The sequence below is a fragment of the Engystomops pustulosus genome, chromosome 7, assembly GCF_040894005.1.
Source record: "Engystomops pustulosus chromosome 7, aEngPut4.maternal, whole genome shotgun sequence".
NCBI classification, from domain to species: domain Eukaryota; kingdom Metazoa; phylum Chordata; class Amphibia; order Anura; family Leptodactylidae; genus Engystomops; species Engystomops pustulosus.
In genome coordinates this window covers 181,317,247-181,389,335 of record NC_092417.1, presented here as the reverse complement: position 1 = coordinate 181,389,335, position 72,089 = coordinate 181,317,247, and the positions used below count along the sequence as shown (strand labels likewise).

General features: G+C 44.5%; 1 long non-coding RNA gene across 1 annotated transcript; it reads right to left on the bottom strand.

The window, feature by feature from the left end:
• Positions 1-20,108: 20,108 nt before the first annotated feature.
• On the bottom strand, positions 20,109-53,567 carry LOC140071411 (uncharacterized). The gene is made up of 3 exons (XR_011849127.1): positions 53,489-53,567; positions 23,371-23,592; positions 20,109-20,442 (listed from the first exon to the last, which is right to left on the bottom strand). It is a non-coding gene; the product is annotated as an uncharacterized lncRNA (long non-coding RNA).
• Positions 53,568-72,089: the final 18,522 nt, after the last annotated feature.

The following is a 72,089-nucleotide window of genomic DNA, read 5'->3' as shown; positions in this document are numbered from 1 at the left end:
CTACAATCGCTCTGCGCTGCTGGTAAACTCTGGATTAATTGTTGGTTAATGTTGAATTCCACCTCGTGGGCATGTCGCACAACAGTCGGTGAGCTTGCAGTTGGAGGCGGCGCTGCGCTGCCCTTAGAGTGGCAGCATCTGTGCTGGACTTCCTGAAATGCGCACAGATGCGGCGCACCTTCGTGAGCAAATCAGACAGATTGAGGTATGTCTTGAGGAACCGCTGAACTATGAGATTTAACACATGGTCCAGGCATGGCAAATGTGTCAGTCTGCCGAGTTGCAGAGCCGCCACCAGGTTACGGCCGTTGTCACACACAACCATGCCTGGCTTCAGGTTCAGCAGTGCCAGCCACAGATCAGTCTGCGCCGTGATGCCCTGTAATAGCTCTTGGGCGGTGTGCCTTTTATCGCCTAGGCTCAGCAGTTTGAGCACCGCCTGCTGTCGCTTAGCGATGGCACTGCTGCTGTGCCTAGAGCTACCGACTGATGGCGCCATGCCCACGGATTGTAATTCGGAGGAGGTGAAGGAGGGGTGGGAGGAGGAGGAGGCATAGTAGACCTTTGAGACCTGGACCAAGGTAGGCCCCGCAATCCTCGGCGTCGGCAGTATATGAGCAGCGCCAGGGTCAGACTCGGTCCCAGCCTCCACCAAGTTAACCCAATGTGCCGTCAGCGACATATAGTGGCCCTGCCCGGCAGCACTCGTCCACGTGTCCGTGGTCAGGTGGACCTTGTCAGAAACGGCGTTGGTCAGGGCACGGATGATGTTCTCTGACACGTGCTTGTGCAGGGCTGGGACGGCACATCGGGAAAAGTAGTGGCGGCTGGGGACTAAATACCGAGGGGCGCCCGCCGCCATGAGGTTGCGAAAGGCCTCGGTCTCTACTAGCCTATAGGGCAGCATCTCCAGGCTAAGCAATCTGGAGATGTGGACATTGAGGGCTTGGGCGTGTGGGTGGTTTGCACTATACTTCCTTTTGCGCTCCAGCGTCTGGGGTATGGAGAGCTGAACGCTGGTGGATGCTGTGGAGGATCGTGGAGGCGAAGATGGGTTTTTGGGCTTGGTGCCACTGAGTGGGGTGTTTAGCATTCATATGCCTGCGCATACTGGTGGTAGTAAAGCTAGTAGTGGTGGAACCCCTGCTGATCCTGGTTTGGCACAGGTTGCACACCACAATCCGTCGGTCATCCGGTGTTTCTTTAAAGAACCTCCAGACTTCTGAAAATCTAGCCCTCGCCACGGGAGCTTGACTACGGGAAACATTTGGCGCTGATGCACCAGCTCTGGCCCTGCCTCTCCGTCTGGCCCCACCACTGCCTCTTCCAACCTGTTCTGCTATAGGACTTGCCTCCGTCTCAGAAGCACTGTGTTCACCCGGCCTATCAACCCAGCTTGGGTCTGTCACCTCATCATCCTCCGATCTCTCAATCTGCTCCCCCCTCGGACTTCCTGCCCTGACAACAACTTCACCACTGTCTGACAACCATGTCTCCTCATCGTCCGACACCTCTTTACACACTTCTTTCACTACGTCAATAGTGTCATCATCACCCACAAACTGCGACCGGTGGAAAACCTGGGCATCGGAAAATAGCTCAGCAGCAACCGGACAAGTGGTTTGTGACTGTGGGAAGGGTCCAGAAAACAGTTCCTCAGAGTATGCAGGTTCAAATGCCAAATTTTGCTGGGAGGGGGCAGACTGGGGGGAAGGAGGCTGAGGTGGAGGAGCTGGAGGAGTGCTGATTTCGGTGACATTGGTGGACTGCGTGGAAGACTTACTGGTGGACAAATGGCTTGAAGCATTGTCCGCAATCCACGACATCACCTCTTCGCACTGTTCTGGCCTCAACAGTGCTCTACCCCGAGTCCCAGTAACTTGAGACATGATGAACCTAGGGAGTGTAGCTCTGCGGCGTTCCCCTGCTCCCTCATTAGCAGGTGGTGTCTCACCCCGCCCAGGACCACGGCCTCTGACCCCTGCAGTAGTTGGACGCCCACGTCCACGCCCTCGTCCTCTACCCCTAGCCCTCGGGTTAAACATTTTCCAAATTAAAGTGTAAACTTTACTTTTTTTTTTTTTTTTTTAAACAAAACTATGCTATCCTATTGCTATGGCTAGCTTCTAACCTACACTGACAGCACACAACTGGATTTTGTGCTGTGCCTGATGACTTTGAGTTATAAAAAGAAATAAACGTAAAAAAAAATAAATCAGCAGACTCTGCCTAATTCAAATCAAACCCCTAATAAATTGTCCCACTTCGGTGTTTGAGGTGGATATGTGTGTCACTAAGAGCTAAACACAACGGTCACAAGTCTCCCTGCAAATTACTCACAATATGGTACTAGCTGCACTACTAATGGCAGCAAGCCCAGCCACAAGCAAACCAAAAAAAAAGGAAAATATAACGCTATTGTAGGCCTAATTAAGCCATTGGGGTTCTCCTATGGCTATTTTCTAGCCCACACTGAAAGCACAATGCTTTGCAAGATGACTTTGAGTTATAAAAATAAATAAACGTAAAAAAAAATAAATCAGCAGACTCTGCCTAATTCAAATCAAACCCCTAATAAATTGTCCCACTTCGGTGTTTGAGGTGGATATGTGTGTCACTAAGAGCTAAACACAACGGTCACAAGTCTCCCTGCAAATTACTCACAATATGGTACTAGCTGCACTACTAATGGCAGCAAGCCCAGCCACAAGCAAACCAAAAAAAAAGGAAAATATAACGCTATTGTAGGCCTAATTAAGCCATTGGGGTTCTCCTATGGCTATTTTCTAGCCCACACTGAAAGCACAATGCTTTGCAAGATGACTTTGAGTTATAAAAATAAATAAACGTAAAAAAAAATAAATCAGCAGACTCTGCCTAATTCAAATCAAACCCCTAATAAATTGTCCCACTTCGGTGTTTGAGGTGGATATGTGTGTCACTAAGAGCTAGACACAACGGTCGCAAGTCTCCCTGCAAATTACTCACAATATGGTACTAGCTGCACTACTAATAGCATCAAGCCCAGCCACAAGCAAACCAAAAAAAAGGAAAATAAAACGTTATTGTAGCCCTAACAAGGGCTGTTGGGTTCTTGTAGAATCACTCCTGCCTAACAGTAAGCTAATAGAACACCCTAACGCTTTCCCTGACCAACAGCAGCTCTCTCCCTAGCGGCATCCAGACACAGAATGATCCGAGCAGCGCGGGCAGGGGCTAGTCTATTCCAGGGTCTCCTGATCAGGCCAGCCAACCACTGCTATCGACGTGTAAGGGTACCACGTCATGCTGGGTGGAGTGCAGAGTCTCCTGGATTGTGATTGGCTCTGTTTCTGGCCGCCAAAAATCAAAACGGCGGGAGATGCCATTTTCTCGAGCTGGTGAATTACTCGTCCGAGCAACGAGCAGTTTCGAGTACGCTAATGCTCGAACGAGCATCAAGCTCGGACGAGTATGTTCGCTCATCTCTAATTACTAAACATACAAGAGCCAGGACTGATATTTGGTGGATGCGTGGAGAGAGGCAGAGGCAGAGGCTCCCCATCAGATGGCAAGAAAATTGTAGTTTGGCTCATTTTCTTATTTCCTTCAGTCTATTTCCAGCCTAAGATTTTTAAAGATGAGAGAAAATGTCCTGAAAGTTATGTATCGTTATTAATTGGGTCCTGAAGGATCGTCTAAGGTGACGTTAGGGTAAAAGGGCCCGTTATCCAGCATGTGACTGGATTATTCATATCAATTATAATAAAAATTGGTTTGTTAATTATAGCAGAGATGTGATTAGGGGTAATAACAGATTTTTCTGATTGCATCATAGAACTAAATAACCATAAACATTTTATTAAACTCCTTAAGGACGCAGCCATTTTGTAGCTTAAGGCTCAGCCCATTTTTCGTATTCTGACCTGCGTTGCTTTATGTGGTTATTACTTTTGAACACTGTTTTGAATACTTATCAAAGCGATTACGAGATTGTTTTTCGTCACAGCAGGAAGGGGTTAATGTCTCATATTTTTTGTTGTTGTGTATTACTTTTCCCAGTAACATCTCCTGATGGCAGCATCACCAAAATCTTGGAAAGATTCACCTCCCTCACTGAGAACTCAGGTAAGTGCAGCTCTAATATCTAGTCCATGAATCCCTCTGGCAATGGAGGTGGTCGTGTTGATGATTGTGTTGTATTCTGTATGAGATAATCTATTCAGTACCTAATGGCAGTTCTATTACTAAGATTATTTGTCAAGAAGTAAAGAAGAAGATGTATGCAACAACTTAAAGAGGCCCCGTCACCCGACATAATCTCTCTAGCAGCACTTACTAAAGTAAGTAGCTCCCTAACCCTACCCCAGTAATAGCAGTGTTATGTCGCTGACTTTATCAGAAGATACCGAGAAGCTAGCAAACACTGCTCTACATATCCCTCCGAGGAGGCGCTGACTGCAGAATGGAGTCTGGCGGTCACCACCAGCCTATGGTATGGGAGGGGCTGAGGAAAAGGGAATGCCTCGGACCGCCCCCTCACGAATACGCCGGACCGCTGCAAGCGACATAACATTACTGGGGTAGAGCCAGGAAGCTGTTTCCTTTAGTAAGTGCTGCTAGTAGTCACTAAGTTTGTGCGACCGATATCCGGCATGTGTCGCTTCCCCGCTCAGGTCCCCGGAGTTCACCTTCTTCTTCCTGGTGCATGTAAGTGCATTGTCTTGCGACACAATTTTAAAGTTAAATCCTGCACTCTGTGCGAATCCATCAGATCGTCTGACACCCAACTCCCCCCCCCCCCCCGAATCCTGTCGCAAGAAAGATTGCGCGGTTGCGGCAAAATCTGATCGCGTGCGACACAATCCCCTTCTAAATACCTGTCCCAGTGTTACATTCCCCCAAAACGTCGGAATATCCGAGGAAAGTGCAGCCGTAGGAACCCTTAGTAAATAAACCCCATTGTATACTCAGGTGGCATGATGGAAATCCCGATAAGACGCTCTCTCTCTTTATGTACAAGAATAAAGACGAGATTTCTCCTATAACTGTAAATATTCAGTCCTTTATTGATAAAGAATATTATCCTAACAAATATACACAGAACTTCTACAATTTCAATATAATTCCACATCTACATGATTGCATCAAGGATAAAAACTAACAACGTGATTAATTCTTTATTAGAGGTTTATTCAACGTTCATTGTGGTCAATCATCAGAACTATAATTCTTACATCCGGATAAACATAACATCAGTGAATGTGATTCCATTATGGGCAGAGAATGGCTGTAATCCTATATAACTGATGTAGGACTGTACATGTATAAGGGAGCAGAGTGTAAATATTACAGCCTGGTTCTATTATTATAAAACTATCACTATATAGATGCCTTATTTTTGGGTACAGTTTGGTTGCACTATTCGTTTTAGCAGTTGACATAGATGTAATGTAATTATAGATACAGAATAGTAACACTAACTATATATAACAGTATGATAATTATCACAAAATGATAAAAATAGCAATAATATTATTAGTATAAGTATATAAATGTTACAATGTTATTTTTATTTCTCTCAGATTCTACCTGTTACTGTTTGGCTTCGGGGAACTCCTTTTCATTACTATTTTATCATTTCACTGCTTTCAATAGTTTTATTAATTTTAACAAACTAGAGCATGAAATCCAGTGCACTTAGTAAGTACAAGAAATTGAACAGCTGGTCACATACATCTTACATCACAAAGTTACATATCCGTTGTTACATGTTCTCATATAATAACTATATATATATATACCAGGTATCTTTAAGAGTTGCTCGTCCATTCAAAATTATATATTCAAATGAATAATCGGAAATAAATAATAATTAGAACAAAAAGAAACAAGAAACTCTTGCAGGGGGTTATTCTTAGAGTAAATTCTTACTGACCAAAGTGGGGGGGGGGGGGATCTACTTATTGTATTATAAATCAGCCGCCCATGTGGAAGACATCCAGGGCTGCCATATTTAAAGGAATTGTGGGATCACAGGAAACCATAAGCCAATGCCGCTTTGTATGAGTATATCTGATTAATTTCGGTTATGACATCTTCTAGTGTAGGAATAGAAGAAGATTTCCATCTCCTTTAGGGTTTGCAGAAAGTCTGCATTGAAATAATTCACTTAATAATTAAAATACTCTGTGCCAAAACGGAGACATATGAGAACATGACCATAAAATATGATACACGGTTCCTCTAGCTCCACAGCCCCTACAGCAAAGGTGGGAGGTACCAGGATACATGTCGGGGGTACAATACCAATTAAGGTATACAGGCAGTAACAAAGCATTTTTGACTGGGGTTACAATTATAAAAGTATACAGTTTCAACTTACATACAAACTCAACTTAAGAACAAACCTACAGAACCTATCTTGTACGTAACCCGGGGGCTGTCTGTAGTTTTCATGGCCGCTTCAACCTGTGAACAACTTTTCAAAGATTTATGAATTTAACGAAAAAGCTTTGATCCATTCTTGTTGGGAGATAACAATGTCTAGGGGTTTTTCCCAACTTTTAAGGGGATATGATTTTGAAAAAGTAAAATTATTAGTGATGGCGGAAAAGAGCAATAGAAGCGTCTAGGGACAGCATCTTTTTAGCCAGCCAAGCATTGACGAGTAATGAAGGATAAATGTGAGTAATAAGATAGAAAGATCTTTCCAATCGAGACTCTCTAAGTTATTATTCTCGTCTATCGCATTCAAGGTTTTCCAACATATAATAATTGCTCTGACAGTTGTAGAGATTCGCGGTGTGATACAGATTTGTCCTATTTTCGCCAAAATTAATTGACGAATATTTATTATATACAAATATGCAAATATTATACGTGCCATCTGTCTTGTTTGTTATCCGCTGCTGCCCATCATGTAGAGCTTGGCTCCAGCATCAGAGGCTGGATGTATGTACTACAAGGTGCGATTTTGCTTTAGCAACAAAATAGTCAATAAAGTCTTAACCTGGTTATCTATAGAAAAAACATTTTCTGCCATGTTTTGGCTGCCTAAGGCCCTGTTCACATGGCTGCAATGGGGCCATGATTTTGACACAAAATTTATGCGCAAATCCTGACCTCCATAGAGGACTATGACACCCAGTCACACCACGTCCTTTACTTTGCCCAAATTGTGACACGGCCACTTGTTTTTTTTATAGGAAGGGGTGAGTATACGATGATGTGCATGCGTTCCAATTCTGACACTTCCTAACTGGTTTTCTCACACCTATTTTATGTACATTACAAAACTGAGCCATGACCTGGGCTTTGAGCTCTGGATCACATGGTCTTCCTATCCCATGGGCCGACGCCTTGTTACATCTTGTGACTATGACCTGGATTGAAGCATCTGTAAAACCCCAAATGATTTTGAGTTGATGCGCCATTCAAGATCACTGGAATTTCAACCTTTCTGGGTCCTATGAATGGTTTCAGTTCTCTAACAATCAGTAGAAAACCTATAAACATCAGGACTGCGTGATGTATAATATGATGCTGCATTTTTTCCTTTGTAAAACTCAGTTTAAGAAAGATAAACCACCTGGATCAAGGATTATAAACCAGGCACACTTACATGGAGGGGGGGGGGTTCGAATTAACATCCCAGAGCATATCGAGCTAATTTGCATAATGTTTTAAGCCTTTATTTTGTAAGATTATAATAAACAAAAAGCAGATCCTAACAGAGGATTTGGAATCAGGAATTCTCTCTTGTCCACATGTTTGCATAATATCTGCACTTAGGGTAGGTGGGGCAATTAGGTAGGGACAGCTGGGAAGGGGCTTAGTCTTAGGACTCTTTGTCCTTGTCTGTCCTTCCAGTCCTTGTAAGTCTTTCCCTTATAGCAGAATAACACCCCCAATAATCATCAGAATTATTTACAGTTTAAAACTAATGATACGATGGCACAGCAGAGACAGCAATGTAATGGTTACAAATAACTATTGATTATTCACAACACAGAAGATGAGGAATCTAGAATCTCCAAATACTACACATTTCTATTGGAAATTATTTTATATTATTATTCAATATATTATTTTTATTTAATTCTTAAATTATTTTATAACTAGAAACCAGATCTGCAAAAGCGAGATAGATAAATAGGAGGATAGATGAGAGGTAGAAGAAATACAGATAGATAGATTTAGAGAGTAGATTACATTATTTCATAAAACTGTATGCGGTATGCCATCATTTATATTTTAATCAAATATATGCTATTGCTAATTTATTAAAAGGTTTTCTAAGTTTCCAAAGTATTAACCATAAATACCATAGTTGCTTTTGGGGGGGCTGAAATTTGGCTTTATTTCCCTATATTGAGTGAAGGTCATCCCTATAGACGCGGCTCAGTTGTACTTTTCATATACGGGTTGTCAATGGTCACTTCTAGGACACACGGCTGACGGCTTCTGGCTCCATGTGCTTTGTTATACAGTATAGGACTAAAAGGAGTCAGACCGCAAACCGTGATGGCCGCTTGAGACCTCTGCTCCTCACAACAACTGATCCTTAATGCCTGCTAGTGCCGAAAGAGAGATCGGATCATGGTGAAATACGGGGGTAATGGACCCAGTCAAAAACAGGCACCATCAGCAGCAACTAAAAACCAAACAAACCGCATGGAACTTGGGTAGCTGTCATCAAGAACACACCTTTTAATTTGCTGGTGGAGATGTGACACCCCCTTGGACAATTCCTCTTTCTCAAAGGTTGAGTGGGCAGTCAGACGCTTTCCATAGCCAATCTATATGCCCTATCACAAAACAGACCCAATGGCTTGTTGAGGCTCTAGACAGATTTGATCTTTTCAGGGAAGGACTCTGTGTGGTTGGTGGAGATCTGAATGTAAGCATAAATCCTCTCATTGACACAACAGGGACACACCACATAGGTCACAAGAGGCTAAAAACTTTGAAGGAGGAGGCCGTGGCCTAGCGGCGCATGGAGCTAGACGCGTGAGCGAGTAGCTCCGAGGCCCAGTCGCTATTACAGCGGCACAAAGATATTTCCCCCATCGGATCCTGCCTTACCGTGCAGAGTAAGGAGAAGAGAATGTCCCCAGCTTCGCGGGCAACAAAAAATGGGCTAAAAAGAGCCCAATGAAGCTCTTCTCCTTCAAGCAGCATATTGAAAGGCTCTAACACAAAGGGGAAAATAAGGTGGGAACAGGATCAAGAGGTGGCATTATCATTTATATCACAAGATAACTCCCAAACCTGAGTGTGTACATTACTAACTAAAAATGGTATTTAATATATTATCAATAAATGTTAAAGGTCTCAATTCACCTTTTAAAAGATCTTTCATTTGGAAAGAAACAAAAATCCATAAAGCTGACATTCTCTGTCTCACTTATAAGAAACTGACTTGGTCAGATTAAAGAACAAAGACTTCCCACACATTTTTGTAGCTCCAGCACCTAACAAAAATGGGGGCGTGGCCTTTGACATTTGGAACTCTCTCTCATTCACATTAAATAGTTCCAAAATTTATAGTGAAGGAAGATACATAGTATTAGATTGCACAATAAATAACATAGCATATTCATTAACAACAATCTATGCTCCCATCAAAAAACAAAAGAAATTTATAGAAAATGTTTTAGCAAAAATACAAAATAACAATCAGAACTCTACTATAATAGTCAGGGACTTTAATTCTACAATTTGTCCCATAGCAGACTCAACCTCACATAGAATTAATCCTAACTCTTCCAGATTTATTACATAAATATCAACTATACGATATTTGGAGAGCTCAACATCCTCTAGATAAGGTTTTCGCCTTTTATTCTCATCTACATAAAATATACTCGAGGATTGATTTTTTTTCCTACAGATAAATATCTACTACATAGAGTTCTCAACTCTAACATTATATACAATAACCTGCTCAGATCACGCCCCGATCTCAATAAAAATGAACAAACAATACAGCACCTCACCCAACGCTCTTTGGAGACTAAATAACTACTTATTACAAAATAAAAAATACACAGAGCAAACAATTTCGTACATTAAACAATTTCGTACATTAAAGAATTTTCTGATCGGAACAACAACCAAGCTATCTCACAGAGCGAGTTGTGGTGCGCTTACAAAAATTCAGAGAAGAGGTCATTATTAGAGATGAGCGAGCACTAAAATGCTCGGGTGCTCGTTATTCGAGACGAACTTTTCCAGATGCTCGAGTGCTCGTCTCGAATAACGAGCCCCATTGAAGTCAATGGGAGACTCGAGCATTTTTCAAAGGGACCATGGTTCGGGAATAAAATGTGTTATTTAATTGAAAAAGAATGTCTTCTGATAAGTTATCAGATGTATGCAAACATCTGCAATCTATTCTTCACTGTTCCGCGCGTATATTATCTCCCGACAAGTTATCAGATGTGAAGAACAGTGAAGAATAGAATAAAAACATTGAACACAGGATCATTTAAGTGAAAAACACAGTGAAGAATAGATTACAGATGTTCGGCACATCTGCTTACTTGTCGGGAGATACGCTGTCCCGGGATCCGCTCCTCTTCTTCCACTGAAGTCTCCCCGATGTCTCCCTGCTGCCCGATGTCTCCCTGGTGCCCGATGTCTGCCTGCTGCCCGATGTCTCCCTGGTGCCCGATGTCTCCCTGCTGCGCGCGATGTCTCCCTGCTGCGCGCGATGTCTCCCTGCTGCGCCCAATGTCTCCCTGCTGCGCCCGATGTGTCTCTGCTGCGCCCGATGTGTCTCTGCTGCGCCCGATGTGTCTCTGCTGCGCCAGATGTCTCCCTGCTGTGCGATGTCTCCCTGCTGCCGTTCCGCGCGTATCTTCCGACAAGTAAGCAGATGTGCCGAACATCTGTAATCTATTCTTCACTGTGTTCTTCACTTAAATGATCCTGTGTTCACTGTGTTCACTGTTTTTATTCTATTCTTCATTGTTCTTCACTGTGTTTGTTTAATTAAATGCTCGATCTCGAGCAGGGGAAATACTCGTCCGAGCAACGAGCCGTTTCGAGTACCTTAATACTCGAACGAGCATCAAGCTTGGACGAGTATACTCGCTCATCTCTAGTCATTATATGAGCGTAGACAAAATAACCTTCTGCCAAGAAAAGGGTTAAAAATATATCAAAACTCCCAAATCAATTGCATACTATTAACACATTCAAGCACGAATTAGCAATCCAAAGAGTAAAAATGAATCATTATTGGCAAAACAACTAAAGTCACAAATACAAAAAAACAAAAATTCCATGTATCATATCCGCGAACAATAATAAAATAATGGACCCGCAGGGCATAGCTAACAAATTTGCCAATTATTACTCATCTCTCTATAACTTACACAAAGACCCCCTGAAGTAAGTACTTCAAATAAGTACTTCAAAATAAAAAATGGAACACGTCAGGGATGACCCCTATCACCGCTAATTTTTGCTCTTATGATTATAATTTGCACAACAAATTAGGAATTCTCCACACATAACAGGCATTCAAATAGGGTCTATAAATCACAAAATTGGTATTTTCGCGGACGATGTAATAATTTGTCTGACATCCCCCGAAAATTCTTTACCTCATGTTTCTAAAATTATTAAAGAGTTTGGTTCAGTTAGCTATTATAAAGTCAATTGATCTAAATCCTTGATTATCCCAAACTTCTAAAGAATCAATTGAAGCTAAATTCCCGTACACGTGGGTTAAAGAAAAATGACCATACTTAGGTACATCACTTACTTACCCAATAAAAAACATTACTACAACTAATTAGTCCTTCCTAATAGATCAATTACAAAAGGATGTCCAAACCTTTTCTAACTATCCAATTTCCTGGCTAGGAAGAATAGCCGCTACTAAAATGATACTTCTACCAAAAATACTGTATTCTTTTCCGGAATATTCCTGTTATAATTCCAGATAATAGGTGTTGCAGAAATTTATTTGGAAATCCAAAAAAGCTAAAATAGTACATTTACCCCTGGATAAAGGTGGGTGAAATTGTCCCTTTATTAAAGCATATTATTATGCCACAATATTAGACCAAGTGAAAGCTTGGTGGATTAACGATGTTTCTAAACAATGGGGCTCATTTACTAAGGGCTCCGCGGCCGCACTTTCATCGGGTTTCCAGACTTTTTCCGTTTTGCACCGAATTCCGCCGGGATTGTGGCGCATGGGCGCCGGCTTTCACGCGACAGAAATGGGGGGAGTGGTTGATGGAAAATCCAACGGATTCGGAAAAACCGCAGAATTTAAAAAACGATTTGTGTCGCAAAATCAAACACTTACATGCACCGAGAAGAACCAGGTGAACTCCATCGGACCTCGGCGGACCTCTGAGCAGCAGCGACACCTGGTGGACATCGGGCGCACAACCTTAGAGAATTGCCGGAAGACCCGAATCCTTGTCGGAGAACGCATCGCTAGATCGCGACAGGACCGGGTAAGCAAATGACCCACAATGGGTTGAAATTGAATCCGATTTGTCAAACCAAACAAATATGCAATCATTATTATGGCAGACAGCTATTACAAGGAAAATTCCGAAGTATATCTCACCCACTATCACTGCAGGGTTATTTTTATGGAACAGAGACTTTCCTACAAAGAAGTTAATTTTGCTTGACATAGCAGAAATATCTATGGACACAATCCAGAGAATATCGCCTAAAATAGAGGGATCACCAACATCAAGGATATCACTTCTGACAAAATTCTCAACACCTTTTGAAACATTAGAGAAAAATATCTCCTCCCCAAAAGCGATTTTTATAAATATCTAAGAATAAGAGAAATCTTACAGACCTTCCAGTCTTCTCCTGCATGTCAGGGGCCCTTATATAATGCCTTCTTCCAGAAAAAAGAAGCTACAAAAAAGGATACAAAGAAATACTTCTTCTAGACAATGAAGGTAAATTACCATTTCAGACAAAATGGGAACAAGAATTAAACAAAGTGTATGACTCCTCCTCATGGGATGATGCTTTGTCACTTTCTGCTAGCACATCCAAGTGTGTCACTCACCAAGAAACAGCGAGGAAACTCATGTATAGGAGGAGCTTAACACCGTATAGATTGGCAAAAATGTATCAAAATCCCTCAAATTTATGTTGGAGATGTAGAAAAGAAACAGGCTCCTTATTGCATGTCTTCTGGCATTGTAAAAAAGTCCAAGGATTATGGAACTCAATCCATTTAAAATGAAGAGCCATCATTCCATATCCAATTCCCTGGGATCCGGGTATTGCCTTGCTGTCTCTAGGTATGGGAAATAATCCATTCAACCATGCAACAATTATCTCTCATTGTTTAAATACAACCAGAATCTTAATAGCTAAAAATGTGAAATCAGTTTCTCTCCCTTCTATACAAGAAATCCTTTGTATAGTTAATAATAATTATAAAATGGAAGTTCTCATGGCAAAGACTAATGGTCCGCAAACTTCGTGTGAAAAACAGTGGGCAGCATGGACGGAATTCCTATCTGTCCACCAATTATGATTATAAATCTAATAGTAGCATATCTAAACTCATTAAACCAATCGGAGGAACTTATATGGGCATTGTTCTATGTTCTCTGTTATTCTATAGGTTATCTTTCTTTTTTACATCTATTGCTTGAAATACAATTACACTTTGGAAACTTTGATACTTTAAGCCGTCATTTGTATCTATTGTAATACATGTATTGTTGTATTTGTTACATGCTATGTTATAACAAAGCAATAAAAAGAGAGTTACAAAAAAAATACGTTGAAGGATGCATTATACTTACTTACAGATACTTAGAGACTACTCCATCCTGAGCAGAGAGAGTAGACATACTGTTCCAACACGCACCAAATGGACAGTCGACTGGACTATACATTCACATCACAACAACATCACATATCGCTGGTGGGAAATATCCTACTGTCTGATCACGCCCCTCTGCTGTACACTATAGATATACCAGGGATCACTAGGGGAGACTGGAGGTGGTCCTTCAATCACACTATATTTGAGGACCCACAGCATTTTGAACAACTCAAAACCATGATAGAGACTTACTTTAAAAGGCATAAGACAGAGAACATGGCCTCAGCCCTACTTTGGGAGGCTCATAAAACCGCACTGAGGGGGGAGTTCATTTTAATTGGATCTTATGTTATAAAGAAAAGAATCAGCTTATCAAATGAAATGCTCACTAAAATCTCGACTCTAGAAAGTGCACATAAAAAGACCAAAGCACAAGAGGTATTATCAGAACTGACAGAATCGCGACAAGAAGTTTAAAAACGTACTCAACGACAAAACGGCTAAACTTATGTTAGCAGCTAAAAGCAGATTCTATGCTCACGGAGACAGAGGGGGCAGGTTAATGTCATACTGGGTCACAAAGCAGAAGGAGAGGACATATGTATCAGAGATTAAGCTGGCCTCTGGTGCTAAGACCCAAGACACCAGACAGATAGCAAGTGACTTTAGGACTTTGTATGAGGGTCTATACAACCGTTCCTCATCCCTAGACACACCAGATACAGGGGACATTGAAAAATTTTCAGGGCAGCTAAATATTCCGACCCTATCAGTTGAGGACCAAAACCTCCTGCAAGGGCCATTTACCACAGAGGAACTAAGGAATGTGCTAAGATCTATTCCAGTGGGCAAAGCACCAGATCCTGACGGGATTCCCACCATATACTATAAAAAAATTGCAGACCCTTCTCCTCCCCCACTTTGCGTCCATTTGCAATAAGTGGATGAAGGGAGAGAATCTTCCGCAGAAGACAATGGAAGAGCACATCTCTGTAAAACTCAAGAAAGGGAAGGATCCCGCAATGTGCAGTAGTTACAGCGAGAGATGAGCGAATAGATTCTAACAAAGTGGAATGCTAAATGGGCGCGAGCACAACGTGTTACATGGGCAGAAAACTCTAGGAACACCCCCGATGACATCTGCAGACCTGTAAGCCAATCAGCGACCAGAAGGCTTATGTGATGTCACACAGCCCTATAAAATCCAGCCATTTTCAATCTCGGCACTTCACACTTCATGTGCTGCCTGTGCTGCTACTGTACTGTGCAGTAGCGATTCCTGCTGCAATCACTGGATGTTCTTTATGGGGGACCTGTATACCCAAAATAGCAGTTCTATTTAGTGACAAAATCGAATAGGAAGAAATCTGTTTCACATTCATGCATCTGCAGTAGTGAGATGTCAGTTATGGGGTGTCTTTATAATGCAAATTGCCATACCTCCCCTAAACGTTGAGAAATTAAATCTGGGTTCTAACTACCTGCCTCAGCCACTATCCTGATGCCACACGCCTGATGCCACACATCTGCTTCCAGTTGCTCAATCTGCCTCCTATCATCTTTAACAGGGACTGGAATTATCCGCAACCTCCACAATATATCATTGTGCCACTCTGTGGGCTCCTGCTGCTGCTACTGACACCACCTCCACAATATATCATTGTGCCATTCTGTGTGCTCCTGCTGCTGCTACTGACTCCACCTCTACAATATATCATTGTGCCACTCTGCGGGTTCCTGCTGCTGCTGCTGCTGCTACTGACTACACCTCCACAATATATCATTGTGCCACTCTGTGGGCTCCTGCTGCTGTTGCTGCTACTGACGCCGCCTCCAAACTATATCATTGTTCAAATCTGTGGGCTCCTGCTGCAACTGCTACTGACGCCACCTCCAAACTATATCATTGTGCCACTCTGTAGACTCCTGCTCCTGCTGCTGCTACTGACGCCACCTCCACACTATATCATTGTACCACCTTGTGGGCTCCTGCTGCTACTGACGCCACCTCCACACTATAACATTGTGCCACTCTGTGGGCTCCTGCTGCTGCTGCTACCGATGCCACCTCCACACTATATCATTGTGCCACTCTGTGGGCTCCTGCTGCTGCTACTGACGTCACCTCCACAATATGCATGTGGCGTCTCTAACCTTCAAATTAAAATGGAACATTTCAACTTTGAATTCATAACAAACTTCGTCATTGGACCACAATGTGGCCTTCTCTGCTGTGGCCTTTGCGGGCTCCTGCCGCTGCTGCTTCTGCTGCCACCACCTCCACACTATTTCATTGTGCCATTCGGTGGCCTACCATGTTGCCTCCACCTCCACACCTCTGAACTCCTGCTCCTCCTGCTGCTGCCGGTGCTACCTTTGCAGTTCTTTTTGGGCAAAGACCGGATATTTTCTGGAAAACTGTAATGCAAGATGCATGTGGCGTCTCTAATCTTGAAATTTTAAACTTCGTCATTGGACCACCATTTGACCTCCTCTGCTGTGGGCTCTGTCAGCTCCTTCTGCTGCTGCTTCGGCTGCCATCACCTCCACACTTTATCCCTCTGTGGCTTTCCCTGTTGCTACCACCATGTTGCTGCCACTTGTGGGCTCCTGCTGCCGCCACCTCCACACTCTATCATTGTGCCACCATGTGGCTTTTCATGTTGCTGCCACCTGTGGGCTCCTGCTGCTGCTTCTGCTTCCGCCACCTCCACACTCTATCATTGTGCCACTTTGTGACCTCCTACTGCTGCTGCTGCCACCGCCACCTCCATGCTCTGTCATTGTGCCACTCTTGTGCCATGTTTTTGCCACCTCCCTAATTTGTCATTGTGCCACTCTGCGGCCTACTCATGCTGCTGCCAACTGACCGCTGTCTCCCTGGAACACCTTGTGATTTCCATAATGCTGTTTTCAACCACCATCGAAATGAAAGGCAAAATGATCAGTGACGTCAATGCAGAATTATTGCCGACACCCTCTGCACTCTTTTGGGGGGTTTCTACATGTATCTGTGCTTTACAGAACAGGTTCTGTCGTAATCTATGGAATCCTCTGATGTCAGGGTAAAAAGAGTGCACTCTGTGATGTTACAGTGGGATCTTGGCCCTCGGCTCAGTCCTTTCGAGCTGGCACAGACGTTACCTTGTCAGGCTGCGTTCCCACTTCGCTTATTTGGGGAAGTTGGCCTCTGTAAATGCACATGGAAGTGAAGAGTGAAGTGATTCTAAGAGCGGCGGCGGTCATGTGCGTGTCATACTAAAGCACAGCATTGTTTGAAGCCCAAACCACGCTCCCTATGCATATTTAAGCATGGCACAACGTTCTACAACATCCTACATGCTCTCTGCAGCCAGGAAATACCAGTTTTTTAACGTGATTCGTCATGATTCGATTCTGGTCGAATTGAATTTTTTCCAAAAATTTGGTAAATCGGGACAAATTTAATTTTAACAAATTCGCCCATCTCTAGTTACAAGCCTATCTAGCTGTTCCACAAGGATGTAAAGTGGTGAGCTAAAGCTATGGAAGCCAGACTAAGTGGTCTAATTCCCAATCTCATGTCACCAGAACAAACTGGATTTGAACAAGGCAGGCAGGGACTCGGGAACACCTGTAGAGCCATTTATCTGGTTGAATATGCAAAACTGCATAAAATGCCATTAGTGCTAATAGGGACCGACGCTGAGAAAACATTTGACAGAGTTAATTGGGTCTTCATGAGAAAAGAACTTGAGGCATATCGCTTTCCACCAAAATGTATCCAAGGAGTGTATTCACTCTATACTTACCCTAGTGCATCCGTAAGACTCAATGGCACCTTATCAGAGACTTTTAGAATCACAAATGGGATGTGTCAGGGCTGCTCCTTGTCCCCTTATTTGTTCCTACTGGTAATAGAGACTCTGCTCATAAGTATTCAACTTAAGCAGGAGATAAAAGGAGTTGAGGTTGGGGGATACCACCACAAGACAGCCGCATTTGTGGATGATCTACTGATTTTCACCACAAACCCAGAGATCTCCCTGCCAGTGTTTACAAATTTGTTTGAGGAGTTTGGTAGGCTCTCATTTTTCAAGATAAATCTAGAAAAGTCAGAGATACTTAATAGAACCATACCCCTTCCCAAATAGAGACCCTTAAGTATAAGTCTCCACTACAATGGCCAAAAGACTCAATTAAATATTTGGGAATGAAGCTTCCAATGAACCCCACTGATATTCCAAACTATACTTCCAACCTCTTGTGGCCTCCATTGAGGCTATGCAAATCCCCTTCCTGTCCTGGTTTGGAAGGAAAAACCTCCTGCAAACCTTGGATATCATGCCAATAATTACCTACCTCGTACAGGTTGCCCCGATCAAGCTCACGACGGCCTACTTCACTACACTACAAAGGCTATTCACTAGGTTCCTTAGGGACAGTGGTAGTCCCTGTATAAATTATAACATTTTTTCACAGAAGAAAACCGAAGGAGGCATCAACATGCCAAATGTGCTCCAGATTAGGGCAGTCCAGATTAATATATGGGCTGAATTAGTTTCCCCTAAGTGCAAGAATTTATATCTTGACATAGTAAGATTGCAACTCATGGTCAACAATCAGCTACTCCTATGGGGTATTGATAACTTAAAAGCTAGAGAAGACAAACAAGGTATATTAGTACAAGGCCCCTTCAAAGTAATGCAGAAAATACTGAACACAAGGCCCCTGCTTAGTAGCCCCTCACCCCTCACCCCAGCCAGTCTCATCCCATTCCTAACAGACAGTAGACTAAATCCTGTAGCCTCGCACTGGGGCAGGCTGCATGGGCTTTCCTTGAGAGACATTGCAGATGTATAGCGGTCCACAAGTGAAGTAGCTGCACACATAAGAAAGGAATGCAAAATTTTGGACTTTCTTCAGAAACACTCTATAATGAGGATAGTAACAGCTTTGTGTGAAATCTACCAACCTTATCAGCCAATAACACAAATGGAGGCTTACATATCAGGGAGCATGCCCAATAAAGAGAGAGTGTCCTTGATTTACCGCACAATTACCTCAGGGGTGAGGTGTTCACGGAGCCATAAATGAGACGGATACTAGGCACTTCAATAGGGTTCTCTAGGTGTATTAGTATTGAGGAGAATTTGTTCAAATTATTATGTAGATGGTACAAGGCGCCAAATTTCTTGCATACGGTCAATCCTGAGATTTTACCGACTTGTTGGAGATGCAGGAGGAAGGGAGGCACTTATTTACACATTTGGTGGGAGTGCCCATTCATAAAGCCCTTCTTGGATAAAGAATTACAGGAAATAGAGGATATCTGTAGCATATGTATTCCTAGGGTCTCATCCATCTCTGGCGCCCGACTGATATTCCAGCCAAAGAGACATGACCTACCGACACTACTTTTGATGGCAGCTAGATTACTGATCCCTACACTCTGGAAACAAGAGAGTTATGGAAGAATAAAGTGATGGAAATTTACCGGTTAAAAAAACTTATATCCTGGGCGAAGGGAGATTCTTGGCAATATGGGACAGATCGGTAGATTATCATAACAAAAGAGATATAGCAAAATGAGCTAAGTGAAGTTGAAAAAGCAGAATGAAGTAAGGTTCAGCCTTATGAAAAAGAATAAGTGTATTATGTAAAAGAGGAGAGGAACCCGGATAATGGGAAACCATAAATTGCTCTCCCCCCCCCCCCCCCCCCGGATTACTGATGTAAGATAGCTTGTTTATGTTCTAGTATATATTTTCTTGTATTTAGCTCAGGCTTGAATAGAATAATATAACATTTTGGGAGGAATATACATCCCAGCAGCCCAGCGTTAGAGGTCAGGATGGCAAATATCTCCACGGCCACCATGTATTTCCCTCTGGTGCTGAGATAAGCCGGGATCATGGCGATCCAGACACTGCAGAACACCAGCATGCTGAAGGTGATGTACTTGGCCTCATTAAAACTGTCCGGTAATGTCCTGGCTAAGAAAGCTGTAATAAAACTAACCGCAGCCAGAACCCCCATATAACCCAGGACAGAGTAGAACCAAAGATCTGACCCTTCATTACACTGAACTACGACCTTCTCCTTATAAGAGTGTGTGTCCAGCTCCTGGAAGGGAGCAGAGAGGGTCACCCAACTCATACAGAGTACAACCTGGATCGAGGAGCAGATCAGGAGCACACAATTAGGGAGTCTCACTCCAGTCCATGTTCTCCACACACTTCCAGGCCTGGTGGCTTTGAAGGCAATGTAAACCATGATGGTCTTGGCCAACAATGAGGAGATGGACACTGAGAGGAATATTCCAGTAGAGATCTGACGTAACATGCAGGTTATATCCACAGGACGACCGAGGAACAAGAAGACACAGAGGAAGCTCAGCATGATGGAGACCAGGAGAACAAAGCTCAGGTTCTTGTTATTGGCTCTCACTATGGGGGTGTTATGATTTAAAACAAAAATTAAAAGTAACAAAACAGTCATAATACAGAAGAAAAGTGATAAACAAAAAAGAGCGATGGAAATGATATCCTCAGCATAAGATAAATATTCTAAGTCTTTCAATACGCAGGATGTTCTGTTCTCATTGGGCCACGAATCTTCTGGACATTTCATGCAATCTTTACTATCTGTAACAGAGAAAATAAAATTAAGGATTATCCCCATATTTTTTATATGTAAAATGCACTGCAGATGACTAACCATTTAAAGTTACAGGGGAAAACAGAACAGTTTAGCTTTAATAAAGACAGAATTTTCAATCAGATTAGAAAGTCGAAAGTTCATTGAAATATATATTGTAAATAACAGTAATATTGAAGAATAGAACTCACCCCCTAAGAAACAAGCCCTCATACATCCCTATTTAAATGTATAGATCTCTGATGCATTGATGCAAAAACAATTACATTAATTAAATGTTAACCCTGTGTTTTTTTTTAGTTTTCTGTGCTTTGTGTTTTATCTTTACAAAGCTTTATGAGGGCTTGTTTTCTTTCTAAGAAATTGTACTTCCTAGTGACCGCCTTACATATTCCATATCAGTTATTGAGAACCAGAAAAACATTCCAAATGCGATTAAATTGTAGAAAAGACGTATTTGTGAAATTTTATTTAAGAATTAGTTTTTATGTCTTTCGTGAACTCCAAGTGACCCCTGTGGTTTATTCCTATAGTTTTTTTTTCATTTTGCCCTATTCGGACACTAATAACTTTTTTACTACTTTTTACTTAACTTTATCTTTTACTGTCTGATCATTCCTACCATATAATTTAATACTACATTATTGCAGTATGTGGAAAATGTGCTATGGATCAGGAATGACGGGTCATGGAGCCTCATACAGAGTCCAGGCTGCCATGGGATTGGATCATTGGGGACTTTTGTGAAGTAACAAGAACATCCAAGATGGCGGCACTCCAGCAGGTAAATGGTTAGTCCCCCTTTGTTTGCACTTGTTAGCAGTAGGTGTTTGCAGCATAATGCAGCCGACACTCATCATGTATGAATATGGCTCAGCCTCTGAGACCTCTTCATATATCCTTAGTGGCATTATGTACATGTCTGTGACAATTCTTTTAGTGGTTGAGTAATAAAACGGTCAGTCATGGTTTTTCTATGGATATTGGAAAGGGCAAAACATAAAAAAATAGAAAAACAAATTCAGACATTCTACCAAAATCGAGATATTTCTTATAGTAACAGGTGGACTTGCAGTGATTCAATAAATTCAGTGTAGGTTGTATCTGAGCAATGAATATAAATAAATAAAAGAGCCTTTCCCCATTAATTTCCCCTATGATTATTCACTGTCTTTTGATGGTAGTCTATGAGAGCGGTTCAATAAATACCCATGTTAGAAATTTTTTTTTCAATTTTTCAATATAGTCCCCTTTTAGAAAGATTCACTTCTCCCAACGTTCCTGCCATTTTTATAACCCCTCTAAAAAATTCTCCAAAAAAACTCTCCAAAATACGCCTCTGTCTTGGCCATAACTTCCTCGTTTGAGCTAAATTTTTCTCTCGCAAGCCATTTCTTCATGTTAGGGAACAAGTAAAAGTTGCAGGGAGCCAGATCAGGTGAATACTGGGGGGTGCGGCAGCAATTCATAACGCAATTCATGCAGATTGGTGGCGACAACTCCGGATGAATGTGCTGGTGCGTTATCGTGGTGAAACAGCACCTTCTTTTTTGCCATTGGCATGTCTCCTTCAATTGTTTTGCTTGTTGCTTAGTTTCGGGTGTGACATGATGAACCCAGGTTTCATCAACGACTTGATGCAAAAACTCCTTCGGATCTCTCTGAAATTTCTCCAAACACAAAGCTTCGAAGTTATCAACAGCATCCACTTGTTGTCCACTGTGAGCAATCACGGCACTCATCGGGCCGACAATTTTTTCATCGCCAACTACGGCCTCTGCTACTTTGTGCACTTTCGTTCGTTGATCAGCAAGTATCATGTCGTGTACTTTTTGAACAATTTCCTCAGCAACCGTGTCTGCCGGGCGTCCTGGTCGCTCCTCATCAAAAACGTATGTTTGCCCACGTTTAAATTTGTTGAACCAATATCTAACTGTGCTCATAGATGGCAAAGAGTCCCTCATAAACAGCATCCAACTTTGCTTTTATCTCCTCACATCCCAAAAAAAAAGCAAATTACCGAACGATACTGCTCTTGTTCCATCTTAGCGAAAATCACCAACACGTCTTAGGAAAATGGCTGCCAAATCCAAACCAACCAATCAATCAGTCTGCAATTTGTTTTGCCATTGCTTGATAGATAGCAGCACACGATGATAACACCAACTTCTCTCAGGAACGCCCTCTGTCATTAAACACAGGGACTTATTGAACCGCCCTCCTATAGTGATGTCTTATGGTGTTGCTACAGCTTCTGCTGCTCCTATATGGATTGTAGAAGCAGGACGAGTCTCTGGCTGTCAGACATAGAACAAGTCCCTGAAAAGTCACATTAATGGTAAAATAAAAACGTTTACATTTATTAGACTACCTAAAGCTAAAAAACCATTGCGAATAATATGTGAAATACTGATTTTGACCTTTCCCCAACATCCATAGTAATTGAACAGCTGAGGTTGAGTCTTTACTCAGTGCTATGATTAAGTGTCTGAGTAGTGTCTCTCAGGTTCCCTTCTAAATTTCCCATCACAACGAGTGTGTTATAGAGTGATGCCCTCGGATGTACTAGTGTTACATGTGACCTGTCATGTGTAGGCAATAGATGGTCCATCAGATCTACCTGACGTATTAGATATTTCCCCTTCTGCACATGGGGCACATTGGTAACAGCACAGGTGTATGTCAGAACCTGTCACTTTCCTCTCTCCAGGTAAACATCTTGGTGAGCATCGAGAGATGAGGATCTGCAGAAAGCAGACAACATTCATATACAAGTTCTCCATCATGATTACGGCTGCACTAATATAAGAGACCAAGATCCCTGTATTTTCTCTTTCCACATTCCCCCCTGCCATAAAATATTCCAGTAATAAACGTCCTGAGAAAGTAAGGATAGAAATCATCCCACAACTCACTTTTGCATTGTTTTTCCAAATTATATTTTCTGTTAAAAGCCAAAATTTCAAGCCGCCCACTGAGCTTAATTTGGATATTCCCACTGGAATCCAGTTCAACTGATTCTTTAAAATAACATTATTAATGATGTAGGTGACTTCTGTTTGTCCATTGTCAAGGAAACTTTTTTGTTGTGTCCCGGATCCATTCAGATGCATCATTGCTTGTAGATAACGGTGGACCTTCCATAAAGAAAATGAAATCAATCAAATGTATTAGTAAAATTATGTCAAATATGGAGGAAGTCATAAAATTATCCTCTAAAAAACTTTATGCCATTTTGCGTCTTCCTGACACGGCCCTTTTTTTCTAATCCGACTTATGATTATAACGTTGGAAGACTTTACCATATCCAGGTGATTCTGACATTGTTTACTCCTGGGGGAATTCATTATGATTGGAAGGTTTGCTTCTTAATATTGGGAGCAAACTCCACCAGTTTGGACCAGGTCTGAACCGGCTGAGTTTTTGGCTATAGTCTATGCCGATTTTCTGGCAGATACTATAGTAAAAGCAGCGGGCCGGCCGTTCATGCCTTTGCCTGACCCTCCCTCACATTCCCTCCGGGACTCTGTCCTGAAATGCCTGAAGTATTGTGCAGGTTGGAAAAACCAGGAAAGAGGAAGAGAGGAGGAGATTTATGTGACATTTCTTTTACAGCATAATAAATCTCCCCCATTGTGCTTCAAGTTAGTTGAAAATTTTTGTGATACTTCTTGCAACTACAAAACCAAATTTGTTGAAAATTCTTAAAACAAAATAGATTTTTCTAATTTTTTCAATTTTCAGCTTTTCAGAATTATTTGCCCAAATGTTTAAAATAGTCAATGTAGGACAGCGTCCAGTATGGAACAGGCCAGCCGCAGTCTTATTGGCTTACAAGAAAGTACTGTGTTTTATTTGTGTGTTTTATAATTATGTTAAAAATTGATTTTTGTACTGATAATATGATATAATCAATGTTAATTTTTAAATTATGCTGTAATTTAAATAATTTCTACTGAAATTTTAATAAAGATTTATTCCAACTACAAACTACATGTTTTAGAGCTAGTTTCATCGCTGTTATTTGAAAGTAATTGATTTCATTTGTATTTGACCTTAAAAGTCCTAGAACTTTTTGTATCAATTTTACCTAACAGTACTAATCTTAGTAGTATTTGTATCAGTTTTACCTGACAATACAATACAATGTCAGTCGACAGGCGTGTACGCTTATAGGTGATTATGCCACCAGCTGCACTGAAAACCCGCTCTGACAACACACCAGCGGCAGGTCAGGCAAGATTCTCCAAGGCGTACAGCGTCAGTTCGGGCCACATGTCCAGCTTTGAAACCCAGTAGTTGTAGGGAGCTGTGTGATCATTTAGGACGATGGTATGGTCAGCTACGTACTCCCTCGCCATCTTTCTGTAAAGATCAGCCCTACTCTGCCGAGACTGGGGACAGGTGACAGTGTCTTGCTGGGGTGACATAAAACTGGCAAAGGCCTTGTAAAGCGTACCCCTGCCAGTACTGGACAAGCTGCCTGCTCGCCTACTCTCCCTCGCTACTTGTCCCGCAGAACTACGCACTCTGCCGCTAGCGCTGTCAGAAGGGAAATACTATTTCAGATTGTGCACCAGGGCCTGCTGGTATTCATGCATTCTCACACTCCTTTCCTCTACAGGGATGAGAGTGGAAAGATTTTGCTTGTACCGTGGGTCCAGGAGAGTGAATACCCAGTAATCGGTGCTGGAATAAATTCTTTGAACGCGAGGGTCACGGGATAGGCAGCCTAGCATGAAATCTGCCATATGCGCCAGAGTACCAACGAGCAAGAATTCACTCCCCTCACTGGCCTGACTCTCCATTTCCTCCTCCTCCTCTTCCTCCTCCAACTCCTCTTCTTCTGCCCATACACGCTGAACAGTGAAGGACTGAGCAATGCTCCCCTCTTCTGTCTCGCCAACATTCTCCTCCTCATCCTCCACCTCTTCCGATATGCGCTGAGAAACAGACCGGAGGGTGCTTTGGCTATCAACAAGGGAATCTTCTTCCCCTGTTTCTTGTGACGAGTGCAAAGCTTCCGACTTCATGCTGACCAGAGAGTTTTTCAACAGGCCAAGCAGCGGGATGGTGAGGCTGATGATGGTGGCATCGCCACTGACCATCTGTGTTGACTCCTCATAGTTACTCAGCACCTGACAGATATCAGACATCCATGTCCACTCCTCATTGTAGACTTGAGGAAGCTGACTGACCTGACTACCAGTTCTGGTGGAAGTTGACATCTGGCAGTCTACAATCGCTATGCGCTGCTGGTAAACTCTGGATAACATGGTTAATGTTGAATTCCACCTCGTGGGCACATCGCACAACAGTCGGTGAGCGGGCAGTTGGAGGCGGCGCTGCGCTGCCCTGGGTGTGGCAGCATCTGTGCTGGACTTTCTGAAATGCGCACAGATGCGGCGCACCGTCATGAGCAAATCAGACAGATTGGGGTATGTCTTGAGGAACCGCTGAACTATGAGATTTAACACATGGACCAGGCATGGCACATGTGTCAGTCTACCGAGTTGCAGAGCCGCCACCAGGTTACGGCTGTTGTCACACACAACCATGCCAGGCTTCAGGTTCAGCAGTGCCAGCCACAGATCGGTCTGTGCCATGATGCCCTGTAATAGCTCTTGGGCGGTGTGCCTTTTATCGCCTAGGCTAAGCAGTTTGAGCACCACCTGCTTTCGCTTAGCGACGGCACAGCTGCTGCGCCTAGAGATACCGACTGATGGTGCCATGCCCACGGATGGTAATTCGGAGGAGGAGGTGGAGGAGGGGCGGGAGGAGGAGGAGGCATAGTAGGCCTGAGAGACCGTGACCGAGGTAGGCCCCGCAATCCTCGGCGTCGGCAGTACATGAGCGGCCCCAGGGTCAGACTCGGTCCCAGCCTCCACCAAGTTAACTCATTGTGCCGTCAGCAATACATATAGTGGCCCTGCCCGGCAGCACTTGTCCACTTGGCCATGGTCAGGTGGACGTTGTCAGAAACGGCGTTGGTCAGGGCACGGATGATGTTGTCTGACACATGCTGGTGCAGCACTAAGAAGGCACATCAGGAAAAGTAGTGGCGGCTGGGGACCGAATACCGAGGGGCGGCCACCGCCATGAGGTTGCGAAGGTCCTCGGTCTCTACTGGCCTATAGGGCAGCATCTCCAGGCTGAGTAATTTGGAGATGTGGACGTTGAGGGCTTGGGTGTGTGGGTGGGTTGCATAGTATTTCCTCCTGCGCTCCAGCGTCTGGGGTATGGAGAGCTGAACGCTGCGCATGGAGACATTGGTAGACGCTGTGGAGGATCGTGTAGGCGAATGTGTGGTTTTCGCCGGGGAGGTGATTGTGCCGGGGTCCTGGGCAGGGTGCTGACTAGCAGAGGCAGCAAATGACACAGGGGAAGGAGCCGTGGTGGACCTGGCCGAAGGTGATCGGCCTTGGTTCCATTGAGTGGGGTGTTTAGCATTCATATGCCTGCACATACTGGTTGTGGTTAAGCTAGTAGTGGTGGAACCTCTGCTGATCCTGGTGTGGCACAGGTTGCACACCACCGTCGGTCATCCGGTGTTTCTTTAAAGAACCTCCAGACTTCTGAAAATCTAGCCCTCACCACGGAAGCTTCACTACGTGAAACATTTGGCGCTGATGCACCAGCTCTGGCCCTGCCTCTCCGTCTGGCCCCACCACCGCCTCTTCCAACCTGTTCTCCTATAGGACTCGCCTCCATCTCAAAAGCTCTGTGTTCACCCTGCCTATCAAGCCAGCTTGGGTCTGTCACCTCATCATCCTCCGATCCCTCAGTCTGCTCCCAACTCGGACTTCCAGCCCTGACAACAACTTCACCATTATCTGACAGCCGTGTCTCTTCATCGTCCGACACCTCTTTAAACACTTCTTCCACTACGTCAAGATGGTCATCATGACCCACAGACTGCGACAGGAGGAAAACCTGGGCATCGGGAAAGAGCTCAGCAGCAACCGGACATGTGGTTTGTGACTCTGGGAAGGGTCCAGAAAACAGTTCCTCAGAGTATGCCGGCTCAAATGCCAAATTTTCCTGGGATGGGGCAGACTGGGGGGGAAGGAGGTTGAGGTGGAGGAGCACTCACTTGGGTTACATGGGTGGACTGCGTGGAAAAATTGACTGGTGGACAAATGGCTAGAAGCATTGTCCGCAATCCACGACATCACCGGTTCTCACTGTTCTGGCCTCAACAGTGCTCTACCACAAGTCCCAGTAACTTGAGACATGAAGCTAGGGAGTGTAGCTCTTCGGCGTCCCCCTGCTCCCTCATCAGCAGGTGGTGTCTCACACCGCCCTGGACCACGGCCTCTGACCCCTGCAGTAGTTTGACGCCCACGCCCTCGTCCTCTACCCCTAGCCCTCGGGTTCAACATTCTCAAAATTAAAGTCTATTATATAGACAAAACAGAAATATAAACTGGAAAATTTTGGGGGGTTTTTTTATGTTTATTGTTTTGTTTTTTTTAATTTTTTGTGTTTTTTAATTTTTTTATAGAACAAAACGTGCAGAAGAAATCACACAGCAACCACAGAAGGTGATGATTGCTATGGCTAGTTTCTAGCCTACACTGACAGCACACAAAAGGATTTTGTGCTGTGTCTGTGACTTTCACTTTTGAAAAAAAACATAAAAAAATCAGCAGACTGTGCCTAATTCAATCAAACCCCTAATAAATTGTCCCACTTAGGTGTTTGAGATGGATATAACGGTCGCAAGTCTCCCTGCAAATTCGTCACAATATGGTACTAGCTGCACTACTAGTGCCAGCAAGCCCAGCCACAAGCAAATAAAAAAAAATAAAAAAAAATATATATAACGCTATTGTAGCCCTAACAAGGGCTGTTGGGTTCTTGTAGAATCACTCCTGCCTAACACTATTCTAATAGAACACCCTAACGCTTTCCCTGACCAGCAGCAGCTCTCTGCAGACAGACAGAGAATGATCCGAGCAGCTCGGGCAGGGGCTAGTCTATTCCAGGGCCACCTAATCAGGCCAGCCAACCACTGCTATCGACGTGTAAGGGTACCACGTCATTCTGGGTGGAGTGCAGAGTCTCCTGGCTTGTGATTGGCTCTGTTTCTGGCCGCCAAAAATCTAGACGCTGTCCGAGCAACGAGCAGTTTCGAGTGCGCTAATGCTCGAACGAGCATCAAGCTCGGACGAGTATGTTCGCTCATCTCTAGTCATACACCATCCTCAGCTCTACCATTTTCATATATTCTTCGGCATAACTGGATAGTGGTTGGGTGGATGAAAAGGAGGAGAAGGAGGCAACTCCCACAAAGAAAATGTTGTCCCTAATATGGCGGTCAGAAAAATTAACTTATAATAAGTTTTATTCTAATAAGATGTGATATTATTGATCTCTGGAAAGGCATCCAGGCCCCACTTGAACATAATATAAGTCTATACAACCTCCTGCGGAAGAGAGTCCAAGCGTCTCACAGCTTGCAAATGAAAGAATCAATGTCTACATTGATGTGAGAACAGCCTCTCCTCTAGGTAAAGAGGATGCCCCCTGTCTATGCTGATGGTAGAACCTCCACTCCTCTAGCTCCTCTATGGTGATGGTAGAACCCAGGGGCGGACTGGGAAATTAAAGAGGCCCTGGAAAAAATTCTAAGAGTGGCCCTATGTTGTGGGTGGAGTCAAATGAAGTAGGCGGGGTCATGTGATGTGGGTGGGATTTGCAAAATGTTACAAGTCACATTGTTAGTGGATTGACTTAATTCAAACAATGTTTTGCTAATAAGCCGGGTAAATCTTTATAGCTTTTCTTTATTGTAGCGCAGGCAGCAGCTTCAGCGCTATATCCTCCTACAAACAATCGTGGGTTTCCAAGGATGCTTTGCTTTTAAGATCATGCATGCGCCCTGGTATACCCACGATTGCGCATGGCATCAGCTTGCTGGCGGGTGCAGTGATGAAACCACTGCCTGCGCTACAAGAGAGAAATGCTTTACAGCTTGTGGGTATACATCCTTGGTTACCTGTGCTGTCGTATGTCCTTATGTACAAGAATATAACTACTATAATACTGCCCCTTATGTACAAGAATATAACTACAATAATACTGCCCCCTATGTACAAGAATATAACTACTATAATACTGCCCCCTATGTACAGGAATATAACTACAATATTACATACATGTATCTTTGTCTTTCCCCTTCCTCCTTTTCCCCTCCCCCTCCCCCCCTCCCTTTTCCTATCGTTTCCTTTGCTACTTGTATTCACGCCCTTGGAGGGTGTGCCCTTTTTCCATGACCCCACCGGAAACTCGAGCAGGTATACTACTGGACATTACTTAAGTCCTGCTACGAGTCCATTTGAGCCAGGTATGAGTAAGGACCACACAGCCTAAGGTCCGAAACGCGTTACCGCAAGCTCCCTCCTTCTTTTTTTCCGTGTTCTTAAGTCATGCTGTCTGTGTGATTCCATGTCTGCTGCCTTGCTACCTGCAAAGGTTCTGTCTTTTTTAACATGAAGATGAAATAAATTTTTGTACATTTTTACTCTACTTAACTTCCTGCTGGAGTCCGTATCCCTTTTTTTTCTTTTTCATTTGCCTGTTTGGCGGTCCCCTTACCGGATAGGACCTTGGACTCCGTGCAACCTGCCGTCTCCAGGCCAAAAGAGTATCCGTCTGGGTGAGCCATTTTTTCCTTTTTCTCTTTTTTTGCATTGTGACATTGTCTCCGGTTTAAAATTTGTGCTCCCCAGCAGTCTCTAACATTGTTAAGGGGCCTCCTGATTTATTGTTATCAGTTTTCCCCTTGGCCTTGCTACATATTTTTATTATATACGGCAGTTAAACAATAACGCAGCATGGACACACCACCCTCTGCATCTCCCTCCATCCCTTATACATCTTCACTGAATAATCCAGATCGCCTCAACAAAGTGTTAGAGCTGTTTTCGCAGACCACTGAAAATGATGACTCAGAAACACAACTTCGCTGTCTATCTCACAAACTCGAAAGTCTACTAATCAGCCAGATGAAGCTCTGGTGGGACTCCACTACACTCCAAACATACTCGGATAAAAATATGATTCCCAGGGGATTAAGAATCAGAAAGTTCCCCTCAACAGAACAAAATGTGGAATTTGAAACCAAGTGGAATGATATACTCTCCCACTGTTCTCTACAACTAATGCAATTAATTATCACGAATGAACAGGAAAAGCTTGCATCTTTAGAGAATGATATCACAACCATTCAGACACAAATGAAACAATTTCAATCTTGTAGCAATTACCAAGATTTACAGAATTCTACACAGGAACGTCTAAATTCTCTTGAAACTGAAATTATGCAAAAAAAGAAAGAGAAATTCAAAAGAGATTTAGACGATTATACTACAAATCAAGTTTACACGAAAACGTCCCAGTCTAAATACAGACCTATTTTACGTAGGAGAAACAAACGCAACAAACCTAAAAGCAAAGTAACATTCTCGTCTTCAGAATATGATTCGGACCCTAACACTGACGTGTCGGACGCTGAAAATTCCTCTCTCCCAAAAGAACAGCGGTCAAAAAACTACAGACCAGTGGCCAAAACGGCCACAAAAAATGCCGCAGAGGGGGCAGAAAACATAAAAGAGGATGCGGCGAAACGCACCTACACAACCAGGCAAACCAAGAAATAAATCATGACAAGTGTGATAAACCTTCCACACCTACTGCCACAGCACAATGCACGACCACCTTCAGCGTTGTTAACCTTTCCGCTAATACTTTATCCTTCGACCAAGTCAGCGTGCTGAAAAAAGGTCTAAGCTTTGCTCCTACCAACAATATGGATCTGTACCAGACCATTAAGGACGTGAACAAATTTATCAGACTGCTAACAGTAAAGAAACATTTTTTTGATCCCAACAAGGCACATAACACTCTGTTGCCTAACACTTCCCATTTAACCAACAACGTGGGACAAGAAGTGTTTGACCCAAAACTTCATTTACAAGAACAAACTTTACTACTTAATCTCATAACTGACGATACTCAAGAAGAAACACTTACCTCCATCCTGGACACTTCCAAAATCATCAATACCAGAAATTCTACCTTCTACCCAGTGAATGCGAGATGTTCTGAAATGGACATGTTTCAAGAAGCAGTCGAACATGAACTCAAGATTCTACGTGATTCTTCCACAACAAATTCATACAACTGCAATCTTACCTCTAGGGAACGTAGGGCCATAACACAATTACGCAACAACCCCAATATTTACATCAGACCATCTGATAAAGGTGGTTCTATAGTTGTACTTGATAAGGAATTATACAAAAGGGAAGTTGAGACCATGTTACACGATCCCAATGTATATATTAGAGTGCCAACTGACCCCACCGAAACTATTTCGGGCAATTTAAAACTTCTACTACAAGAGGGCAATCACTTGGGCATCTTTGATAAACACATGACCGAATATCTCCTTCCACTTAACCCCGTTACTCCATCATTTTATGCCCTACCCAAAACACATAAAGAGCAGTTTCCCCCACCTTTCAGACCCATTGTTTCTAATATAGATTCCCTAACTGAACGGCTCAGTGCATGGCTGGATAAACTTCTTCAACCCCTGGTGTCCCGTCTTCCTGGTTTTCTCCAAGACTCCAAAACAGTCCTTAATGTCATGAACAACTTCCCTTGGCAATCATCCTACAGTTGGCTCACATGCGATGTCACTGCACTATACACCTCTATTCCACACAACACAGCATGCATAGCAGTCAGACATCACTTATGGAAATACAGTAATTACAATGAAACACTCCAGGATTATATCATCACTGTTCTTATTTTTTTATTATCCAACAATTTTTTTACATTCAATCATGTTTTCTATCTTCAAAAACTAGGATGTCCTATGGGGGCTATTTTTTCTCCCACACTAGCCAACCTATATATGGCATACTGGGAGGAACTGTATCTTTACACCTTTGACAATCCGTTTCTCCCATTCATCACCTGGTACGGCCGGTATATAGATGACTGTCTCCTGGTCTGGAATTCCGACCAGGAGACAGTCCAACACTTTCTTACTTACCTTAATCATAATACCTTAAACCTACAGTTTACATTTTCTCATCATCCTGTTCACATGCCCTTCCTTGACATCATGTTAATGGGTGACTCCCAAACTCATTCTGTTACCACTAAATTATATCGAAAATCCACTGCAGGTAACACTTTATTACACGCGAAAAGTTGTCACCCATCACACACTGTCAAGAATCTTCCCATAGGTGAATTTCTCAGGGCCAAACGAGCCTGTACATCACCCAAAGATTATACCATTGAAAGTCACAACATTGAGAACAGACTCACACAAAGGGGCTATACTCGCAAACTCTGCAATAGAGCCAAAAACATAGTGGATACCAAGAATCGTGACACTTATCTGGAACCCAAACATGTAAAGAACACACATAACCAGTCCCGTATCACTTTTACCACTCAATACAGTCTACAGTATCAACAAATAATTGACATCATTCACAAACATTTACCCATTCTCAAACATGATTCGATACTTAGACAAATATTGCAAACTGGTGTATCCTTTTCTTCCACACGGGCCCGTACACTAGGTAACATCTTGTCTCCTAACACTTTCTCTGACAGAATCCTACAAAAACAGTGGCTCCAAGTCAAAGGCAGTTACTGCTGCGGTGGCAGCCGCTGCAACCTCTGCAAACACATGTGCAAAACCACATCATTTACCTCAGCCAGCACAGGGTTAAGTTACAACATTTCTTCCTATATTAACTGCGAGACCTCTCATGTGGTTTATCTTGTCCATTGCCCTATATGCTCCCTTCAGTATGTGGGCTGTACTGCCCGCAAGCTGAAGGATCGCATCAGTGAACATGTAACTGGTGCCAATCCACGTACCATAGCTAGTACACGCAGCCTCTCTGGTATATCCAAGCACTATAGAGACACACACTCAGGGTCCGTGAGTAGCATGCGTGTCATAGCTATAGAAAAGGTCCGCAAGCCCCCTAGAGGAGGAGATTGGAAAAAACTGCTATATTCCCGAGAAGCGTTCTGGATTTTAAATTTGGAGACTCGATCCCCGAAGGGGTTAAACTCGAAACAAGATCTCATGTATTTCTACTAAATGTTATATTTACTCTTATTACATACATGTATCTTTGTCTTTCCCCTTCCTCCTTTTCCCCTCCCCCTCCCCCCCTCCCTTTTCCTATCGTTTCCTTTGCTACTTGTATTCACGCCCTTGGAGGGTGTGCCCTTTTTCCATGACCCCACCGGAAACTCGAGCAGGTATACTACTGGACATTACTTAAGTCCTGCTACGAGTCCATTTGAGCCAGGTATGAGTAAGGACCACACAGCCTAAGGTCCGAAACGCGTTACCGCAAGCTCCCTCCTTCTTTTTTTCCGTGTTCTTAAGTCATGCTGTCTGTGTGATTCCATGTCTGCTGCCTTGCTACCTGCAAAGGTTCTGTCTTTTTTAACATGAAGATGAAATAAATTTTTGTACATTTTTACTCTACTTAACTTCCTGCTGGAGTCCGTATCCCTTTTTTTTCTTTTTCATAACTACAATAATACTGCCCCCTATGTACAAGAATATAACTACTATAATACTGCCTCCTATGTACAGGAATATAACTACTATAATACTGCCCCCTATGTACAGGAATATAACTACTATAATACTGCCCCCTATGTACAAGAATATAACTACTATAATACTGCCCCCTATGTACAGGAATATAACTACTATAATACTGCCCCCTATGTACAAGAATATAACTACTATAATACTGCCCCCTATGTACAGGAATATAACTACTATAATACTGCCCCCTATGTACAGGAATATAACTACAATAATACTGCCCCCTATGTACAAGAATATAACTACAATAATACTGCCCCCTATGTACAAGAATATAACTACAATAATACTGCCCCCTAAGTACAAGAATATAACTACTATAATACTGCCCCCTATGTACAGGAATATAACTACTATAATACTGCCCCCTATGTACAGGAATATAACAAGTATAATATTGCCCCCTATGTACAAGAATATAACTACTATAATACTGCCCCCTATGTACAAGAATATAACTACTATAATACTGCGCCCTGTGTACAAGAATATAACTACTATAATACTGCGCCCTGTGTACAAGAATATAACTACTATAATACTGCCCCCTATGTACCAGAATATAACTACTATAATACTGCCTCCTATGTACCAGAATATAAATACTATAATACTGCCCCCTATGTACAGGGATATAACTACTATAATACTGCCCCCTATGTACAGGGATATAACTACTATAATACTGCCCCCTATGTACAGGAATATAACTACTATAATACTGCGCCCTATGTACAAGAATATAACTACTATAATACTGCGCCCTATGTACAAGAATATAACTACTATAATACTGCCCCCTATGTACAAGAATATAACTACTATAATCCTGCCCCCTTGCTGTGAGGACGTGTATGAGCTGAGCTCCTGAGTCCCTGCATGTCTGGAGCTAGCCCAGGGCGGGGCCACCCTGGGTGGGGAGATTCCCCAGGCAAGGCCCAGGCTTCCAGGCCTACACCGGGAGTGAACTCCCAAAAACCTTCTAGGGATGCAAATCCCAAAGTAACCAGTAAAGATTGTGGACAGATTGCAGACAATGCGATTGTGATGAGAAAGAATGAAGAAGTGGAAGTAACTGAAGCAGCAATGAAAGCAGCAAGTGCTATGACCAGCCAGCGTGGAGGAGCTCAGGTGATGCAGCAGAGTGTGAGACAAGCAGCAGGTGCACAGCCCCCCACTCCTGCACCAAGACAGAGGAGAACATCATTGGAGAGACAAACCCTGCGAGAAAACCTGCAGCAGAGGGATGTGGTGTCCAGCATGGCCTGTCCAGGCCGCACCAGGTCAGCAGTAAAGCCGCAGACTGTAACTACAAGCCCTGCTAAGTGTGAACAGGCCCCTACCAGTGCAAGCCACAAGCCTGGGAAGGAGACGGGTGCACCAAAACGATCTGGAGCTGCACCCCGACCAGCACAGCAGGGGAAGGAGACCGCACGGGCACCGGAGCTGCAGTTGGCGGAGGAGATACCGACCCTGGTAAGGAGGATGGGGGAGCTCAGTAACCATAAGAAAATGCTGCAATTGCAGATAGACCTTATGTACTCTCTTAGAACTGCACACCCTGTATAACTCCAAGCTGCAGGGACTAGGCATAGAGCTGGCACAGGTGGTCAGGGATATGGACTGTGTCCTGGAGAGGATGGGACCCCTGGCCGAGTCATACAGGAACCAGGAGCGCTTCTCCCAGCAGAGGCAGAGCTGTGACTCTGGGCCCCGCGCCCCTACAGCACAAGCAGGACCCGTCCCCCCAGATGTACCCCAACGTGTGACACAGATTATCAAGCCTGCAAGCTTCTCATTCCAGAAGGGACAGACACTAGATCAGCCGCAGACCTCTGCAGCGGTCCCAGAGCAGGTGTATGGACCTGTAGTACCACAAGTCCCAGCAGTGTCTGTGCAGCAGCAAGATGGTGAACTTTCATCTATGGGTCAGGGTGATGCGGTGACCCAGGAGAACTCTAACGTGCTTGAGACTGGGGACACTGTAGGACATTCTGCTGTACCTGAGGGGTTGGAGGATGGAGGGGACCCTCAGTCTATCTGGGAGGTACAGCCACTGGAGGATAACATAGAGGTGGATGAGGGGCAGGGGGTTGTACAAGATAATGTGCGTGACTTCCCCCCTTTAACATCGAACCCCCTTGTAAAGTCAGGTCCCTCTAGATCAGACCCTCCCCCCAATACCCGTAGTGAGCCCCATCCGGAACCTCCTAAAAACGCCTGGAGCTGCGGCGCTCCCTCCTTCACCTCCGGCGCACACTACACAGGGCAGGCGTTCAAAAGGAGGAATGTGGTGCGCTTTAAGAACAGAGGCGCTAAGGAAGATCTCCCAGACAGGAGGTTTGTGGTGCGGGATCTCCTGTGCCACCAGATGGGGTTCTCACCAGATGACATCCTGGCAGTCATCAACCTGCCAGACAGACAGGGCTACGATGTCAGCTTTAAGCTTATGTCAAGTCTGGACAGGTTCTGGGATAAATTCCCCCGGTTCAGGGACACTGATGGCTGGTGTACTTGAAAAAGGAAAAGGTTCGCAGCACATCCAGCAAAATAAAAGCACTTTATTCTTCATTCTTTAAAAAATACATGGTGGGGTGCAAGTAGGCACAAGGGACCTACACGTTTCAGCTTATCTAAGCCTTACTCATGGTATGATAAAAACATGAAGACAACAAACATTAAATGCTCTACAAACACCTGATAATCAGGATACGTGTATCCGGTTGGTGTGGGAACAGAAACAGGTAAGACACATCATGGAGTGATCCATAGGGATCGGGAGCAGGTAAGACACATCATGGAGTGATCCATAGAGATCGAGAGTAGAGGAAAATAGTTCTAAAACAGGTCATGCAAATGTAGGGGCATTATACACAATATTAGAGATCAAACAAAGGTGCAGCACAAAAGAAAACATCAGAAAACAAATATTAAATAAATATTGAGGCATATGCACGATAGAGTGGTAAACATAAATGTTGTAATATATGTATTCATATTTATGGAGCATCTCGATATTAATATATATATGAAAGGTCGTTTTTGGAGTTCATGCCATCAGGATATCTACATCCTAGGGCCAAGATCCAGTATGCCTCCCGTTTTAAAAGCAGTTTTCTCCAATCCCCCCCTCTGGAGGGACAGAAAACCCGTTCAAGTCCCAAAAAACGGAGGGATGAGAAATCTTTATTGTGACGCTCAATAAAATGTTTGGCAGCACCTGAGGCATTGACATCCCCATTTCTAATGTTGGTAATGTGTTGGCTGATTCTAGTTTTCAACTTTTGGACAGTACAGCCAACATATATCTCTATACATTCAGTGCAGCGAATGGAGTAAATGACATGGTGTGTGTCACAGTTCATAAAGGCATTAATTCTCTGCGTTTTCCCTTGACCAATAGGAAAGTCAAGAGTTTTATTTAAAGCATATGTGCACACATTGCACCTAGCTCCTCCGCATTTATAAAACCCTCTAACCGATAGCCAAGTTTTTTCAGTGGATTTAGTTTTTATCATGCTAGGGGACAAAATGTTGGCCAGTGTCTGCCCTCTTTTTGCTACACATCTATGTCCGTCCTGCATAATTTTGTGTAAGATAGTGTCTTGGTTTAAAATAGGAATGTACTTTTGTATTATTCTTTTAACTGCATTATATTGGGGGCTGTAAGCAGTGCTGAAAGTAGGTATATTGTGTTTAATGCCATTGGCATGTCTCCTTTTGTACATATTTCCTTTTAACAATTCCTTTCTGTTAACTTTGTCTGCTTTATGTTGGGCTTCTATCAAAATTTGTTTGGGATAGCCCCTTTTGGAGAGTTTCTGTTCAATTGCAGTGGCCTGTATTTTGTATTCCTCCTCATTGGAGCAAATTCTCCTGGCACGCAAAAATTCACCATATGGAATGGCTTGTATGGTATGAATGGGGTGGCAGCTAGTAGCCGCTAATATGGAGTTGCCTGCCAATGGTTTAGAGAACATGGTGGTGGTAACATGTTCGTCAGTGGGTGATGCAGATAGAAGAATATCAAGAAAATGTATTTTATGGGATGGTTTTTCGTGGGTGAATCTCAAATTGATGTTATTCGTGTTAATATATGTAGCAAAATCATGTATCCTTTTTGTGTCACCCTGCCAAACTAAAATGATGTCATCCACATAACGTCCATAGTAAACAATGTCACTGAAAAAAGGGTTAAAAGTTGAAAAAATGAAGTGTTCCTCCCACCATGCTACAAACAGAATAGCTAAAGATGGCGAGAATTTAGACCCCATAGGGGCTCCACATATTTGCAGAAAATACTCATTATTAAACATGAAAAAATTATTTTTCAGTAGGTAATCGATGGCTGTGATTAGAAACAGTTGTAAATTTGGTTCATAAGCACTGTATTTACCTAAATGGTACTGTATGGCAGTGATCGCCTCCTGATGGGGGATACAAGAATACAGATTGATAATGTCACATGTTGTAAAGCTATAGCGACTATGCCATTTAAAATCTTGGAACATGTTAAGAACATCAGATCCATCCCTGAGAAAACCAAGTGTGCGAAGGACCAGCGGTTGAAGGCATGCATCAACCCATGCACTAAGCCTCTCATTGAGGGATCCAATGCCCGAGATAATAGGTCGAAGGGGGGGCAGGAAAATATTTTTATGGGTCTTAGGTAGACCGTGAAAAATGGGCATGCATGGATTCTCGATGACCAAGTATCTGGCCACTTTGTCACTAATCACTCCAAGCCCCAATCCCTCCGCAATAACTTGGTCCAGTGTACTCTTAACCATATTGGTGGGATTATTGCTTAATAGGTGGTACGTATTATGATCATACAAAATCTGATGAGATAGTTTGATGTATAATCCTGTATCAAACACGACCACCATACCTCCCTTATCCGATTTACGTACGACTATATGGTCGTTTCTCCTTAAATCTTGAATTGCTTTAAATTGTTTAGGGGTCAGGTTGGTGTTGTCGTGACCAGGATTAGACATGGTGTTCCTATTAAGCTCATGCAATTCCATCTCCACCAAATTTTGGAATTGGTCTAGCACTGTAGTTCTGGATTTCAAAGGGTAAAAATTGACATTAGACATAGCTACTTTGACGTTTTCACTTTGCGCAAGAATTGTATCATTATTGCAATCTAAATCTTGTAATACTAACAATGCATTTTGTTCTGCAAAAGTGAGACCTGTGAATTCATTGACATGTGATTCTATATCATGGGAAATACCAGTTGACAGCAAATTGTCCTCGACAAAAAAATGTCTTTTAACTGTAATGGTCCGTACGAACCTATTTACGTCTAATACCGTTTGAAAAAAATCAAAATTCTTAGACGGGACAAAATTTAACCCCTTGGACAGGACCTCTTTTTCATTATTGGACAGGATTGTAGGTGACAAAATTAAAACATTGTCCAGACTTGGAGTGTGGTCATCATTATTCATTTCTTCGACTTCCTGGTTGTATACTGTTTCTCTCCTCCGCAATCCTCGTCGGTTTCGTTTGCCCCGTTTTTTGACACATTTTGAGGTGGTTTATTTTTCGTGTATTTCTTTTTAGCAGCCGATGCATTTTTCCTGGAATCAACTTCTTCACGGGCATCCGAAGTGTCTCCATCTGACGAAGTAAAATTGACTTTTTTCTCATTTTCAGATGACTCCGCCCCTCTTGAATATGATCTTCTTTTCTTTAAAATTGATTTGTATTGATAATTACTCTTGTTTCTGAAATTCTTCCAGTCGTATATCTGATTTTTTGCGAAATCTTCTGTATCTCCTTCATATTTATTACGTTTCGTAGTCATAATGTCCTTTTCCACAGCATCAAGCTCATTTTGTATCTTTGTTTTAAGCTGTAGGAATTCAGTGTCCTCTGAGAAAACTGACATTTTTGTCTCCAAATCCTCGATTTCTTTCCTAATAGTGTCCAGTTTTTCTTCCTCATATGAGACAATAAGAGACATCAACTGCGTTGAGCAATTTGTAAGGATGGCATTCCATTTATTTTGGAACTCTTCATTAAAGACAGTGGTGGGCATCTTATATATTCTTAGACCTCGTGGAATAAGATTTTTCTCGAGGTAGGTTTTTAGCGTATTGTGATCCCACCATACTCTGAGTTCCTGTTTGGAAGACTTTTCCCAATTTCGCAAGGGATCTCTCCAGCCAAACATGGTGGAAACACTATCATCTGAACACTGTCCAAAGACTGCTGCAAGTTTACGTAGTCTCTGTTCGTTCGCCATAGTCGGATTAGTATCCAAAACAGTAGTTTAAAGAAAAAAATGCAAATGCAATATAATAAACTCACACCACCAAGAAAAATTTCATATAGAAAATATTTGATACCGCTACATGTGGCGTATAGCTTCACAGTTCAATATTGAGCGGTGGGACCATAGGTGTATGGAAATACAAGCAGCCAGAAGCTTGAATGCAAAAGTAACAGAGAAAAAACCGAATAGGTAGAGGTTTCACATACCCTGTTGTCCCAGGTGGTGGAGATCAGATGTTTGGAGTGCACGCGAGGCTCTGGCTTGAGCTTGCAACACTTGAAAAAGGAAAAGGTTCGCAGCACATCCAGCAAAATAAAAGCACTTTATGCTTCATTCTTTAAAAAATACATCGTGGGGTGCAAGTAGGCACAAGGAACCTTCGCGTTTCAGCTTATCTAAGCCTTACTCATGGTATGATAAAAACATGATGACAACAAACATTAAATGCTCTACAAACACCTGATAATCAGGATACGTGTATCCGGTTGGTGTGGGAACAGAAACAGGTAAGACACATCATGGAGTGATCCATAGGGATCGGGAGCAGGTAAGACACATCATGGAGTGATCCATAGAGATCGAGAGTAGAGGAAAATAGTTCTAAAACAGGTCATGCAAATGAAGGGGCATTATACACAATATTAGAGATCAAACAAAGGTGCAGCACAAAAGAAAACATCAGAAAACAAATATTAACCCCTTAATGACCGCCCTATCGGGATTCTACGGCGGTCATTAAGGGTACTTCTTCTGACGCGACGCCTTTCTACGGCGCCGCGTCAGAAGAAGATTTCGGGACATCGGGTCAGTATAGTGCCGGTGTCGGGCTGTGATATCACAGCCCAGACCCGGCACTAACACCCGGGATCGGAAAAACTCAGATCCCGGGTGTTTAACCCCTTACACGCCGCGGTCAAGCATGATCGTGGCGTGCAAGTGTGTCCCCCGCGGATCGGACCCCCCCGGTGTGCTTACCGGGGGATCCGATCCCTCCTGCCGCTGCCCCGGGTCCTGACGAGTGACCCGAGGCTGTCGGCTCCTCTTCTTGCCGGGTCCTGCCTTCCTGGCAGGACCCGGCTGTAAGTAACTGAGCATGCGCAGCATGCTCAGTTACTTACACTATACACTGCAATACAAGTGTATTGCAGTGTAAAGGCTTGAATAAGCGATCGGATGATCGCTTATTCAAGCCAAGAAGTAGAAAATGTAAAAAAGTAAAAAAAAAAAAAAATTAAAACTTTTTATAATATAATTAAATAAATAAAATAAAAGTCCCATAATCTCCCCAGTAGCACATAAAATGCATATACAGTAAATAAAACACAAAAACAAACATATTTGGTATCACCGCGTCCGTATTAATCTGTACAATAAATGTAAATCAATATTGAACCCGCTCGGTGAACTACGTAAAAAAAAACTCGGAAAACTTCCCATAATATACAATTTTTCATCAAACACCATCACAAAAAATGTTCTAAAAAGTGATCAAAAAAAGTTACGTTCCCTAATATGATACGACTGAAAAGAACAACTGTTTTCGCAAAAAGTAAGCCCTCAACCAGATCTGACAACAGAAAAATACAGAAGTTATGGCCCTGAAAAGTTGTCAATAGTAAAAACAATGCGATTTTCTCCAATATTGGTTTTGCCCAGGAAAATTAAGCAAAAATAAGAAAAACTATATAAATGAGGTATCACCACAATCGTAGTGAACCAGAGAATAAAGATAAAATATTATTTTTACATTACGGTGAGCGGGGGGGAAAAAAATGCTAACAATCCAAAATAAAAATTGATGATTTTGTTTGTGTCCCCCTTGAAATAGTTAATAAAATCTCAAGAATAAGCTTTAGACTCCCAAAATAAGTTATCTATACATTGTATCTCATTCCATAAAAAATAAGCCCTCATATGTTTGTATTACCAAAAAAAATAAAAATGTATAGGTCGTACAATGTGACAATACAAATCTGCTGTGAATGGCGCCTCCATTCATTCTATACTTGGCCGTGCGCCCGTACAGCAGTTTACCACCACATATGGGGTATCAGTACACTCGGGAGGAATTGGGCATCAAGCGTTGCAGTGCGTTTCATCATTTAATTTATTCAGAAAATTTCAGTTTTTGCCTAAATGAATGTATTTTCCAAAAAAATTCAAAAGTTTCTAAATCGCAGGTCCATATTTTTTAACCCATGTGAAACACTTAAAGGGTTAGTAGACTTAATATAAGTTGTTTTACATACGTTGAGGGGTGAAGTTTCTATAGTGAGGTAATTTATGGGGTTTTACTATTATTTAGGCCTCTCAAAGTCACTTGAAAGCTGAGTTGTCCCTCAATGAAAATAAGAAAAATCGCACCTAAAGTTCTGCACCTCATAACATCCTAGAAAAATGACCGGAAGCATAAATTATCATCCCAACATAAAGCAGATATTCTGTAAATGTTAATTATCAAACGTTTTGGGTAGTTTTACATCTTGTCTGGAAACCATAACATTTCAAACTTGAAAAATGAAGAATTTTTACAAACTTTTGCCAAATTTTCACTTTTTTTCAGAACGAAATGCAAAACTTATCACTTAAATTTTATAACTAACATGAAGTACAATGTATCACGAGAAAACATTCTCAAAATCACCGGGATATGTTAAAGCGTTCCGAAGTTATAACCAATTATCGTGAGACTTGTCAGATTTGAAAAATCGAGTCTGGTCATTGAGCTGAAAACTAGTGTCGGTGATAAGGGGTTAAATAAATATTGAGGCATATGCACGATAGAGAGGTAAACATAAATGTTGTAATATATGTATTCATATTTATGGAGCATCTCGATATTAATATATATATGAAAGGTCATTTTTGGTGTTCATGCCATCAGGATATCTGCATCCTAGGGCCAAGATCCAGTATGCCTCCCGTTTTAAAAGCAGTTTTCTCCAATCCCCCCCTCTGGAGGGACAGAAAACCCGTTCAAGTCCCAAAAAACGGAGGGATGAGAAATCTTTATTGTGACGCTCAATAAAATGTTTGGCAGCACCTGAGGCATTGACATCCCCATTTCTAATGTTGGTATGGCTGGTGTAGGTTTGTGTTTGTCCCCATATCCAGACCAGGTACCGTGGTGGTCAATGTAATATTCTGGAATGAGTCTGTTCCTGCTCAGGACATTCAAGTGTGGCTCAGGCGCCATTGTGATCTGCTGTCAGACCTCACTGATGGTATCAGGACTGGAGGGTGGAAGGTTCTGGTGAAGTTGAGGCAGTTTAACAACATCACCCTGCACCTCCCCAACTCCTTCTAAATAGGCAGAGAAAAGGGCGTCTGCTTCTATCCCGGGCAACCACGAAAGTGCTTTAGGTGTGGTAGGATCGGTCACGTGGCCAAAGTATGTACAGTAGTTAAATGCAACCTGTGCGGGGAGGTCGGCCATCTCAGTGCCACCTGTGAGACGGTCCCATGCAACCTCTGCGGAGAGATGGGCCCCCCGCACAAGGATTGCCCGGAGGCCTGGCATAACATCGCCAGGGACTTTTCTGATGATGAGATGGTGCAGGAGGCAGATGCCTTAGAGGAAGAAGCCTTGGTGTTGGGGCAAATTCTGACCAGGCGGGAGGTACAGGGGTCAGGTGATGCAGAACCTTAGCAGTCAGACAGTGCTCAGGGGAGTGTGGAGGTTGTAACCCACGACCAGCCTCAGGCAGCCACCTCTGTAACATCTACTGAATATGAGGAGGTAAAAAAGAATAAAAGGAAAAAAAAAAGACAAATCCTCCCGTAGGCCTGAGGAGTATAGTGCGGAGCCTAAGACCAGGAGGAAGTCCAGTGGTGATGCCGGGGTCATGGTCCTTTCCAACAGGTTTGATGCTCTATCAGAGTCTGATGGGGACTTTGAAAAAGAGCTGGAAAGAATTGATAATGAGTGTGAGGTGGACACAGGGGATCCGCCACCTAAGAAGAAACCCCCTCCTGTAGATACCGCTGAGGATTCAGACATGGAGACTGGTGGAAGACAGGGGGACTTTGACTCTGACTCATGATGATGGGGGTCACTGCTCTGCTTTTTATCATTGTGAAGGCTGGGTTCTCTCTAAAAGTTGCTTCCAGCAACGTCAACAGCATTAAAGTAAGAAGGACTAGACACGCCGTATATGACCACCTGAGATATCTGGACGCTGATGTTATCTTCCTGCAGGAGACCCGTCTGACCACCTTAGGGCATCTCCGTGAGGCTGAGCGTGAGTGGCGGTCTGGTCCTTCTTACTGGTCACTGGCTGTGGAGCCGTACGCCGGGGTCGCCATATTATTTAACACCACAGACGTGACGGTGCACAGGCTGACGGAGGTCGCTATGGGGAGGTGCCTGCTGCTAGAGGTGACCATCCATGGTAGGCGGCTCCGGCTGATCAACATCTATGGCCCACAGACAGTGACCGAGAGAATCCAGCTGTTCAATGAGGTGAAGCAGCATTTATTTACCTCTATCCTTGTAGTAATGGCGGGTGACTTTAATGTTGTCATGACTTCAGGTGACAGGTCCTCAGGCAGAGCAGTGGTCAGGGACTCCAGGGTCCTACAGAGCATAATATGACAGGCAAACCTACGTGATGTATTTCCCTTGGACGGGAGGAAGCGTCGGTACACCTATACGTGTGCTGACAGGCACAGCAGGATTGATATGGCATTTGTGAGTCCCTCAGAGAATGTTAGTGGTATAAGCGAGAAGGTTGTCCCATATTCTGACCATCTGGCCTTATTGTTTTCCATGGGAGCTCTAACCGCTCGGATATTGGTCGGGGGTTATGGAGACTCAATTCTAGCATCCTGGATGATGCCTATGTCCAGAATTGTATCCACTCCCTTTTTCAGGACCAGCTCCAGAGAGTAGACTTCTATGACAACATATCTGACTGGTGGGAGAACGTCAAGGAGGAGATCCGGTCCCTCTTGAAGAGACTGTCAGTGAAGAAGGGTAAGAATAAGTACAGCCAGTATCTCAAGCTGCGGAAAGAATTGGAGTCACTGTATTCGGCGGGAGGGGGGGACAAACAAAAAATTGACCGACTGAAGTCTGAAATAAAACAGTATCAGTACAGCCTCTACACGTCCCTGGTTATCGAGCGGGATTACGGAAAACTGGGCGTTCCTGATCCGTATGAAAATTGCCGGGAACGTGTGGCCAAGAAATCGATCACAGGTCTCACTGACTCCCAGGGAGTTTTGCAGGAATCTAGAGAGGGTATCCTGGGGGTGGTGAGATCCTACTATGCTGAGTTATTTCAGAAGAAGGTTTTGGATAAAGAGAAAATGGCTCAATTCTTGGAGGCAACTTCAGGCCCTGACACTAGAGATTTGGACTTTTCTCCTTTGACAGCAGGAATAACAGAGGAGGAGGTTAAAGAGGCCATTGATAAGTTACATCTGAAGAAGGCACCAGGTCCTGATGGTATTACATGTGAATTCTATAAGAAGTTCAGAGACCTCTTAGACCCGATTCTTGTGGATGTGTTTACCAATTGTCTAGAAAATCACCTGATGCCTCCATCCATGAGAGTATCCTATCTTATTCTGCTGTGTAAAGGTAAGGAGCCTAGTGACATCAAGAACTGGAGGCCGATCGCCCTGTTGAATGTCGACAGGAAGATTCTGGCAAAAATTCTGTTTTCTAGATTAGTCTGTTTGTCCCTGGCACTGTTGGCAGGCTCTCAGTACGGCACAGTAAGAGGGGGGAACATCTCTGGAGCGGTCATCTCGATAAGAGAGATGTTTGAGAGATGTAAAGCCCTGAGGTGTGGGAGATATGTTGTAGGTCTGGACCAGACTAAAGCCTTTGACATGGTTGATCACGATTATCTATGGGCCACTTTATCAAAGTACGGTATTCCGGGACAATTTATAGATTGGCTGAGAACTTTGTACAGAGAGACGAAGAGTTTTCCTCTGATCAATGGTTGGCAGGGGGACACTTTCGGAGTAGAGGCAGGGGTGCGACAGGGCTGTCCCCTGAGTCCACTGCTGTATGTGTTTGCCATCGATCCGTTCCTGAGATCACTGCAGCGGTGTGATTTTCAGGGGGTGCCGGTCCCCCATTGCTTGCCTTTGAAGGTAGTCGCCTACGCGGATGATGTGACTGTTGTGATATCTGAACCTCGTGAGGTGGAGATGTTGTCTGCAGCCATCAGAAGTTACTCAGAGGCCTCCGGGTCTCTGCTTAATCTTGAGAAGAGTCAAGCTTTCTGGACATTGGATGCTGCTCCTGACTTTGATCTGCCACAATTCGCCAAGGCCTCCACCCATATTAAGATTCTTGGGGTGAAATTTGGGAGGGAAGATAATGCCAAACTAAATTGGGAAGAGAAGTTGGAAACCGGAAATGTAAAGGTTCAGCGATGGAAGAACTGGAGGCTGACCTATAGAGAAAGGGTTACTCTGATGAAGACCTGGTCCCTGTCTTCCTCTACGTCTCTGTCGTCTTTCCTTTGCCAGAATCTTTCTCCGCTAGGCTCTTTAGCCTGTTCTTCCAGCTTTTATGGGGGAACAGGTTGAACCCAGTTAAAAGAGGGATCACCTACCTGCAGAGGAGAGAGGGTGGACTGGATATGTTAAATCCAAGGGTATTTTTTGACTCCATGTTTCTGAAAGTAAATTTTGGTTGGCTGGACTCAAATAATGGTCTCCAGTGGGTAAGTAGTGTTAGGGACTGCATATTGCCTTTTGCAGAGTCTTGGGTGCGAGGCGGCAGTCTCAAGAGGGGCCGATGGACTCCTGGCTTCCTCCCCCAGTATCTAGAGTATGGTCTCAGGTGTTTGAAGAAGTGGAGGCTAGACAAGACATTTTTGCAGAATAGGACCAGGAAGGACCTTTATACCAATATCTGTAGGACCTTCTATGCTGTTCAGCCAGCTCTGAGGGACTGCACAACGGCCACCCTGCAGGAGAGTCTGAGGTTCCTCAATAGTCCGAGGCTTTCCGCAAAGCTCTATGATATTGCCTGGTTGTCCTTGCATGGGAGGCTCTTTGTTAGGGGCAATTTAAAATTCTTGAGTCTCTCTGAGCGTTTGTGCTCCTTGGGATGTCAGCAGGAGGAGACCATGGAGCATTTTACCACCGAGTGCCCGGGAGGGAGGCAGATATGGCAGGAGGTGTCCCGCAGACTCAAAATAGGAAGACTGCAGTCTCTGACCTACCCAGAGATCATCTATGGGGTGACACCACAGGTAGCCGGCATAGACCAAGGGACCATGTACCTGATCATCAGTACAATTAAATACTAACACTGGCACACCAGGACCAGAGTGTCTGCACACAGCGAGTCCTTCCAGCCCATGACCGCTGTAACCCAAATATTATCAGAGCTGAGGTGGATACGATCCATAGAGGTTAAAAAAACTGGTAATAATGTTAAGTTATGGAGGAACATATGTCTGGGGTAATTCTTCAAGTAATTATATTAATTTCCACATTTTTCTTTTTGCCAGTGATGGACTTTTTGAGTTAAGATTATTATGAATTTATTATTTTCTGATCTGTATGATATTTGTTAATTAACTGTTTGTTCATTCTGAGGAGAATGTATTGTAATATTTTCTGTTTGTTTATACTAATAAAAATTGCCCCCTATGTACCAGAATATAACTACTATAAAACTGCCCTCTATGTACCAGAATATAAATACTATAATACTGCCTCCTATGTACCAGAATATAACTACTATAAAACTGCCCTCTATGTACCAGAATATAAATACTATAATACTGCCTCCTATGTACCAGAATATAAATACTATAATACTGCCCCCTATGTACAAGAATATAACTACAATAGTACTGCCACCTATGTACAAGAATATAACTACTATAATACTGCCCCATATGTACAAGAATATAACTACTATAATACTGCCCCCTATGTACAAGAATATAACTAGTATAATAGTGCCTCCTATGTTCAGGAATAAAACTACTATAATACTGCCTCCTATGTACAAGAATATAACTACTGTAATACTGCGCCCTATGTACAGGAATATAACTACTATAATACTGCGCCCTATGTACAGGAATATAACTGCTATAATACTGCCCCCTATGTACAAGAATATAACTACTATAATACTGCGCCCTATGTAGAGGAATATGACAAGTATAATACTGCCCCCTATGTACAAGAATATAACTACTATAATACTGCCTCCTATGTACAAGAATATAACTACTATAATACTGCCCTCTATGTACAAGAATATAACTACTATAATACTGCCCTCTATGTACCAGAATATAACTACTATAATACTGCCTCCTATGTACCAGAATATAAATACTATAATACTGCCCCCTATGTACAAGAATATAACTACTATAATACTGCCCTCTATGTACCAGAATATAACTACTATAATACTGCCTCCTATGTAACAGAATATAACTACTATAATACTGCCCTCTATGTACCAGAATATAAATACTATAATACTGCCTCCTATGTACCAGAATATAAATACTATAATACTGCCCCCTATGTACAAGAATATAACTACTATAGTACTGCCCCCTATGTACAAGAATATAACTACTATAATACTGCCCCCTATGTACAAGAATATAACTACTATAATACTGCCCCCTATGTACAAGAATATAACTAGTATAATACTGCCTCCTATGTTCAGGAATAAAACTACTATAATACTGCCTCCTATGTACAAGAATATAACTACTGTAATACTGTGCCCTATGTACAGGAATATAACTACTATAATACTGCCCCCTATGTACAGGAATATAACTGCTATAATACTGCCCCCTATGTACAAGAATATAACTACTATAATACTGTGCCCTATGTAGAGGAATACAACAAGTATAATACTGCCCCCTATGTACAAGAATATAACTACTATAATACTGCCCCCTATGTACAAGAATATAACTACTATAATACTGCCCCCTATGTACAGGATATAACTACTATAATACTGCCCCCTATGTACAAGAATATAACTACTATAATACTGCCCTCTATGTACAAGAATATAACTACTATAATACTGCCCTCTATGTACCAGAATATAACTACTATAATACTGCCCCCTATGTACAGGAATATAACTACTATAATACTGCCTCCTATGTACAAGAATATAACTACTATAATACTGCCCTCTATGTACAAGAATATAACTACTATAATACTGCCTCCTATGTACCAGAATATAAATACTATAATACTGCCCCCTATGTACAAGAATATAACTACTATCATACTGCCCTCTATGTACCAGAATATAACTACTATAATACTGCCTCCTATGTACCAGAATATAACTACTATAATACTGCCCTCTATGTACCAGAATATAAATACTATAATACTGCCTCCTATGTACCAGAATATAAATACTATAATACTGCCCCCTATGTACAAGAATATAACTACTATAGTACTGCCCCCTATGTACAAGAATATAACTACTATAATACTGCCCCCTATGTACAAGAATATAACTAGTATAATACTGCCTCCTATGTTCAGGAATAAAACTACTATAATACTGCCTCCTATGTACAAGAATATAACTACTGTAATACTGTGCCCTATGTACAGGAATATAACTACTATAATACTGCCCCCTATGTACAGGAATATAACTGCTATAATACTGCCCCCTATGTACAAGAATATAACTACTATAATACTGCGCCCTATGTAGATGAATATAACAAGTATAATACTGCCCCCTATGTACAAGAATATAACTACTATAATACTGCCCTCTATGTACCAGAATATAAAACCTATAATACTGCCTCCTATGTACCAGAATATAAATACTATAATACTGCCCCCTATGTACAAGAATATAACTACTATAGTACTGCGCCCTGTGTACAAGAATATAACTACTATAATACTGCCCCCTATGTACAAGAATATAACTACTATAGTACTGCGCCCTGTGTACAAGAATATAACTACTATAATACTGCCCCCTATGTACAAGAATATAACTACTATAATACTGCCCTCTATGTACCAGAATATAACTACTATAATACTGCCTCCTATGTACCAGAATATAAATACTATAATACTGCCCCCTATGTACAAGAATATAATAACTATAGTACTGCCCCCTATGTACAAGAATATAACTACTATAATACTGCCCCCTATGTACAAGAATATAACTACTATAATACTGCCACCTATGTACAAGAATATAAATACTATAATACTGCCGCCTATGTACAAGAATATAACTACTATAATACTGCCCCCTATGTACAAGAATATAACTAGTATAATACTGCCCCCTATGTACAAGAATATAACTACTATAATACTGCCCCCTATGTACAAGAATATAAGTACTATATTACTGCCCCCTATGTAATAGAATATAACTACTATAATACTGCCCCCTATGTACCAGAATATAACTACTATAATACTGCCCCCTATGTACAAGAACATAACTAGTATAATACTGCCCCCTATATAAAAGAATATAACTAGTATAATACTGCCCCCTATGTACAAGAATATAACTACTATAATACTGCCCCCTATGTACAAGAATATAACTACTATAATACTGCCCCCTATGTACAAGAATATAACTACTATAATACTGCCCCCTATGTACAGGAATATAACTACTATAATACTGCCTCCTATGTACAAGAATATAACTAGTATAATACTGCCCCCTATGTACAAGAATATAACTACTATAATACTGCCCCCTATGTACAAGAACATAACTAGTATAATACTGCCCCCTATATAAAAGAATATAACTAGTATAATACTGCCCCCTATGTACAAGAATATAACTACTATAATACTGCCCCCTATGTACAAGAATATAACTACTATAATACTGCCCCCTATGTACAAGAATATAACTACTATAATACTGCCCCCTATGTACAGGAATATAACTACTATAATACTGTCTCCTATGTACAGGGATATAACTACTATAATACTGCCCCCTATGTACCAGAATATAAATACTATAATACTGCCCCCTATGTACAAGAATATAACTACTATAGTACTGCCCCCTATGTACAAGAATATAACTACTATAATACTGCCCCCTATGTACAAGAATATAACTAGTATAATACTGCCCCCTATGTTCAAGAATATATAACTACTATAATACTGCCCCCTATGTACAAGAATATAACTGCTATAGTACTGCCCCTATGTACAAGAATATAACAAGTATAATACTGCCCCCTATGTACAAGAATATAACTACTATAATACTGCGCCCTGTGTACAAGAATATAACTACTATAATACTGCCCCCTATGTACAAGAATATAACTACTATAATACTGCCCTCTATGTACAAGAATATAACTACTATAATACTGCCCCTATGTACAAGAATATAAATACTATAATACTGCCCCCTATGTACAAGAATATAACTGCTATAATACTGCCCCCTATGTACAAGAATATAACTCCTATAATACTGCCCCCTATGTACAAGAATATAACTCCTATAATACTGCCCCCTATGTACAAGAATATAACGGCTATAATACTGCCCCCTATGTACAAGTATATAACTAGTATAATACTGCCCCCTATGTACAAGAATATAACTAGTATAATACTGCCCCCTATGTACAAGAATATAACTACTATAATACTGCCCCTATGTACAAATATATAACTACTATAATACTGCCTCCTTTGTACAAGAATATAACTACTATAATACTGCCCCCTATGTACAGGAATATAACTACTATAATACAGCCCCCTATGTACAAGAATAGAACTCCTATAATACTGCCCCCTATGTACAAGAATATAACTACTATAATACTGCCCCCTATGTACAAGAATATAACTACTATAATACTGCCCCCTATGTACAAGAATATAACTACTATAATACTGTTTCCTATGTACAAGAATATAACTACTATAATACTGCCCCCTATGTACAAGAATATAACTCCTATAATACTGCCCCCTATGTACAAGAATATAACGACTATAATACTGCCCCCTATGTACAAGTATATAACTAGTATAATACTGCCCCCTATGTACAAGAATATAACTAGTATAATACTGCCCCCTATGTACAAGAATATAACTACTATAATACTGCCCCCTATGTACAAATATATAACTACTATAATACTGCCTCCTTTGTACAAGAATATAACTACTATAATACTGCCCCCTATGTACAGGAATATAACTACTATAATACAGCCCCCTATGTACAAGAATAGAACTCCTATAATACTGCCCCCTATGTACAAGAATATAACTACTATAATACTGCCCCCTATGTACAAGAATATAACTACTATAATACTGCCCCCTATGTACAAGAATATAACTACTATAATACTGCTCCCTATGTACAAGAATATAACTACTATAATACTGCCCCCTATGTACAAGAATATAACTACTATAATACTGCCCCCTATGTACAAGAATATAACTACTATAATACTGCCCCCTATGTACAGGAATATAACTACTATAATACTGTCCCCTATGTACAGGAATATAACTAGTATAATACTGCACCCTTATGTACACGAATATAACTAGTATAATACTGCCCCCTATGTACAAGAATATAACTACTATAATACTGCCCCCTATGTACAAGAATATAACTACTATAATACTGCCCCCTATGTACAAGAATATAACTACTATAATACTGCCCCCTATGTACAAGAATATAACTACTATAATCCTGCCCCCTATGTACAAGAATATAACTACTATAATCCTGCCTCCTAGAGGTGAGGTTGTGTGTGGTGAGAGCTCTTGACCCTCCTCATGTCTGGAGCAAGCCCAGGGCGGGGCCACCCTTGGTGGGGAGATTCCCCAAGCGAGGCCCAGGCTTCCAGGCCTAAACCAGGTGAAAAATCCCAGACAACTCTAAAGATGGATGCAAATCCAAAAGTTATCAGTAAGCAAGAGAATCGACTGAATTGCAGTAAAGTTGAGAAGAATGTTGAAGTGAAGAAAGTGAGTACAGCAAGCAGAGAAGAAAGTTCCTCACCAGTCCAGCGTGGAGGAGCACAGGTGATGCAGATTGTCAGAGCAGCAGCAGGTGCACAGCCCTCCACTCCTGCACCCAGGCAGAGGAGAACATCCATAGAGAAACAAACCCTGCAAGAAAACCTGCAGCAGAGACATGTGGTGACCAGCATGGCCGCTCCAGGCCGCACCAGATCTGCTGTGAAGCCGCAACATGTCCCTGCAAAGGCCGGTGCAAGCAGCAAGCCTGGAGATGTGACACACAAGGAGACGGGTGGATGCACTCAGCCTGGAGGACTACAGCGACCAGCACGGCAGGTGAAGGAGACCACCCGAGCGCCTGAGCTGCAGTTGGCGGAGGAGATCCCAGCACTGGTAAGGAGGATGGGGGAGCTAAGTCACCACAAACAGATGCTGCAAATGCAAATAGACTGTATGTATTCACTAAAAACTGCACACCCTGAGAGTAGCGCCCTGTATGACTCCAAGCTGCACTCACTGAGCAAAGAGCTGGCGGTGGTGGTGGGAGAGATGGACTGTGTTCTGGAGAAGATGGGGCCTCTATCTGAGTCCTATAGGAACAAGGAACGCTTTGCCAGACAGAACATTGCGTCTATGTCCAGACCCTCTGACGCTGCGTCAGTGTCCAGCATGTCCCCTGATGAGAGAGGAACACGTCCCATACTACAAGCCCCAAGCTTTGTGTTTCATGAGGGCGAGAAGGGAAAACAGCAGCTGCAAAGGTCTGCAGCCGTCCATCAGCAGGAGCAGGAGGCACTACACCGCAGCAGGAGCAGGCACAGGCACCACAAGTCCCAGGAGGCACTACACCGCAGCAGGACAGTGGACATACACCTATGTGTCCGGGTGATGTGGTGATCCAGGACTGTTCTACTGCTGGAGCAGACACTGGGGACACTGGTGGTCATCATGATGTTCCTGAGGGGTTGGGGCATGGAGGCGGGGATACTCAATCTGTATGGGATTTGCAGTCACCTGAGGATAACATAGAGGTGGATGGGGGAAAGGGGGTTGTAGAGGACAATGTAAGTGACTTCCCCCCATAACATCGAGCCCCCCAGTTGAGTCAGGTCCCTCTAGATCAGACCCTCCCCCCAATACCCGGAGTGAACCCCGTCATGAACCTCCCAGAAATGCCTGGAGCCGCGGCGCTCCCTCCTTCACAACGCACAATACTCAGGGCAGGCATTTAAGAGGAGGAACGTGGTGCGCTTTAAGAACAGAGGCGCTAAGGAAGATCTCCTGGATAGGAGGTTTGTGGTGCGGGATCTCCTGTGCAGCCAAATGATATCCTGGCGGTCATAAACCTGCCAGACAGACAGGGCTATGATGTCAGCTTTAAGCTTATGTCTAGTCTGGAAAGGTTCTGGGATAAACTCCCCCGGTTCAGGGACACTGATGGTTGGAGCAAGTTCGTGTTTGTCCCCATATCCAGGCCAGGTACCGTGGTGTTAAATATAATATTCTGGAACGAGTCAGTTCCCCCTCAGGATGTTCTAGTGTGGCTCAGGCGCCATTGTGATCTTGTGTCTGACCTCACTAAGAACAGAGACGCCGACGGTATCTGGACTGGTGGGTGGAAGGTTCTGGTAAAACTGAGACAGTACAATAATATCACCCTACACCTCCCCAACAGCTTCTTTATAGGGAGAGAGAAAGGCGTCTGCTTCTATCCCGGGCAACCAAGAAAGTGCTTCAAGTGCGGAAAGATTGGGCACGTGGCCAATATATGCACAGTGATAAAGTGTAACCTGTGCGGGGAGGTCGGCCATCTCAGTGCCACCTGTGACAGGGTGAAATGTAACCTCTGTGGAGAGATGGGCCACCCGCACAAGGACTGCCCGGAGGTCTGGCATAACATCGCCAGGGACTTCTCAGATGATGAGATGGTGCAGGAGGCAGACGCCTTAGAGGAGGAGGCCTTGGTGTCAGGGCAAATTTTGACCAGGAGGGAGGTACAGGAGTCAGGTGATACTGCGCCAGAACCTCAGATGTCGGATAGTGCTCAGGGGAGTATGGGAGTGGTAATTCAGGAGCAGCCTCAGGCAGCCACCTCTGTAGCACCTGGTGAATATGAGGAGGTTAAAAAAAAACAAGAGAAAGAAAAAAGATAAATCCTCCCGTAAACCAGAGGAAGAGTGCAACTTAGGTCCAAAAACCAGGAAAAAGTCCAGTGGTGATGCCGGGGTCATGGTCCTATCTAACAGATATGATGTTCTGTCTGAGTCAGAAGGTGATTATGAGCGCGAGTTACAGCGCATTGATAATGAGTGTGAGGTGGACACAGGAGACCCCCCAACTAAGAAGAAGCCCCCTCCTGTAGAGGCTGCTGAGGAGTCAGACATGGAGACTGGTGGTAGACAAGGAGACTCTGACTCTGACATATGATGATGGGGGTCGCTGCTCTGCTCTTTATCATTGTGATGGCTGGGTTCTCTCTAAAAGTTGCTTCTAGCAACGTCAACAGCATTAAAGTAAGAAGGACCAAACACGCAGTATATGACCACCTAAGATATTTGGGCGCTGATGTCATCTTCCTGCAGGAGACCCGTCTGACCACCTTAGGGCATCTCCGTGAGGCTGAGCGTGAGTGGCGGTCTGGTCCTTCTTACTGGTCACTGGCTGTGGAGCCGTACGGCGGAGTCGCCATACTGTTTAACACCACAGATGTGACAGTGCACAGGCTGACGGAGGTCGCTATGGGGAGGTGCCTGGTGTTAGAGGTGACCATCCATGGTAGGCGGCTCCGGCTGATCAACATCTATGGCCCACAGACAGTGACTGAGAGAATCCAGCTGTTTAATGAGGTAAAACAATATCTTTTTACCTCGATCCTTGTAGTAATGGCGGGCGACTTTAATGTTACTTTGACATCGGGTGACTGGTCCTCGGGCAGAGCAGTGGTCAGAGACTCCAAAGTCCTACAGAACATCGTATCACTGGCCCATTTATGTGATGTGTTCACCCTGGACGGGAGTAAACCTAAATATACCTACACATGTGCTGACAGGAACAGTAGGATTGACATGGCGTTTGTAAGTCCTTCAGAGACTGTTAGTGGGATGAGCGAGAGAGTCGTCCCATATTCTGACCATCTTGTCTTATTGTTTCACCTAGGCGCCACTAACCGCTCTGATATTGGTTGGGGGCTATGGAGGCTTAATTCCAGCATCCTGGATGATGCCTATGTCCAGAATTGTATCCACTCCCTTTTTCAGGACCAGCTCCAGAGACAAGACTTCTATGACAACATATCTGACTGGTGGGAGAACGTCAAGGAGCAGATCAGGTCCCTCTTGAAGAGACTGTCAGTAAAGAAGGGTAAGAGTAAGTACAGCCAGTATCTCAAGCTGCAGAAAGAATTGGAGTCACTGTATTCGGCGGGAGGGGGGGACAAACAAAAGATTGACCGACTGAAGTCTGAAATAAAGCAGTATCAGTACAGCCGCTACACGTCCCTGGTAATTGAAAGAGATTACGGGAAACTAGGAGTTCCTGATCCGTATGAAAATTGCCGGGAACGTGTGGCCAAGAAATCGATCACAGGTCTCACTGACTCCCAGGGAGTTTTGCAGGAATCTCGGGAGGGTATCCTGGGGGTGGTGAGATCCTACTATGCTGAGTTATTTCAGAAGTAGGTTTTGGATAAAGAGAAAATGGCTCAATTCTTGGAGGCAACTCCAGGCCCTGACAGCAGGAATAACAGAGGAGGAGGTTAAAGAGGCCATTGATAAGTTACATCTGAAGAAGGCACCAGGTCCTGATGGAATAACATGTGAATTTTATAAGAAATTTAGAGACCTCTTAGCCCCGATCCTTGTGGATGTATTTACTAATTGTCTAGAAAATCACCTGATGCCTCCATCCATGAGAGTGTCCTCCCTTATTCTGCTGTCTAAAGGAAAAGAGCCTAGTGACATCAAGAACTGGAGGCCGATCGCGCTCTTGAATGTCGACAGGAAAATTCTGGCAAAAATTCTATTCTCTAGGTTAGTCTGTTTGTCCCCAGCACTGTTGGCTCTCAGTACGGCACAGTAAGAGGGTGGAACATCTCTGGAGCGGTCATCTCGATAAGAGAGATGTTTGAGAGATGTAAAGCTCTGAGGTGTGGGAGATATGTTGTAGGTCTGGACCAGGCTAAAGCCTTTGACAGGGTTGATCACGATTATCTATGGTCCACTTTGTCAAAGTACGGTATTCCGGGACAATTTATAGATTGGCTGAGAACTTTGTACAGAGAGGCGAAGAGCTTTCCTCTGATCAATGGTTGGCAGGGGGACACTTTTGAAGTAGAGGCGGGGGTGCGACAGGGCTGCCCCCTGAGTCCACTGCTGTATGTGTTTGCCATAGACTTGTTTCTGTGATCACTGCAGCAGTGTGATTTTCAGGGGGTGCCGGTCCCCCATTGCTTGCCTTTGAAGGTAGTCGCCTATGCGGATGCTGTGACTGTGGTGATATCTGAACCTCGTGAGGTGGAGATGTTGTCTGCAGCCATCAGAAGTTACTCAGAGGCCTCCGGGTCTCTGGTCAACCTTGAGAAGAGTCAAGCTTTCTGGACATTGGATGCTGCTCCTGGCTTTGATCTGCCACAATTAGCCAAGGCCTCCACCCATATTAAGATCCTTGGGGTGAAATTTGGGAGGGAAGATAATGCCAAACTAAATTGGGAAGAGAAGTTGGAAACCGGAAATGCAAAAGTTCAGCGATGGAAGAACTGGAGGCTGACCTATAGAGAAAGGGTTACTCTGCTGAAGACTTACCTGGTCCCTGTCTTCCTCTACGTCTCTGTCGTCTTTCCTTTGCCAGAATCTTTCTCCGTTAGGCTCTTTAGCCTGTTCTTCCAACTTTTATGGGAGAACAGGTTGAACCCAGTAAAAAGAGGGATCACCTACCTGCAGAGGAGAGAGGGTGGACTGGATATGTTAAATCCAAGGGTCTTCTTTGACTCCATGTTTCTGAAAGTAAATTTTGGTTTCCTGGACTCAAATGATGGTCTCCTGTGGGTAAGTAGTGTCAGGGACTGGATATTGCCTCTTGCAGAGTCTTGGGTGTGAGGCGGCAGTCTCAAGAGGGGCCGATGGACTCCTGGCTTCCTCCCCCAGTATCTGGAGTATGGACTCAGGTGCATGAAAAAGTGGAGAATAGATAAGACCTATCTGGAGAATAAGACCAGGAAGGACCTTTATATGAGTGTCTGTAGATCATTTTATACATTACAGCCAGCTCTGAGGGACTGCACAACGGCCACCCTGCAGGAGAGTCTGAAGTTTCTGAATAGTCCTAGGCTTCCTGCAAAATTATTTGACATTGCCTGGTTGTCCCTGCATGGGAGGCTCTTTGTTAGGGGCAATTTAAAATTCCTGAGCGTCTCTGACCGTATGTGCCCCTTATGTGCCACCAAGAGGAGACCATGGAGCATTTTACCACCGAGTGCCCGGGAGGGAGGCGGATATGGCAGGAGGTGTCCCGCAGGCTGAAAATACCATGTCTGCAGTCTCTTAGATACCCAGAGATCATCTATGGGGTAACACCACATGGAGATGGCATCAACAGGAAGACCATGTACCTCATTATAACCACCATAAAGTATTACCACTGGCACAACAGGACCCGAGTCTCCATCCACAGCGAGACCTTCCAGCACATGACCCCAGTCACACTTATAATGTCTGAGCTCCGGTGGATCCGATCCATAGAGATAGGGAAAAGAGATGGGAATAGAAAGTTATGGAGGAATTTATGTCTGGACTAATGCATCGTGTAATTATGTTTAATCCTTTTCCCTTTAACCAATGATGGACATTTAAGTTACTTATTATACATTTATTTATTCATTTCAATGTATGATTTCTGTTAAATTCTGATTGGAATGTACCATGTATTTGGTTTGTTTATACTAATAAAAATTGCCCCCTATGTACAGGAATATAACTGCTATAATACTGCCCCCTATGTACAAGAATATAACTACTATAATACTGCGCCCTTTGTACAGGAATATAACAAGTATAATACTGCCCCCTATGTACAAGAATATAACTACTATAATACTGCCCCCTATGTACAGGAATATAACAAGTATAATACTGCCCCCTATGTACAAGAATATAACTACTATAATACTGCCCCCTATGTACAAGAATATAACTACTATAATACTGCCCCTATGTACAAGAATATAACTACTATAATACTGCCTCCTATGTACAAGAATATAACTACTATAATACTGCCCCTATGTACAAGAATATAACTACTATAATACTGCCCCCTATGTACAAGAATATAACTACTATAATACTGCCGACTATGTACACGAATATAACTACTATAATACTGCCCCCTATGTACAAGAATATAACTACTATAATACTGCCCCCTATGTACAAGAATATAACTACTATAATACTGCCCCCTATGTACAAGAATATAACTACTATAATACTGCCCCTATGTACAAGAATATAACTACTATAATACTGCCTCCTATGTACAAGAATATAACTACTATAATACTGCCCCTATGTACAAGAATATAACTACTATAATACTGCCCCCTATGTACAAGAATATAACTACTATAATACTGCCCCCTATGTACAAGAATATAACTACTAAAATACTGCCCCCCATGTACAGGAATATAAATACTATAATACTGCCCCTATGTACAGGAATATAACTACTATAATACTGCTCCCTATGCACAAGAATATAACTACTTTAATACTGCCCCCTATGTACAAGAATATAACTACTATAATACTGCCCCCTATGTACAAGAATATAACTACTATAATACTGCTCCCTATGTACAAGAATATAACTACTATAATACTGTTCCCTATGTACAAGAATATAACTACTATAATACTGCCCCCTATGTACAAGAATATAACTACTATAATACTGCCCCCTATGTACAAGAATATAACTACTATAATACTGCCCCCTATGTACAGGAATATAACTACTATAATACTGTCCCCTATGTACAGGAATATAACTAGTATAATACTGCACCCTTATGTACACGAATATAACTAGTATAATACTGCCCCCTATGTACAAGAATATAACTACTATAATACTGCCCCCTATGTACAGGAATATAACTACTATAATACTGCCCCCTATGTACAAAAATATAACTAGTATAATACTGCACCCTTATGTACAAGAATATAACTACTATAATACTGCTCCCTATGTACAGGAATATAACTACTATAATACTGCTCCCTATGTACAGGAATATAACTACTATAATACTGCCCCCTATGTCCAGGAATATAACTGCTATAATACTACCCCCTATGTACAAGAATATAACTACTATAATACTGCCCCCTATGTACAAGAATATAACTACTATAATACTGCTCCCTATGTACAAGAATATAACTACTATAATACTGCCCCCTATGTACAAGAATATAACTACTATAATACTGCCCCCTATGTACAAGAATATAACTACTATAATACTGCCCCCTATGTACAAGAATATAAATACTATAATACTGCCCCCTGTGTACAGGAATATAACTACTATAATACTGCCCCCTATGTACAAGAATATAACTACTATAATACTGCCCCCTATACAAGATATTTCCATGGAAAATATTAATCTACAGTGCTGTGCAGAGGAGCAGTACACAAACCCTTTAGATACACAACAATCAACCCTATAACTTTAAAATTTTTCCATGTATATACCATATATATTCGAGTATAAGCCAAGTTTTTCACTATAAAAAACTTGCTGAAAAACTCTAACTCGGCTTATACTAAAGTCTAGAAAAAAAACAAACAAGTGGCTGGCGGCCTGTACACCACAGGGGTTGGCGGGCTGTACACCACAGGGGTTGGCGGGCTGCATACCACAGGGCTGGCGGGCTGTATACTACAGGGGCTGGTTGGCTGTATACCACAAGGGCTGGTTGGCTGTATACCACAGGGGCTGGCGGGCTGTATACTACAGGGGCTGGTTGGCTGTATACCACAAGGGCTGGTGGGCTGTATACCACAGGGGCTGGCGGGCTGTATACCACAGGGGCTGGCGGGCTGTATACTACAGGGGCTGGTTGGCTGTATACCACAAGGGCTGGTGGGCTGTATACCACAGGGGCTGGGGGGCTGTATACCACAGGGGCTGGCGGGCTGTATACCACAGGGGCTGGCGGGCTGTATACCACAGGGGCTGGCGGGCTGTATACCACAAGGGCGGGTGGGCTGTATACCACAGGGGCTGGCGGGCTGTATACTACAGGGGCTGGCGGGCTGTATACCACAGGGGCTGGCGGGCTGTATACCACAGGGGCTGGCGGGCTGTATACCACAGGGGCTGGGCAGGCTGTATACTATAGGGGCTGGGCAGGCTGTATACTACAGGGGCTGGCGGGCTGTATACTACAGGGGCTGGCGGGCTGTATACTACAGGGGCTGGCAGGCTGTATACTACAGGGGCTGGCAGGCTGTATACTACAGGGGCTGGCGGGCTGTATACTCCAGGGGCTTGGCAGGCTGTATACTCCAGGGGCTGGCGGGCTGTATACTACAGGGGCTTGGCAGGCTGTATACTACAGGGGCTTGGCAGGCTGTATACTACAGGGGCTGGCGGGCTGTATACCACAGCGGCTGGGCAGGCTGTATACCACAGGGGCTGGCGGGCTGTATACCACAGGGGCTGGCGGGCTGTATACCACAGGGGCTGGGCAGGCTGTATACTACAGGGGCTGGGCAGGCTGTACACTACAGGGGCTGGGCAGGCTGTATACTACAGGGGCTTGGCAGGCTGTATACTCCAGGGGCTGGCGGGCTGTATACTCCAGGGGCTTGGCAGGCTGTATACTACAGGGGCTGGCGGGCTGTACACCACAGGGGCTGGCGGGCTGTATACCACAGGGGCTGGCGGGCTGTACACCACAGGGGCTGGCGGGCTGTACACCACAGGGGCTGGCGGGCTGTATACCACAGGGGCTGGCGGGCTGTATACCACAGGGGCTGGGCAGGCTGTATACCACAGGGGCTGGCGGGCTGTATACTACAGGGGCTGACACCTGCTCTGTATTGAGAGCTCAGGCTACAAGCTTTCTCCATACAATGCCAGCAGAATTACTAGTACATATGCAACATCCCCCACCGGGGCCTAGCCTTGTCTTGGGGCCTGGAGACAGCCTGGGCCCGCAGTACCTGAGTGGCTGGCGGTTGCGGCCTAAGCACGCTTGTGTCACGGTGCTTGGTAAGGGGAACCGGAGGGCTGTCCTACAGCCTGGCAGGTCTCCAGCAGGGTGGTGTTGGCAAGAAGATGATGAGCAACCCTGATGGGCAACCCTTTGGTGTCTAGAGTATGAGTCTCTGTGTGGTGGACAGGGTGCCCGTGATGGTGACAGCCGGAGTAGCAGGGACCAGACGGAGGCAGAGGTTGAACAAAAACAACTTACAGTTCTTTATTGGAACCGACAGGAACCGCAGCAACGTGCCTTTAACAGAGTAGTGGAGTACTGAGATGCAAGTTGGAGAGAGCCACAGGAGGGATTCTCAGCCTGGATGCAGAGGGCAGGCTGGGAGGTAGCTGTGTCCTTGTAGGATGCTTCAGCTTGTCCTGGATTGCTTCAGGTATCACCCTTAAAGGTAGGATGATACCCCTTTCCTCACTCACTAGCTATTAGCTTCACTCTTCAGGCAGGGGCTAGGCTCACCTGCTCTTGGTCTGATGTGCTGACTGCACAGACTCCTCTGAGTCTCTAATCAGAGAGAGTGAACTCTCTCCTCACACTGCACTCTCTTCTGAGAGAGAACTAACCTCTTCTGGAAGTTTCCAGGGATCTTGTTACTCCCCTGGTCAGGTGGTGGCTGCCCCTCCAATCACATCTCAGCTTACAAAGGACAGGATGTAACACAGATCATTGGACAATAGCATCTTGCATCATACAAAATACTTAACTCCTGCCTTGCCAGGCAGGATTCACCACTGCAATACCCCTATGTCCTATCAGGACCATGTAGTGTAATGTGGTTATCATGCAGGTGGGACGTATTCGCAAACACTCCCTCGCCATTGCATCGGCGAGGGTGTTGCATACCCCGGGGGCAATTGAAAGAGCCGCCCTCGGCTCGACTATAGATGTTTTGGGGCACAGAGGGGGCTAGGGGCACTTCTGGGAAGTGCAGGCTATGTGAGGTGTAGGGACAAACCGCCCATGGTCCTGGAGACAGGCACCTGGGTTGGTGTCGGACTAAGACAAAACATGTAGCTGTATGACAGTTGGTCGCTGACGCCATTAAACCGAACTGTACAGTAGGAAAGGTGTGGTGTCATGTCCTGTAATCCACTCCTTGCACCAAGGCCTGTATATTTGTTATGTAAACACTTCTTCCCTGGCGACAAATATATAATGTGTATATGCATTGCGTTAGCATATGCGACACGAGTACCTCCTGACTGGCATCCTTACCCATGTATGGGTGGCATCCAGGTGCTAGCTCTGTAACACCCCCGGTCCCCTAAAGACCCGCAGTTTACGGACTACCCCCATGTGCAAACCTCAGTTTGAGGGATCAGGTAGCGGTCAGTGTTTTACACAAAAAGACGGTCCGACACAGCCACACTACAACCTGAAAAGCCTATGAAAGGGTTAATGCAGACTACTGGCATATATGACAGTTTGCAAACAGGTTAAGATCACATTGGCTTAGGAGCCCAATGGGTACACATCTTAAAACGTTACAAACGTTACAGAGGTAGTCAGGCTACTCAGGGTAGCGGGATAAAATGTCTCTTTACCTGAAAAGGAAAAGGCATAAAAAGTGCAAGCATAATGTCCATACCTAGAAGGAAGGCATTAAGTGCAATATAGTAGTCAATAGCAATAGCAACTTTTCCCTGGAGTATCTGGCAAAAGTCTCTCAGAAGGTCTCTAGTGACAAAGTCCATCTTCTGGGTACAGCCCTTGAGGTGGGGAAAAGTGCACTGAGATGCAAAGGGTCTCCTCTTTGTGTAGAGGGACAGAGTCCTTTGAAGAATTCTCTGCTGTGGCAGAGGAAGGGTGCTATCATAGCACAGGACAATAATCAGTTCAAGGTATGTCTCTTGACTGAGATAAATAAGGGTAGGAGTCTCAGGAAAGTCTCTGGCTCTTTGGGGTATAGGACAGAAATATACAATATGTACACAGTACAGTACCTGGAGTGGGCTACAGCCCTTCAGGGGTTACTCAGCATCTTCTTCGGTGGTAAGTACTTCGGTGTCAGAAAAACGTACCTGCCTCCTCCTTCTGCGTGACACCAGCTGATACTCCTGCAGGTACGCAGGAGCTTTACCTTTTGTCTCCCTTTGAGACCTCCGCAGTTCCGGCTGGGAGAAGATAACAATCTCCTCATCGTCGTCCTCTGATTCAGGCGCTGGAGTCGGAGTCTCAGCTGGCTCTGATGTTTCAGGGGTTGCAGACAGTGGAGCCGGATCATCCTCCACAGGCAGCAGTATTGGAGACTGCGGTGGGGATGATGGTCTCTCTGGGGTACCTCTTACTGGAGTGGAAACAAAACAGAATTGAGGCACAGTCACAAGTTCCAAGAAACTGGGGGTAGGCAAACACAAGGAGGTCTGTAAGTTGGGGGTCGAGGTGAGAGGTGTAGACATAGGGGCAAAAGGACGAAGACATCTCTTCAGCCGGTTCCTATGTACCCGGAGTGGTGGACGGTCTCCTCTTGAAATCTCGTAGACTTCAGGGGAGAGACTGTCCCTAACTAGGTATGGCTCACGCTCCCAACGCCCATCTAGCTTACTGGTAGGATGGTTGTTGCGCAGCCACACTCGATCTCCTGGGGCAAAAGGCTCAGCACAGGCATTACGATCGAAGTCCCTTTTTTGTTTCTCCCGGGCCTCTTCCAACCGCAGATCCACAACTTCTCTGGCATCCGCCAGGCGCCTCTGGTGTTCGTGAACCCAGTCAGTCTGGGGGAGTAAAGACTGGGAATCAGGGGACTCCATGTCCCAGGTCATATCCGCAGGGAGATGGCCGTGTCTCCCGAACATCAGATAATACGGGGTGTATCCTGTGGAGCAATGAGTGGTATTGTTGTACAGGTACACTAATTCGGGCAACAGTTTTGGCCAGTCAGCCCTTTTTGCAGGGGTCAGAGTCCTCAGCATATTGATTAGAGTCTGATTCATCTTTTCACAAAGCCCGTTGCCTTGGGGATGATAGGCTGTGGTCCTCAGCTTTTTGCAGCCATATAGAGTGCATAGCTCCTGGAAGACTTGGGACTCAAATGCTGTTCCTTGGTCCGTAAGGATCTGGTCCGGACAGCCATAGGGGAGGATGAAGCTCTTCCACAGGGCCGCTGCGGTGGTCCTTGCAGACAGATCTCTGACAGGTACTGCAACCACAAATTTGGTATAGTGGTCGATGATCGTGAGAGCATAACTGTGACCGGATCTGCTGGGCTCCAACTTCACATGATCCAATGCCAAGATCTCTAAGGGTCGTTGGCTCACAATGGGATGTAGAGGGGCCCTTTGATTGTGTCGCTCTCCTCGAGCGATGGCGCAGGCTGGGCATTCTCGACACCAAGCTTCGATGTCGGGCTTCATGTTGACCCAGTAGAAACGCTTTCGGAGGGTGGCTTCAGTCTTCTGAGCGCCAAAGTGTCCGGACTGGTCATGGTACATATCCAGTACTATCTTGGCGTCCCTCCTGGGAATCACAATCTGGTACAGCCGGTCATAAGTGATAGGGTCCAGAGTTCTTCTCTTTAGCAGACCCTGATGCATGTTCAGAGTCTTTCTCTGGCGCCACAATTGAGACAGTTCTCCATCAGCTCTTCTGCGGCGGATTCTTTCAGGCACTCGCCCACTAGAGAGATAGTCCATTACTTCTCCTATGGCGCGGCTATCCGCCTGAAGACTTATCCAGAGGTCCTTTTCCGCAGGGGGCTCTGACTCTTCTTGGGGAGTAGGTGGCGCTGCCTCTGACGGTAAGGAGTAAACTCTCTGGGCATCTTGACGCACAAACCGGGCATAGAACGCTGGCATCTCGACATCTTCCCACTGAGCATCCGTGGAGGGTCCCTCCCACTGGTCAGGGAGACGGTACAGAGCGTCAGCGTTGTCATTGGTCTTACCAGCCCGGTACTTGATGGTAAAGCTGAAATTGGCAAGTCTGGAGGCCCACCGTTGTTCCAGTGCTCCAAGACGTGCGGTGTTCAGATGCGCCAAAGGATTATTGTCTGTAAAGACAGTGAAAGATGATGCAGCTAGGTAGTCCTTGAACTTTTCGGTCACAGCCCAGACTAACGCCAGAAACTCCAACTTGAAGGAACTGTAGTTCTGGTCGTTTTGCTCCGGTTCTCGGAGGGAACGGCTGGCGTAGGCTATGACCCTTTCAGTTCCGTTTTGGAGCTGGGATAATACCGCCCCTAGGCCTTGCTTGCTGGCATCAGTGTATAGGGTGAAAGGCAGACTATAGTCTGGATATCCCAACACCGGGGGCTCAGTCAACCGTTGCTTGAGCATCTGGAAGGCAGCTTCTCGTTCGGCCGTCCACTCAATGGCTACTCGGGAACGTTGGCTCTCTTTTGGCAGGCCCCTTAGAAGCTCTTGCAGGGGAGCCGCCAGCTGGGCAAACTTCGGGATGAAACGCCTGTAATAACTGGCAAATCCCAGGAAGCTTTTGATGTCCCGTACGGTTGATGGGGTAGGCCAGTCGTGGACAGCTGGAATCTTCTCTGGATCTGGCTCAATTCCATGAGCGCTCACCACATGTCCCAGGTACTTGACGCTAGGTTGTAGCAGGTGGCACTTGGATGGCTTGACCTTCAACCCATGTTGGGTCAGGATTTGGAAGACTTCAGCCAGATGGTGGAGGTGGTCTTCATAAGTCTTGGAGTAGATGATGATGTCGTCCAAATATAGCAGGACGGTCTCGAAGTTGCGATGACCCAAACATCTCTCCATCAGCCGTTGAAATGTGCCTGGGGCGTTGCATAGCCCGAACGGCATGTTGTTGAACTCGAACAGGCCCATTGGGGTGGTGAAAGCCGTCTTCTCTCTGTCTTCCGGCGCCATGGCCACTTGCCAGTAGCCACTGGTCAGGTCCAGGGTAGAGAAGTAGGCAGCAGACCCTAGGGCTGCGAGGGATTCCTCGATTCGAGGCAGAGGATAGGCGTCCTTGTGGGTGATATTGTTGATCTTCCTATAGTCAACACAGAATCGAAGGGTTCCATCCTTCTTCTTCACAAGGACCAGCGGGGCAGCCCATGGGCTGTGACTCTCCCGGATAACGTTGGCTGTCTTCATCTCTTGTACCAGCTTTTTCACCTCTTGGTAGCGAGCTGGAGGTATGGGCCGGTACCGTTCCTTGACAGGAGGATGAGAGCCAGTAGGGATGGTATGTTGGATCAGGGTAGTCTGCCCAAAATCCAGTGGGTGTTTGCTGAAGGCCCGGTGGTGCTTCATAACCACATCCAGGACACCTTGTACTTGGTCTGCAGGAGTAAAATCGTCGTCTCCAATATTGAGCTCAAGCCACCAGGATTGCTCGGCAGGCTCATCTTCAGCACCTGGCTTCACTTCCAACTGTTGGGAGGCAGACAGAGAGGTTTCCACCAAGTCTTCAGGGTGGACACTGAAGAGAGTGGCTACTGCTTGATACTTTCTCAGGTCCATTGGGGAATCTCCCACATTTAGTAGTCGAATGGGTACTTGTCCTCGGGATACCGTGACTAGGCTCCTGGCGGCTAGAATGGGCAGGTCTTCATCAGCTGGTAGAGGTTCTACTATCGCCTGGTAGTCTTGACCTTGAACGCCCATGCAGGCTCGACACCATACTAACGTCTCAGTCCAAGGTTGAAGGCGGACAGGTTGGGGATCCTTGATCCGGGCTCTGCATATTTCTCCATTAGGGCCAGCAAACTTCTGTTGCGCCGCTAGAACCTGCATAGTCTCCTGAATTACCTTCCGGGAACCGTTGGGCACTGTTGGCAGGGAGTCGTGGAGAGCCTTCAGCACTTCAGGGTAGCAGTTGCGGAGGACATTGGTACCCAGTACCAGGGAGAAGTTACCGTTTTCGGGGACTCGTGTCACCACTACGCCCTGTCTGGTTAACTCAGTGTCTCCAATGGTTAGTGTGGGCTCCCAATAGCTGCGGATGGGAACGGGTTTTCCGTTCGTAGCAATAATGTTCAAGTAAGCCTTGGGAGGCTGGACTAAGGATGCTTCTCCTCGGCATTTCTCGAAGGCAGCACTCCGGAGGGTGGTCACTTGAGAGCCGGTATCAATTAAGGCCGGTAGGGTAACTCCGTTGATGGTTACATGAACCATGGGGCGAGTCCCCACGAACCTGGGCATCCAGTTGGCATCTCGGGGACTTACATGTTCTTCCCTTGGAGGTCGTCCCTTAGCTCCAAGGGTTTGTCGTTTAACTGACGACATCCATCCTCTTCATGCCCATATTTACGGCAGTAACTGCACCGCTGGCGGGGTCCCTTCTGACTCCAGGTGCTTAACGACTTCGCTTCCCTTGGGCGCTGTTTGGCTGGGGAGTCACGAGGGGTAGCTGACCGTACAGAGTTCTCTGGAGGTTTCCTCCTCATGGCGGAGACAGTCACTTCCAACTGGGTCAACCGATCGAGTATTTTATGCAGGGTGTCTGCCAGATTAGAGACCTGTCCTGCTAAGTCAGCAACTTCCGTAGCCGCAGGAGTAGGTGATGTCGACTGCGTTGGATGGCAAGCTAGAGCAGATTCCTCCATTTCCACGGATTCAGGCTCTTTCTGCGGTCCAGTAGGCGGTCGGTCCCCTAATATGTCAATGGCAATTTCCTTAAACTCAAGGAAAGAGGCCTGGGCATGTTGAGAAGAGATGATCTTTAGTTGACACCTTTGATTTCTATCAACAAGTCCATTAATGAATTGTTCCCTCAGGGTTTGGTCAGAGGTTTCAGCGTCTTTGGGATCAAGACGGGTTATGGCCTTCCATGTCTCCTGTAGGGAGAGGGCAAAGTCTCGGAGGGACTCTTGGGGCTTCTGTCTTTTCCCGAAGAATTGCTGCTTCAACTCTGAGGCAGTACACTTGTCAAAGGTGTTGCGCAACCTATCAAGAATTTGGACCACATTCTGACACTGTTCTCGGGGCCAAGACTTGACTTCCCGGAGAGCGGGTCCTTTCAACTGCCCGGTTAGGATGCCCACTTTCTGTTCCTCTGTGAACGGGTACAGGGCCAAGGTGGCTAACAACTTGTCTCTGAATTCAGGGAGACTGTGTGATTCCCCCTCGTAGTGGGGTAACCAGGGGGCCCCCGGATAGTAGGGCATAGTCAGAGGCATCATGGTGGGGGTCCCAGGGACACTAGCCGTAGCAGGGCTGAAGGGACTCTCTGGAGGACTTAACATGCTCCGGTACCCTGAGGAGGGACCAGGGGACGGGACTTGCTCCAGTCCCGTATCTTCGTCCTGGGCGGACATGACTGGCCTAGCTGAGGGAAGCCTGTAGGGTTACACAATGTCCGTTGCTATGGGCGATGGCTAGAATGGGACGTGGGCACTTTAAGACACAGTCACTATTCCCTGGGAGGTGAGCCAATAACCTAGCGTCGGAAACAATCTCTACCCCCCTTTAACTTCCCCAGCGGTACTCACTCAGGATCAGCCGCGGTGACAGGACAGCTCCGGTACACGAAGGACTCTGTTCCCGATGTCCGGCAGGCAGCAGGGGCTCGGTGATGCTCAGCGGTGTTCTCCTCCAGTGGCAGGACACGTGCGCCGGAACTCCGGATGAGGCGCACGCTGCTGGCAGGCTTCAGGCGCGGCCTGCGCCGAAATCCAAGATGGCCGATTAACCCTCTTCGTTGCCGGCCGCACACGCTCCAGCTCCTCCTCCACGGTACTTCGCGCCACTCGCGCAGGGGGCGGAGCCTAGTGACGACTCTGGAGTTCCCGCCAGTGAGGATTTGGCGGGCTGGAAATACTTGCTGCGCCACACGCCTCTGAGGTAAATGCTTCAGGCGCAGCAGCGCCGGATGTAGCAGAGCTGACAAAGTTCTTTGCAGGGTTTAACCTCTTGAGTGCTGGAGCGGAGCTCGACAGCACGTGGCAGCAGTAATACAGTTCAATGTGAAACACACAAAGTCACTTGGGCCTATACCCGAATGGTAGCAGGGTTAGGCAGCACAGTAGTTTTTCAATAAAGGATAGTCTTTAGTGCCAGGATAAGGCACAGAAGTATATATCCTGTTCGTGACGCCACTTGCAACATCCCCCACCGGGGCCTAGCCTTTTCTTGGGGCCTGGAGACAGCCTGGGCCCGCAGTACCTGAGTGGCTGGCGGTTGCGGCCTAAGCACGCTTGTGTCACGGTGCTTGGTAAGGGGAACCGGAGGGCTGTCCTACAGCCTGGCAGGTCTCCAGCAGGGTGGTGTTGGCAAGAAAATGATGAGGGAGGCTATAGCGGATCTCCCTGGGGCAACCCTTTGGTGTCTAGAGTATGAGTCTCTGTGTGGTGGACAGGGTGCCCGTGATGGTGACAGCCGGAGTAGCAGGGACCAGACGGAGGCAGAGGTTGAACAAAAACAACTTACAGTTCTTTATTGGAACCGACAGGAACCGCAGCAACGTGCCTTTAACAGAGTAGTGGAGTACTGAGATGCAAGTTGGAGAGAGCCACAGGAGGGATTCTCAGCCTGGATGCAGAGGGCAGGCTGGGAGGTAGCTGTGTCCTTGTAGGATGCTTCAGCTTGTCCTGGATTGCTTCAGGTATCACCCTTAAAGGTTGGATGATACCCCTTTCCTCACTCACTAGCTATTAGCTTCACTCTTCAGGCAGGGGCTAGGCTCACCTGCTCTTGGTCTGATGTGCTGACTGCACAGACTCCTCTGAGTCTCTAATCAGAGAGAGTGAACTCTCTCCTCACACTGCACTCTCTTCTGAGAGAGAACTAACCTCTTCTGGAAGTTTCCAGGGATCTTGTTACTCCCCTGGTCAGGTGGTGGCTGCCCCTCCAATCACATCTCAGCTTACAAAGGACAGGATGTAACACAGATCATTGGACAATAGCATCTTGCATCATACAAAATACTTAACTCCTGCCTTGCCAGGCAGGATTCACCACTGCAATACCCCTATGTCCTATCAGGACCATGTAGTGTAATGTGGTTATCATGCAGGTGGGACGTATTCGCAAACACTCCCTCGCCATTGCATCGGCGAGGGTGTTGCACATACCCAGACATTACATATATATATACTCACATAAACATGTCAATAAAATGTAAGAAAATACTTTGCACATTGCACTTACTATTTATGAGAGTAACAAAGTTCTTTGTGTGGAGAATTAATGTGCAGGTAAACAGCTGCAGCTGCCGGGCAGGGCTGAGATCTCCATACACGTGGCTTGTAGTCCTCCCCAGCCCTCTCCGTCCCGTCTAGCAGCCTCCTGCTTCCTGGTTGTGGGAGGAGGGGGAAGCAGTGCCCTGTGCCTGACCTCAGCGCTGTCCTGGAGCCGTGCAGAGCTCCGTGTAGCTGCTAATCAGCTGTAACACAGGGGCAGCAGCTTCCACCAGACTGTCTGCTGCTCACATAAGAACAGTGCATGGGCT